The sequence below is a fragment of the Carcharhinus amblyrhynchos genome, chromosome 9 (genome assembly GCF_965287045.1).
Source record: "Carcharhinus amblyrhynchos chromosome 9, sCarAmb.v2.hapA, whole genome shotgun sequence".
NCBI lineage: Eukaryota > Metazoa > Chordata > Chondrichthyes > Carcharhiniformes > Carcharhinidae > Carcharhinus > Carcharhinus amblyrhynchos.
Genome location: NC_137332.1, coordinates 11,903,671 through 11,969,071, shown reverse-complemented (window position 1 = coordinate 11,969,071; position 65,401 = coordinate 11,903,671). Strand labels below are relative to the sequence as shown.

The 65,401-nt window shown below is 44.4% G+C and overlaps 1 protein-coding gene across 1 annotated transcript; it reads left to right on the top strand.

Moving 5' to 3' along the window:
* Positions 1 to 14,169: 14,169 nt before the first annotated feature.
* On the top strand, positions 14,170 to 55,894 carry LOC145347585 (calcium-activated chloride channel regulator 3A-1-like). The gene is made up of 14 exons (XM_080195170.1): positions 14,170 to 14,399; positions 14,593 to 14,736; positions 20,746 to 20,896; positions 23,518 to 23,623; positions 26,661 to 26,826; positions 29,360 to 29,581; positions 31,945 to 32,169; positions 32,261 to 32,438; positions 33,064 to 33,170; positions 33,258 to 33,479; positions 39,243 to 39,504; positions 43,153 to 43,320; positions 53,158 to 53,385; positions 55,156 to 55,894. The coding sequence occupies exons 1-14, from the start codon at positions 14,238 to 14,240 to the stop codon at positions 55,545 to 55,547; spliced, it is 2,733 nt and encodes a 910-aa protein (XP_080051296.1). The 5' UTR covers positions 14,170 to 14,237; the 3' UTR covers positions 55,548 to 55,894.
* Positions 55,895 to 65,401: the final 9,507 nt, after the last annotated feature.

Genomic DNA, 65,401 nt, shown 5'->3' with positions numbered 1-65,401 from the left:
GGGCTGGGGGAGGAAGATCCTGAGGTGTCTGAACTTTTGGAGCATTCAGGCCTTCAGAATTCAGCTCATTGATGGTCACCATTGGCAGAATTCCTCTTTTCTTGGTGTGTGTGTGTGTGTGTGTGTGTGTGTGTGTGTGTGTGTGTGTGTGTGTGTGTGTGTGTGTGTGTGTGTGTGTGTGTGTGTGTGTGTGTATTTATGTGTGTTTGTGTATATTTATGTGTGTTTGTGTCTGTAAGTGTGCTTGTGTGTGTTTGTGTATGTTGTATGTGTATTTGTGTGTGTTTATTCATGTGTTCATATGTGTTTATGTGTATGTTTATATGTTTGTGTGTATTTGTATGTGTGTGTTTATGTGTGTTTGTGTATGTTTGTGTGTATGTGTGTCTGTGTGTGTTCATGCGTGTTTATGGGTGTTTGTGTATGTTTGTATGTATTTATGTCTCTGTGTGTGTTTATGTGTGTTTGTGAGTTTATGTATGATTATGTGTGTTTGTGTGTCTTAAGCCAAGTCTCTGCCTGTTTGCTTGTGTGAATGTTCCTGGCACTGTTTTGACGGAGGGTCGGAAAGTTAACCCTGGCATCACGGTCACTGTTTATCCCTTAATCAACATCATAAAAAGTACAGGTTAAGTGGCCATTATCACATTGTTGTTGATGGGAGTGTGCACAGATGTGCCATGTGCCTCCCGCTACCAGTGTGATTCCACTTCCAAAAGTAATTAGTTAGCTGTAAAACACTTTGAGATGTCTTGTGATTGTGAGAAGCATCATATAAATGCACTGCCAAAAATCTGCATCCTTGTTTGTGGCTGCGATTCTCCAGTGTTGCTGAATGTAAATAGAGTTTTAGTTGCAATATCAAATTCCCCATTCTTACTTTCAGTAGAGCGGCCACGGAGAATCCCACCCCACATCTTTCTTTCAAATGTGGAATGCAGTCTGAGAAGAGAGAAGAATAATTTTTAGCTGACACTGTTCTGGTTCTCACTGTCTATTGTGTATAAATCTTAGTGAGCAGGGCATTAACTCTGATGGGGAAAGAAAGAAACAATTGACTCAATTGTCTTGAAAAGACCTCTCCTTGTCTCTTGGATGGATTTGTTCCAGGAACATTTGCTTACAAAACTGGTCATTAGAGTTCAAATGGATTTTCATGTTGAAACTGGCAAACATTGAGCAATAGTTCCAATTTCATGCTCTTTCGGAGTCCAACAGTACATTTGTGGGATGTGGTTAGCGCTGGAAATTGTATTATTTAAATGCAGGATGGATTTTTGAGCAAAGTTCCATGTGGTGTGTCAAATGGCTACTGCCCAAACACCTGTAGTTACCCAACAAGGCATCAGAGGTCACATGAATATGGCAAGCCACAGGGTACAAAAATTTTTATCCAAACACCCTTCTTATCATGTAAAAAAAATACAGGCACTATTGTTTATTCCACATACATAGTGTAGAAGACTACATAGACATACATAATGTAGTGTATTCCACACACATAGTGTACAAGATAATGAAGGGGCTAGATAGGATAGAGGTAGAGAGATTCTTCCCGCTTAGAAAGGAAAACAGAACTAGAGGGCACAGCCTCAAAATAAGTAGGGGGGGTGCAGTTTAGAAAAGAGTTGAGGAGGAACTTCTTCACTCAAAAGGTGGTGAATCTCTGGAATTTTCTGCTTATTGAATTGGTGGAAGCTACCTCGTTGAATATATTCAAGTCACAGATAGATAGATTTCTGATAGACAAGGGAGTTAAGGGTTATGGGGAGAAAGCAGGAAAGTGGAACTGATCCACTTCAGATCAGCCATGATCTTATTGACTGGCGGGGCAGGCTTGAAGGGCTAGATGGCCTACTCCTGCTCCTATTTCTTATGTCCTTATGTTCTTAGAAGTGCTGAGTTCCCAAACACTAACACAAGGGCTCAATTTTACCTCAAAGAAAGAGACCCTTCAGCCCATCAGGTTTGTACCAGCCATCAAAAACCTTTCCATCCTAATTTTCCAGCACTTGGTCCATAACTTTGTACACTGAGTGATTCAAGTGGTCATCTAAATTCTCCTCAAATATATTCAATGATTTGGCCTCCACAGCCTTCCGAGGTAGATAATTTCAAAGGTTCACCATTCTCTGAGTGAAGAAATGACTTCCCATCTCAGTCCTAAATGGCCTACCCTGAAACTGTGTCCCTGGTTTTAGACCCCCCCAACATGACGAAATAACATCCCAAAATCCAGCCTGTTCAGTCCTTTATACTTTTATATATTTCAATGAAATTTCCTCTCAGTCTTCTAAACTGCTGTGAATACAGGCCCAGTTGATCTAATCTCTCCTCACATAACAATTTTGCTAACCCAGAAATCAGTCTGGTGAACTTTTACTGCACTCCTATGGCAAGGATATCCTTTTTTAGACAAGAAGAACAGCACGCAATGGGGTGGCATGGTGTCACAGTGGTTAGCACTGCTGCTTCACAGCACCAGGGACCTGGGTTTGATTCCCAGTCTGGGTCACTGTCCGTGTGGAATCTGCACATTCTCCCCGTGTCTGTGTGAGTTTCCTCCGGGCGCTTCCACAGTCCGAAAGACTTGCTGGTGCAAGGTGCATAGGCCATGCTAAATTCTCCCTCAGTGTACCCGAACAGGCGCCGGAGTGTGGCGACTAGGGGATTTTCACAGTAACTCCACTGCAGTGTTAATGTCAGTCTACTTGTGACAATAATAATAAATAAAATAAACTCTACTCTAGATGTTGCCTCACCAAGGTGCTGAATGACTGCAGTAAGACATCCTTGATCCTGTACTCATGTCTTCCTCACGATCTGCCTGGTCTTTGGTGGGCAGGAAGGCCCTGGAGATGGCATCAGCTGAATACAGCTCCTTGCCACATGACGTTGAGATTGTAGTGTTGCAGCTTTGGCACAGTGTGGAGAGGTTTCTTTAAGATGGTTAAGAGTGGCTGATCTGTTTCAACAGTTGCAGGACGACTATATATGAAGTCATTAAAGGTAGCAGAGTATAAAACTATAAGGCATAGGTTTAAGGTGAGAGGGGAGAGATACAAAAGTGTCCAGAGAGGCAATTTTTTTACACAGAGGGTGGTGAGTGTCTGGAACAAGCTGCCAGAGGTAGTAGTAGAGGCAGGTACAATTTTGTCTTTTAAAAAGATTTAGACAGTTACATGGGTAAGATGAGTATAGAGTGATATGGACCAAATTCACAGTAACTTCATTGCAGTGTTAATGTAAGCCTTACTTGTGACTAATAAATAAACTTTTAAACTTTAACCTGAATGTGTTAAGTTTCGAGGATTCAGGCGATCTGCCAGAACCCACATTTCACATACAGGATGCTGAAAATCTTTTGTGCATGTCTGCACTCATCTGTTCCACTCTCTTCATCGGGTGATAAGGCCTGAGCAGTACCTTGTTCAAGTGCACTGGGTCAATGCATATCTCTCTTTACTGTAGCCTCCATCACTGAAACTCACTCTGTGGCCTTGTCTACAGGAGTCATGATACCTGATGTTGTCATCATCATATGGCCCATTACAGGTTTAAAAAAAAGGGTGCATGGACAAGTTGGGCTGAAGGGCCTGTTTCCATGCTGTAAATCCCTATGACTCTATGACTCTTCTGATAAGCAAAGACTAAAGCAAAAAGTTCTTATCGAATTTGTGCCCAATGAATTTCAGTGTCCATTAGGGACCTTGAAGGAAAGGCTATTGGTATGCTCTTCTAGATGCAGACTGCACAAAGTCCGTGCTGGGAGGCGTCTGCTGATACGTGTACAGCTGCTTGAACATCGAAGTATTGTAGCACCAGAGGGGCTGTTCTCGCTTGTTTGGGTCTGCTGAAGATTGCTGTGTGCTGCTCCTGCCAGTACTATTCAACATCCTGGGATCCACTACAACACGGAAAGAACTTAGAAAAATAATTTGTCATACCAAGGAAGCACTGTAAAACATGCTTGTCCGTGGGAATGGTTACCTGTTATATAGCCGTTCTCTTGTATGGGTCAGGCTTTACACCATCAACTGTGAGTAAAGGACCCACATAAGGTCCCTGGTTGACCCTGAGTCTATATTAAGCAGGGCTGATCTTCAGCTGAATGGACCTGATTCTCTCAAGGACGAGATGAAGATGTGTATCATTGCATTGTACAATCCCAGACCAGGGTCTTATTGACAATGGTCTCGTGAGGTGGGCCTGTGAAGAATTGCTCCGTGCACTGTGAGAAGATCTTGCTGCCACTGGAGATCCCATAGAGCATACGAAGAAAACAATATTTGTCTACTGGAGGCATGGGGAAGGGGGCAGCACAGCAGCACAGTGATTAGCACTGCTCCTTCACTGCACCAGGGACCAGGTTCGATTCCTGTTTAAGAAGGGTGGCAGGCAAAAGGCAGGGAATTATAGGCCGGTTAGTTTAACGTCTGTTGTAGGTAAAATGTTGGAATCCGTCATCAAGGAGGAAATAGTGAGGCATCTTGAGGAGAATTGGTTGATAGAGCAGACGCAGCACGGTTTCATTAAGGGGAAGTGGTGTCTGACAAATTTATTGGAGTTCTATGAGGATGTGTCTAGGGCAGTGGATAGAGGAGAGCCGGTGGATGTGGTCTTTCTTGATTTTCAGAAGGCGCTTGACAAGGTACCTCACAAGAGGTTATTGCAGAAGGTAAGGGGGCATGGAGTTGGGGGTAGGGTGTTAGCATGGATAGAGGACTGGCTGTCAAATAGGAGGCAGAGAGTGGGGGTCAATGGGTGCTATTCGGATTGGCGGTTGGTGACGAGTGGAGTGCCCCAGGGGTCGGTGCTGGGGCCTCAGCTATTTACCATTTATATAGATGATCTGGAGGAGAGAACCGAATGTATAGTGTCGAAATTTGCTGATGACACCAGGATTGGTGGAACGGCAAATTGCGTGGAGGGTGTGGAGAGTCTGCAGAAGGATCTAGATAGGCTGGGCGAATGGGCCAGGAAATGGCAAATGGAATTTAATGTTGGCAAGTGCGAGGTGGTCCACTTTGGTAGGAATAATGGTAGGAAGGACTATTACTTACGTGGTGAAAAACTGCAGCAGGCGACGGTGCAGAAGGACCTCGGGGTCCTTGTGGATGAGTCGCAAAAACCCAGCCTGCAGGTGCAGCAGGTGGTCAGGAAGGCGAATGGGATGCTGGCCTTCATAGCGAGGGGGATTGAATATAAAAGTAGGGAGGTCTTGCTGCAGCTGTATAGGGCATTGGTGAGGCCGCAGCTGGAGTACTGTGTGCAGTTTTGGTCGCCGCACTTACGCACGGATATTTTGGCCTTGGAGGGAGTGCAGAGGAGGTTTACTAGGCTGATGCCGGAGTTGAGGGGGTTGAGCTATGAGGAGAGGCTGAATAAACTAGGCTTGTACTCGTTAGAGTTTAGAAGAATGAGGGGTGATCTCATTGAGACATATAAGATGATGAATGGGATGGATAGGATAGAGGTGGAGAGACTCTTCCCGCTCAGAAAGGACAGTAGGACTAGGGGGCACAGCCTCAAGATAAAGGGGGGGGGCGGTTTAGAAGGGAGTTGAGGAGGAACTTCTTCACTCAAAGGGTGGTGAATCTCTGGAATTCTCTGCCTGTTGAAGTGGTGGAGGCTGCCTCGCTAAATATTTTTAAGACGCAGGTTGATGGGTTTTTGATAAGCGAGGGGATTAAGGGTTATGGGGAGAGGGCGGGAAAGTGGAACTGAGCCACGACAGATCAGCCATGATCTTATTGAATGGCAGGGCAGGCTCGAAGGACTAGATGGCCTACTCCTGCTCCTATTTCTTATGTTCTTATGTGACTGTCAATGTGGAGTTTGCACGTTCTCCCTGTGTCTGCGTGGGTTTCCTTTGGGTGCTCCGCTTTCCTCCCACATTCTGAAAGACATGCTGGTTAGGTGCATTGACCTGAACAGGCACCGTACTGTGGCGACTAGGGAAATTTCACAGTAACTTCATTGCAGTGTTAATATAAGCCTTACTTGTGACTAATAAATAAACTTTTAAACTTTAACTTGAATGTGGTAAGTTTCAAGGATTCAGGCAATCTGCCAGAACCCATATTTCACATTCAGGATGCTGAAAATCTTGCGTTTGTGCATGTCTGCACTCATCTGTTCCACTTTCTTCATCGGGTGATAAGGCCTGAGCAGTACCTTGTTCAAGTGCACTGGGCCAGTGCATATCATGACTGTGCTATCTCTCTTTACTGCAGCCGCCATTGCTGAAACCCATTCTATGGCCTTGTCTACAGGAGTCATGATACCTGATGTTGTCGTCAGGTACAGTTCATTAGTGACTTCCTGCTTCACAGCAGCTTTTCGTTGCTCAGCAGTGCCACTCTGGAGGTGCTGAGTGCCTTTTAATGCAGAACATTGCCTGGAAGCCCACAGGCATCCCTGACTAGTTTTGCTTTTAGTAGTCACTCCAATTGGGAGAGTGATGGGAAGGCTACCAATGAGCCTTTTGGTTTACCTCCCCCTTTTGGTTCTGATCTGTTTCATCTGTCCCACCATCCATAGGTCATACGCATGACAAAGTTGCTCCTGCTGTAACCGTGCAGTGTCCTTCCTTTCTCTGTCTATCAGGTGGCTAATTGTGTGAGAATGGTCCTCCAGCACTGTTATTGCATCTAATTGGATATCCATACCCGCCTCCCCCATCGTTGCTGTGTCTCTTGTGTTTCCTCTGATTGTTTTAGGAGATTCCTCATGACCAATTTAAGTTGTTCCACCTTCTCATTTAATCTCTGTATGTCCAAGGTTCCTGTGTTTTCCCCTGTGAGCACATCACTAACTGTTCCTCTTTTTCTCCTCTGCTCCTGAACTCTAGAGGCCCACATGTCTCATTACAATTTTACTTAACTAAACATACATGCTTTTAGATTATGAACAATATTCTGGCATTTGAATTACGGAAATATTGATCAGAACCAGTACAATCTCATGTTTCACATTATCATACAAAATTTCTCCTTCCTTTAAAAATACAATCCCTTTCTCCGGTCCTTAAAAACCGTGGGACATGGAATATTGCTGGAAAGGGAGTTGGAGTGGGCGGTGGAATAGAAGGAATGGAAAAACAAACACACAGAGACAGTGCTGCTGCATCCGCCTCCTCATAATATCTGCATACTCCGAGACCCTTCTTGGACAGTTGGGATGGAGCAGGCCATCAAACAATCAAAACAAGGTATGGCCTGTAATCAAATTGAAAGGTTTGATTTTTGTTTCAAAGATGTTATTAGCTTATAGAATTTGGGAAAAAAAGATTGTACAAAGGCTGGGTAAAACAAATATTGAAGACTTTTTAGCTATTGTAGGAAGTTTGTGGAAGATTATACCCAATTGGTCAAACCCTTACAGGAATTGGTAAAGGGAGGAAGGGCTAGTCAGGAAAAGATAGAGGGTGGTGATGCAGAAGTACAGGCTTTTTCAGATTTGAAGCCAGCTTTGTGACAGCACCAGCTTTGGGATTGCCTGAGGAAAATGATGGAATGCAGGCAGCTGTACTTGCAGGCAGGTACATGTATAATTCCAACCTTTTTCTCACTTTCTTGTAGTCCACATGACTGGTGGTCTCATTGGCAGTACATTTGACACACAGGCGGTTCTTGCCTGGATAAACTTATAACCAAGCATTAAAGTATGTCCTATCTTTAGTCCAATCTTTTCCTGCCGGAATGCACACTCCGTCAGTGAAGTTGCACAACGTTCCATAGCCCAAGGGATTCTGGCCCACCAAGATCTGTTGCATTTGAAGAATTGGATCAACATCATTCTGGGGGGGGGGTTGTGTCTGAAGAGACTCCCAGAACGATAAGCCTGCAAAGCTGAAGTACCCATTTGGATTACGTGCCTATGGGTTTAAAACAAAAGGAGCCTGGGACACCATGTATTAGAAATCGGTACTATTAATTTAACTCTTTCCATGCGAGCTGATGTCCTAAGGGTAAAAAAGAGTGAAGCTGATTTAGATTAGGGAAGTCCTAACATTTCTATCTTCAGGTGGCTCCGGCAAGCAATGCCTTTATCGAGTCCATGATATTGCCTGTTTAAAAATAATGTACACCCCATATGAAAGAAAAATAAATGTGAACACCCAATTGCAATGTGTTGCAGAGTGCTAACCCATGCCTGGTAATGTTCAGTATACCAGGTGGTTTCCCATGTTGGGACCATGGTGAGTTCAGCCTTTATCCTTTGGATTATAACTCTTCAAGTTAAGGAGGAAGGAGGGTGGGGACCGGAGGAAGGAGGGTGGGGACCAAATGCCTCAGCCTCTCAGTCTGCATAACAGGTTTGAGGTTCTTGCTTCCAGTGTGGATGAGAACGAGGGCTGTGAGCTTGGTGAGCAAACTGCACACGGTACAGTGATGCAGACACAGGACATAGACAAAGAGAAAGTGAAAAGGAACATAGTAGTAATTGGGGATAGTGTGGTTAAGGGTATTGACACTGTCCTTTGTCACAGTGACAAAGTGCACAGAAGGGTGTGTTGTCTGCCTGGTGCTCGGGTCCAGGATGTCGCAACTGGGCTGCAGAGGAACCTGGAATGGGAGGGTGAGAATCCGGTCATTGTAGTACATGTGGGTGCCAACAACGTAGGCAAAATGCGAACTGAGGATCTGGGGAGGGAGTATGAAAAGCTGGGAATGGAATTAAAAAGTAGAACCGACAAAGTGGTTATCTCTGGACTACTGCCTGAACCGAGTGCAGACGGGCGGAGGGTTGATAAGATTAAGGAAGTGAATGGGTGGCTCAAGGATTGGTGTGGGAGGAATGGGTTTGATTTTATGGGGCGTTGGCATCAGTATTGGGGTAGGTGGGACCTGTTCAGGTGGGATGGGGTTGGTCTGAACCGTGCTGGGACCAGAGTCCTGGCTAATCGTGTAAATAGGACTGTAGATAGGGTTTTAAACTAATTGGGGGGGAAGGGTGCGAGGGTAGGTGACATTACGGGGTCTAAAGTTGAGGAGAGGGTGCAGGTAAGGGAAGAGGCCAAGGATGTCCCAATAATAAAGGGAGTAGGGGGCGTGAGTGTGGTTGGTGGCGTTCTGGCAAATAGGGTACAGGTGAAGGCTGGGATGAAGGCGCTTTATCTGAATGCACGAAGCATTCGGAATAAAGTGGATGAGCTGGTGGCGCAGATCAGCACAAATGGATATGATCTGGTGGCCATTACAGAGACGTGGCTGCAAGGTGACAGGGACTGGGAGCTGAACGTCCAGGTGTTTAGGAAGGATAGGCAGGAGGAAAAAGGGGGGGGCGCGTAGCTCTGCTGATTAAGGATAGCATCAGGGTGGTAGTAAGGGATGATATAGGAACCAAAGAGCAGAAAGTGGAATCGTTGTGGGTGGAGATTAGGAACAGCAAAGGGAGGAAGACGCTGGTAGGTGTCGTTTATAGGCCCCTAAATAATGATCTGGAGGTGGGGCGGGCTGTTAACGCGCAAATAAATGAGGCGTGCAGGAATGGAACGACGATAATTATGGGGGATTTCAATCTACATACTGATTGGTCGACCCATGTTGGACGCGGTGGGCTTGAGGAGGAGTTCTTGGAATGCTGCCGGGATAGTTTCCTTGAACAGTGTGCGTTGGAGCCGACGAGGGAGCGAGCTATCTTGGATCTGGTGCTATGTAATGAGGCGGGTAGAATTAGGGACCTTGCGGTGAAGGATCCTCTTGGGAAGAGTGATCATTGTATGGTGGAGTTTCTGATGCAGATGGAGGAGGAGAAAGTGGGATCCCGGACATGTGTCCTTTGTTTGAACAGAGGGGAGTACGGTAGGATGAGAGAGGAATTGGCGAATGTTGTTTGGGGGAGCGCGTTGGAAGGTAGGTCTGCTGAGGAACAGTGGAGGATCTTTAAGGAGATCTTTCTTGGTGCTCAGCAGAAATTTATTCTGATGGTTAAAAAGGATTGTAGGAGGAGAGATAATCAGCTGTGGATAACGAAGGAGGTAAAGGAAAGTGTTAAATTAAAAGCGGATGCGTTTAGTGTAGCTACGAGTAGTGGGCGAGAAGAGGATTGGGAGAGGTTTAAATATCAACAAAGAACGACAAAGAAGTTGATAAAGAAGGGTAGGATAAACTATGAAGCTGGGCTAGTGCTTAATATAAAAAAGATAGCAAGAGTTTTTATAAATATATAAAAAGGAAGAGGCTGGCTAGGGTGAACGTTGGACCCTTAGAGGATGAGAGGGGGGACTTAGTGGTAGGGGATGGGGAAATGGCTGAGGCCTTGAATAACTTTTTTGTTTCGGTCTTCACGGAGGAAGACGTGAATAGTTTGCCGGGTGTTAGCGATGGAAAGATAGTAGGAGTGGAGGGTCTGAATTGTTACTAGAGGGGCGGTGCTTGACAGACTGGAGGGACTGATTGTGGACAAGTCCCCAGGATCGGATGGAATGCACCCAAGGGTTCTGAAAGAAATGGCGGAGGTGATAGTGGATGCCTTGGTGATTATTTTCCAAACGTTGCTGGATTCCGGGGAAGTGCCGGAAGATTGGAAAAAGGCTAATGTAACGCCGTTGTTTAAGAAGGGTGCCAGGCAAAAGGCAGGGAATTATAGGCCGGTTAGTTTAACGTCTGTTGTAGGTAAAATGTTAGAATCCGTGATCAAGGAGAAAATAGCGAGGCATCTTGAGGAGAATTGTTTGATAGAGCAGATGCAGCAAGGTTTCATTAAGGGGAAGTCATGTCTGACGAATTTATTGGAGTTCTATGAGGATGTGTCTAGGGCGGTGGATAGAGGAGAGCCGGTGGGTGTGGTCTTTCTTGATTTTCAGAAGGTGCTTGACAAGGTGCCTCACAAGAGATTATTACAGAAGGTAAGGGAGCATGGAGTTGGGGGTAGGGTGTTAGCGTGGATAGAGGACTGGTTGTCAAATAGGAGGCAGAGAGTGGGGGTCAGTGGGTGCTATTCGGATTGGCGGTTGGTGATGAGTGGAGTGCCCCAGGGGTCGGTGCTGGGGCCTCAGCTATTTACCATTTATATAGATGATCTGGAGGAGGGAACCGAGTGTATAGTGTCGAAATTTGCTGATGACACCAAGATTGGTGGAACGGAAAATTGCGTGGAGGGTGTGGAGAGTCTGCAGAAGGATCTAGATAGGCTGGGCGAATGGGCCAGGAACTGGCAAATGGAATTTAATGTTGGCAAATGTGAGGTTGCCACTTTGGTAGGAATAATGGTCGGAAGGACTACTACTTACTTGGCAAAAAACTGCAGCGGGCGACGGTGCAGAGGGACCTTGGGGTCCTTGTGCATGAGTCACAAAAACCCAGCCTGCAGGTGCAGCAGGTGGTCAGGAAGGCTAATGGGATGCTGGTCTTCATAGCGAGGGGGATTGAATATAAAAGTAGGGAGGTCTTGCTGCAACTGTACAGGGTACTGGTGAGGCTGCAGCTGGAGTACTGTGTGCAGTTTTGGTCGCCGCACTTACGCACGGATATTTTGGCCTTGGAGGGAGTGCAGAGGAGGTTTACTAGGGTGATACCGGAGTTGAGGGGGTTGAACTATGAGGAGAGGCTGAATAAACTAGGCTTGTACTCGTTAGAGTTTAGAAGAATGAGGGGAGATCTCATTGAGACATATAAGATGATGAATGGGATGGATAGGATAGAGGTGGAGAGGCTCTTCCCACTCAGAAAGGACAGTAGGACTAGAGGACCTCAAGATAAAGGGGGGGCGGTTTAGAAGGGAGTTGAGGAGGAACTTCTTCACTCAAAGGGTGGTGAATCTCTGGAATTCTCTGCCCGTTGAAGTGGTGGAGGCTGCCTCGCTAAATATTTTTAAGATGCGGGTTGATAGGTTTTTGATAGGCAAGGGGATTAAGGGTTATGGGGAGAGGGCGGGAATGTGGAACTGAGACACGACAGATCAGCCATGATCTTATTGAATGGCGGGGCAGGCTCGAGGGGCTAGATGGCCTACTCCTGCTTCTATTTCTTATGTTCTTATGTTTATTTTCTTCAGCTTTTATATCAATATAAGCACAAGTGTCACTGGTCATAATAATATCATAGGGTTTGGTTCCATTTCCCAAATTCTATAAGCTAGTAACATCTTTGAAACAGCAACCAAATCTTTCAATTTGATCCCAGGCCATAACTTGTTTTGATTGTTTGTTCTTGTCTTAAATAACATTGTTTTATTAAGATAACTTGCTCACAGCACATTTTCTTATGTCAGAATTGTCCCAAACTGTGTAAATACTGCTGTGGGCTTTCAATGCCCATTAGTGTCCACTTACCTCTTCTTTCTTTGAAGGAAACTTTGTCCCTTCATCTATAGCTATCACTTAAACTGCATTCTAGTTCCTGGAATCCCTTTAAATGTCTCCTTTGTATCCAATAAATCCGACTTTTGATCCTGTTGTCCTCTGTTTGCTACCAGCTCCTCTATAACATATCTTTTATTACCCTGTTCATTTTCTTTTCTCATTTATTCCACTGAATTATTTCCCTCATCTATAATTATATTAACCTGTCAATTTGGTGTTATAGGTGAGCTCTGCCTTTTAGCCTGTCTGGCATCTAATATAGTTTTCAACCTTCCCAAATTCAAAATTTACAATAGGGTGTGCTTTGTGTTCAGAAATACTACTCCAGTTTTGTGGTTGTTTCACTACTTTGCATATCCATATCACACATTTTAATTAAATGCATTATGGCAGTATAATAATTCCCATCATTGAACACGCACTCCCATTCTACCTTATGTAACTCCCCACTAAACATTCACTCCCCTTTCTGTTACATTTTTGTCTTAAAATTACTGCAAGTCTTACAACACAAAGAACCATCCTGCCTGGGACAGAATGGGTTAATTCTCTGCTTGTTTCAGCAGAAGCAGAATAAATTCACTCAGATTGACATCATCACTTCAAACACTCTGGAATAATTCTTTCCATTTATCTTTTCACCGTCAGTTCCATCAAGAATACATTTCCGAATTTAACAAAAAGCCTGATCCAGATTAATCCAAAATAGGACTTATTTTTATCCCTTTTAAATATCCCTACTAAATTAAGACTTTTATACTTTCTTACAATCTCTCCAGTTTAAGCTCAAAATTTACATGATTAATTATTCCTACACAGGCAGATACACAACCAACACAGGCAGATACAAAATCAGGTCAACTGTGTTCCTAAATGGTTAATTCTCCTTACAACTTTTCAGATGTAATGTAATGCCATCTTGAAATTGATTTTCTTTTCCCAAGATGGCAGAGCTCAAATCTAATTCCTATTCTTGAAAATGACCATGGCCACCAAGATTAAGGAATCCTAACTCTGCCCCAAGTGTCTCTTTTTGAGGAATGATGTGGTGGCATTGGAGGCAGTTCAGAGAAGGTTCACCAGATGATTCCAGGGATGAAAGGGCTGATGTATGAGGAGAGATTAAACAGTTTGGGCTTCTACCCGCTGGAGTTTAGAAGGATGTGAGGGGATCTGTTCGAGGTATATAAAACATAGACCAAATGTTTCCTCTTATGGGGCAATCTAGAACAAGAAGTCGCAGCTATAGGTCAAGAGGAGATATATTTAAAACTATGATGAGGAGGAACTACTTCTTGCAGATGGTGGTGTATTTATGGAAATCTCTGCCTCATAGTGCAGTGACATCTGAATCGGTGAATGGTTTCTAATTTTAAAAAGGGATAAGGGGATATGGGGAACAGGTGGGGAGGTGGATTTGAGACGAGGGAGAGATCAGCCATGATCTGATTGACAGGCTCGAAGGGCTGAATTTGCCTACTTCTGCTCCTAATTCCTATGTTCCTATCAGTAGAGAGTTCATTCTGAGTCTTCAAGGCCTTCAGATTTTACAAAAGTATAAATTTTCTGCTCCCCAGTGAGGTCTAGAGTGCAACCTCTCACACTCCATCATTGATAATAGAGTTGCTACTCTTTATTTGTTTGATATTCTTGTTAATCTCATAATTCTGCTATTGGGCCTGGGGGGATTTCCAATTCCCTCTTGAATTCCCATGGGAGCAGCTATTGGATGTGCCTGGCAGTGGATGTTACATGTTCGATGATTTGATGATTTGTGTTCTTTTCCTCCACACCCACTGGCTCTCTTTTAACTATCCATTTAGTTCCAGCTCATTCAGTATCCCTGAGTTACTGCCAAATCATGAGATCAGTCAGTATGTTAATCACAGTGTAAGAAGATATTGGCGCAGATCGTCAGGGTACAACAATGAGGTTCCAAGAACTCCTTGTTTTTGTGCTCAGCTGCATTGTGTGTGATTTTGTTATAAATTCTTCTGGAGCAAGACTGGAAAATAATGGATATAGAGACATAGTAATTGCTATTAACCCTAGAGTCCAACATGATGACAACCTTATTGAAAATGTTAAGGTGAGGCATTGATGTGTTGTCTCAAGAGAACTAATAGCTCTTGCTTTGTGACTGTTTGACGTTGTATGTTATTTTTAGAATTCAGGATTTGGTGAGGAGAGGGAGAGTTAGAGGAACGTGTTATATTCTCTTCCCTGTCTTTACTCGATTAATGAAATATGGTATTGATTTGAAATTTGTCTTTGCTTTACAGGAAATAGTGACTGCTGCTTCTTCCTACCTCCACAACGCGACCAAGCAACAAGTTTATTTTTCAGATGTGAAAATCCTGCTGCCTAAAACATGGTCAGTTAATTCCAGCTCGGTTCACAGATCCAGGACTGAATCCTACGAGAAGGTAAGAAGTGAGTGGCGAAATGTGAGAAATGCCTTTCAGCTACTCCCTCTGCAACCCCGAGAATTTCTCAAACCCCCTTCAGCACTGGGCAGGGGGTGGGGGCGGATTTGCGCCCAATTTCTGACAAAGTTTCAGTGGCGGAGAAGGAAAGGGGTGCAGCTCTGAGGGAATTTTCAGCGAAGTCTGGCTGCAGACTTTCAATAAACTGTGTACTTCGCCTGAAGATTAGCAATTACTTAACGGCTTCTCTCCCACAACAAGTCAGGGGGTAATTCAATAGCAAGGAAAAGCAAATGATATGTATGAAATTATGTATTTTCTACGTTACAGATTCTAAAAATAAAGTATATATTGTATGTACAAAGCTAATTTATACAGATTGCACTAAAACTTCTAAATTTTGAATTGTATATTACATTTTATGTGAATTTTCTTGCAAAGAAAATACTTTGCAATGAACAATCAGTGGTGTCAGGAAGTGTTATCACATGTTATTGGAGAATTTCTGATGGTGCTTTTGAGGATTGAGTTCCACAACTCTACCCATTTTATCATGAAAATAATGTGTTAGTTATTGGGAATATTGTACCTGAGTGTTGGGTTTTTCTGTCTTGCCCATTTGAAAGCTTTGGATTACAGACGGGTTGAGCTGGAAGGGGCAGTATGTGTGGAGGGAAATAAACTTTGCTCTGATTAGCTTCACCCAAATTAGAATTATAGAATTCCTACAGTGAAGAAGGAGGCCATTTGGCCCATCAAGTCTGCATAGACCACAATCCCACCTATGCTTTTTGCCCAGACCCCACATATTCACCGTGTTAATCCCCCTGACACTAGGGTCAATCTAGCATTTCCAAGCAACCTAACCCACATATCTTTGGACTGTAGGAGGAAACCGGAGCACCCAGAGGAAACCAATGCAGACACGGGGAGAATTTGCAAACTCCACACAGACAATGAATGACCTGAGGTCGGAATTGAACCTGAGTCCCTAGTGCTATGAGGCTGCAGTGCTAGCTATTGTGACACCTTGCCTCTGTGCATAAGGATGACATGCAAATTTGTGAAATACTCCTTTTTTTGGGATGGCACTGTGGTTAGCACTGCTGCCTCACAATGCCAAGGATTGGGATTCAATTCCCAGCTTGGGTCAATTTGCAGAGTTTGCACGTTCTCCCCAGTCTGCTTGGGTTTCCTCCAGGTGCTCTGGTTTCCTTCTACAATCCAAAGACGTGCTGGTTAGGTGCATTGACCATGCTAAATTCTCCCTCAGTGTACCTAAGCAGGCACTGGAGTGTGGTGATTAGGGGATTTTCACAGTAACTTCATTGCAGTGTTAATGTAAGCTTTGTGACACTAATAAATAAACTTTAAACTGCTGGCGTGTAGTTATTTGGAGTGTTGTCTTTTTGTTTAAACATGTGTAATAGTGGGAAAAGAGGAAAGCGGAAGTGTTTAATTTTGAAAGTTGTATAATATGGAATGTAGAGATGTTGGTGTGTCAATCCCCAGGCTGTGGGCTGAGTGAAAATTCTGAAACTGAGATTTGTCTGTTTCTGTTTGGGTATTACAGATTATAAAATCCAAGCATGTAGGCAGAGTTAATGTACAGTTTAGCTACAATCCTTACAGAGCGAATGGATTTCTCCTATTCCAAAATGCATGGTGCCACTTGTTTGAGATCCAAAAGTAGAATTAAACAGACACACAGAGAGTCAGGTTATCCACTTTCTGAGAAGGCAAACAATTATTCTATTTTTAACAGCACAACGTCAGGGTGAAGTATTCGATCTGAGATCGTGGCCTGGGTCCTCCGATCTCCAATCTCGTTCACCCCGCCATCGCTACCAGCAAGAATGGAGAATTTGGCACTTGGCAAACTCTCCATTCACAGCAGTGGGACCAGAGAATCCCAGCTGCCGACCAGGTTGGAGAATGGTTAATGGTTGGTGAATAGGCTCTGCCAGGGATACAAGAGGAGGAGGAGGAAGAAGACCCAGTGGATCCTGGAGACAAGTAAATCTGGGGTCTTGACAGAAGAGGTGGGCTGGTTAGAGATTGCATTGTGGGTTTAAAGCTGCCAGTGGGTAGGAAGAAAGGAGAGGTCTCACCCTACCTCCCCCCCCACCCCATCCATATGGACAGCCCCTGAAGATAGAATTCCTCCCTCCCACTCTTTCCTTCCTATCTTCTTATCCTTTGAAGAGTTGATATTAAAAATTGGGCTGCTCACTCACACTCAGCCACCCACACCAAACATTTTATGTCATGGGCAGTGTATTATAAGGATCAAGTGGTTTGGTAAAAAGTCTAATTGTCCCTTGATTATCTATTGAAATATGGCAAGCGGGTTCCCAATTTTAATGCCATCCCTCTTTTCCTCTCCCCCATCCCCCCCACAAGTCCCCCACCCCACTATTATGGGGTTAAACTTTGCCAAAAACACACCCAGCAGGAGCATATACTAAGCATCCCAAGGTGGTATTTGAGGCCAATACCATAAATCTATGGAAGAGGAAGCTAGATAATGACTTGTGGATAAAAAGGTGTCGAAGCGAACACTTTTATGTTTAGACAAAGTAGTTTCATGCAGAGCATAAACACCAGCACAGACAAGTGGCACTGAATGGCCAGTTTTGTGCTGTGCACTGTATGCAACTGAATCCTAAAAATATTAACGATCTGTGTACATATCATGGGAAAATCTTCAGAAATTAGTAAATTCCATAGGGCAGACCAATCATAGTCAATGTTGGGTAAAATCCTGCCCGAGGTCAACGGCCATTTCCATTGTCCACCGCTCACCTGTTCCAATTTCCGTGGTGAGCAGGACGATCAAATTCTGGCTGATATTGCCAATCGTGAGAATGGTTTGATCCTTAGTTGTTTATGAATTGTGGTTGCAGCTTCAGAATACTAATTATCAGAATACTACTACAGGCTAAACTTTCCGATTTATAACATAGAATAATCTTCACACCAATCCATTAAGTAATTTTGTGCCCTGATGAATCCATTACCGTCCCCCCTCCCCTGCCAATACTTTACGAAGGAGATCACTTCATGAAGTTGTGCTGCCAGGACAAAGCCTGGGAGGCACTTATTGTGAATTCAGCACTCAGTCCCTATAGATAACATGTTTGATGGACAGAAAACCATCAGAAGCATTAAATAAATGGTTTCCTTCCCCATGCTGCATGGAAAATGTGGGCAGCACAGTGGTTAGCATTGATGTCTCACAGCACCAGGGATCTGGGTTCAGTTCCGGCCTTAGGTCACTATCTGTGTGGAGTTTGCACATTCTTCCTGTGTCTGCATGGGTTTCTTCTGGGTCCTCTGGTTTCTTCCCACAGTTCAAAGATGTGTAGATTAGGTGGATTGCCCATGCTAAATTTCCCCTTTATGTAGGTTAAGGCGGATTAGCAGGGTAAATACTTGGGGTTACGGGGATAGGGTCTGGTAAGATGCTCTGTTGGAGATTCGATGATGCAAATGGCCTCCTTCTGCACTGTAACCATTCTATAATTTGATGAAAATGGCAATCACATTTCCAGTCCTCGTCCTTATTTTCAAATCTCTACTTGACCTGTCCCCATCCCAACTCTGTAATCTACTCCAGCCCCATGACCCAACTCAATCTCTGCACTCATCTAATTCCAGCCCCTTGACATGAGTCTCTTTGATTTTAATTGGTAGTCATGGCCTCATGGCCCTGAAGCTCTGGGATTTCCTCCTGAGACCTCTCCATCTCTCAAGCTCTCTCTCTCCTTCAAGACACTCATTAAAACCTACTTCCTTGATCCAGTTCTTGGTCTCCTGGCCCACTTTCGCCATATGTGATTCTGTGTTTTGACAAGGGATGTTTTAGTACATTAAAGGCAGGATATAAATTAGGAGTACTAGACAGACAATTTGTAACATGGATTAACTAATTGTGTAGACTGTCTGGAATCCTGCTTGCGCTCCCTGAGGACAAGGTTCTATGCTGGGAATTGTTTCTGAAACTACCCTTCAAATTCCTGTCACCCTCCACACCACTCCCTAATTCAATGACAAAGGAAGCAATCAATGGAGTTGTTGGACTGTAGAGAAAATAATTCCATTGGTTTTTGGGCCCAGCCTCTGCTCTGTACTCAGCCAGGATGAATGTAGGATGCTGCGATGAGCCTTGGGTCTCAGTGATTTGAGCAGAGATGTGAGAGATGCCAGGGGCTTGCACAGGGCGTTATCAGCCTGTATTCACATTCTCCAGCGCCACTACAGTAATCCCTGCTTAAAGCCCTTTTGTGTATGTAAGTGCAGCGTGGGCTTCAACAAAATGAAAGAAAGCAACTTTAGTTTCTAGCTTTGACTGTTCCAGTTCCAAATAAGTAGTATTCACACATGGTTCAAAAACATTTTCAAATAAATACAGTTAGCAGATCAGGCATACTTGCTATAAATTGCGTTATCAGTCTTGAAGCTTTCAGAGACAGATTTTGTGGAGAGTGCATGATTCTCAGGGACAGTCTGCACATGCTTCTAACTTCAGCTGTCCTATCAATGCAACTTAATTTTTTTCACTGTCACAGAAAGTAGCTCTTCCCATCACCACAGCAATATCTGATGGATAACTCATGATCCTTTCAATCAACCTCATCAAAAGCTTTGGGGGAAATATCCATTTATAAACAAAAATCCATAAGCTCCATCCAAAGTAAGCAACATATGACTGAAATTAATAATTATCCTGCTTTCTCAGCATCTGAGCTGCATTCCTACCAGACATACTGACTGCCTGTAGAAAAATGCTGAATTTTTAAACATAAATACACACACAGAGCAGCCTAATGCAGAACCAAGTTACTTATTACAGAAAAGATTTTCCTTGCTTCTTTAGCTGTGATGATGGTGGAGGAGGGGGGGGAGGCTAGATCGTTCTCTGGTGGGGGTGGGGGGTGCAGGCAGGATCTGCTGCCACACTGTGGGTGATTGGTGGGGAAGAGAGGGGGCAGAGAGTCATGATTGGTCTGTGTAGTGGAGTGGGGGTAGGTGGATAAGGAGGACAGCTATGTTGTGGGGGGTGGGCCTATGTCAGTGGGGACCATTGCTCTCAGGTCACTTTATCCTTTTTTTTTGTGGCCTGGGAGTGATATGATGGGCACGTTTTTCAAATTTTTTTCTCACTGCATATGCGCAATTCAGTGATTTGGGCGCAACAAGCCCCGCACACAGTGCGATTCAGACTCGCGATTTTTTTTTCAGCCTAAGTGCGTATGGGGGCGTCTGAGAACAGATTTCCAAGTTGGATCTGAATTGCACCCAGATTCAGCACTTAGAGCACAATTTTGCCATTTTTATTCTAAATCGGGTGATTCTTGATTCTTGATCGGGTCTTCCTTCCCCCCCCGCCACCAAAGATACATCTGACCCACCTCCTCCTCCCTTCCCCTCCACCAGAGAATGATCTGGCCTGCCTCACTCCTTCCCCCCCAACCACCGATCTGAGTGAAACTCTGAACTTACCTCTTCAGAAGCTGGAGCACCCAAAACAGACCTTTGTCAAGCATGTCTGTTTTGCGTCAAATCTGGATGTGCGAGCGCGATGATAAAGGGGGAAATGCTGGTAAAGTTGGGTGGACAGTTAATTAATTCAATTTAAATGCATGGAAATGCATTTAAATCAACATTGCGCCCGTTTTGGGCATGATTCGGATCGTGGCCATTTGTGTGTGTGTGTGTGTGTGTTTGTCATAGAAATCATAGAAACCCTACAGTACAGAAAGAGACCATTCGGCCCATCGAGTCCACACAGACCATCATCCCCCCCCCCCCCATCCCTACATATTTACCCACTAATCCCTCTAACATATGCATCTCAGGACACAAAGGGCAATTTTTAGCATAGCCAATCACCTTAACCTGCACATCTTTGGACCAGTTTCTTTATTTGTGTGTGTGTGCTGGAGTTTGTGTGTGTGAGCTTGTGCAGTGATTCTCTCTCAAAAACATCTATTTGTCTTTCCCTAGGCTGATGTGGTCATTGCTGAACCATACCTTAAATATGGAGATGACCCGTACACTCTCCAGTTTGGCGGATGTGGTGAAAAGGGCCGATACATTCACTTCACCCCAAACTTTATACTGAACAACAGTCTGACTGCAGCTTATGGTCCAAAAGGTAAATAACTTTGTTGTTGTAGTTTGAATATTAAATTTTGCTCAATTAGTGAGAGAGATAGAGAGAGGGATGGGGAGATTGTGGTGGGGTACTGGCAATGTGGCTTGCTAGTGACCCAGAGGCCTAGGTTAATGCCCTGGGGACATAGGTTCAAATCCTACCACAGCAGCTCATGGAATTTGAATTAATGATTTTCAGGCAGAAATGTTGAGTGGATGATCCATCTCAGACTCCTCCAGAGGTCCCCAGCATCATAGAACATAGAACATAGAACACTACAGCTCAAGCAGGCCCTTCGGCCCACTAGTTGCGCCGATCACTTCTATACCTACTAAGCCATAGACCTATCTATAACCCCCAATCCCATTAGATCCCATAGACTCATCCAGAAGTCTTTTAAAAGACCCTAGCGAGTTTGCCTCCACCACCACCGACAGCAGATACCAGTCTTCGGCTAATTTGATTCACTCCACATGATATGAAGAAATGGCTGACAGAACTGCAAAAGCCATTGGCCCTGACAACATTCCAGCAATACAACTGAAGCCTTGTACTCCAGGACTACCCATGCTCTAGCCAAGCTGTTCCAATACAACAGGACTCTACATGGTAAAACACCACTCCCTTGTGCTCCCAATCAGCACAATGCTGGCATCTACCTGGTAATGTGGAAACTTGCCCAGCTATGTACAATCCATAAAGTACAGGACAAATAGAATATGGGAGAGTGACTGCCTTGACATCAACATTTTACTGTATATGGCATCAAGGAGCCCTAATAAAACTGGAGTCAGTGGGAATATGTGGGAAAACTCTCCACTTATCGGGCCATACTTGGCACAAAGGAAGATAATTGTGATTATTGGAGATGAATCATCTTAGTCCACGCAGGTACTCTTCAAGGTAGTGTTTGAGGCCCAATCACCTCCAGCTGTTTTATCAATGACCTTCCTTCCATCATTAGCTCAGAAATGGACATGTTTACTGATGATTACACAACATTCCTCAAATAGTTTGTGTCCATATACAGCAGAACCTGGGCAAAGTTCAGTCTTGTAAATGCCAGGTAATTTCCATTTCCAACAGTAGAATCATAGAATCCCTACAGTGCAGAAGGAGGCCATTTGGCCCATCGAGTCTGCATCAACAACAATCCCACTCAGGTCTTATCCCCGTAACCCCACGTATTTACCCTATGAATCCCACTGATGTTAAGGGACAATTTAGCATAGCCAATGCACCTAAATTGCACATCTTTAGACTGTGGGAGGAAACTGAAGCATCCGGAGGAAATCCACGCAGACACAGGGACAAACAGCAAACTCCACACAGACAGTGACCCAAGCCAGGAATCGAATCTGGGTCCCTGGCACTGTGAGGCAGCAGTGCTAATCACTATGATATTGTGCCGCCATGAATAGGGTCTAGTTATCTCCCCATGACATTCAATGGCATTCTGATTGCTGAAATCCACACCATCAACCTCCTCAGGAGTTACCATTGTTCAGGCACTGAACGGAATTAGCCATATAAACACTTTGGCAACTTGAGTAGGTCAGAGGCTAACAATTCTGCAGTGAGCAACTCATCTCCTGATTCCCCAAAGCCTGTCTACTATCCACAAGGCACAAGTCAGGAGTGTGATGGAATTCTTGACTCTTGCCTGGATGAGTGCTCCAACAACACTCAGGGGTTTGACACCAGCCAGGACAAAGCAGCCCAATTGATTGGCACCCCATTCACAAACATTCACTTCCTCACCACCAATGCACAGTGGCAACAATGTGTACCATTTACAAGATGCGCTGCAGCAACTCACCAAGTCTCCTTCGACAGTGTCTTCCAAACCCGTGACCACTGCCACCTAGAAGGACAAGGGAAGTAAACACATGGAAACATCACTTTCTGCAAATTCCCCTCCAAGCCACTCACCATCCTGACTTGGAATTCCTTCACTGTCACTACCTTGTTGCTTCATACGTGCCCTTTTAAACAAGGTCAAAAATGGGAACTCCCTCCCTAACAGCACTGTGCCTACACCACATGGCCTGCAGCGGTTCAAGAAGGCAGTTCACCCACTACCTTCTCAATGGTAATTAGGGATGGCCAATAAATGTTGGCCTAGCCAGCAGCACCCTCACCCTGTGAATGAATAGATAAGAAAAAAGAACGTTCCAGTTGCTAATCCTGAAGGTGATGAAGATGAATGCAGTGGTTTCTATGACAACAAGTAGGGAGGTACATTTAAGACAAAATTGGCCTCAGTGAAAGAACTAAAAGCAATATTACAAACAGAGCAATATATTTTTTATCAGCCCTTTTCCCATCAGTTCAATTGAGCACCACATCCACGAAACCCTTTAACAGAGTAATTCTATCCCATACTCAGAAACATTGTGATAGAAATCAGTTCCAGCACTAACATGGAGGAACAGAAGAATGAGTTTTTTTGTGAAGCCACAAAGTAACTTGAAGCCACTGAGTGCATTTTACATACAAGAGAGTTAAACACCAATATTTAAACATTCCGATGATCAATTCCATTTATATCTTAGTGAAAGTGCCACTGCCACCTTGTTTAAAAGGCCTCATTTTAAACAAAAGTGCTTCTGTTTCTACAGAGAGAGTTTTTGTTCATGAATGGGCTCATCTTCAGTGGGGAGTTTTTGATGAATATAACAATCAGAACCCTTTCTATTTATCTAACGGCACGTATGAAGCAACAAGGTAGGACAATTGTAACTGTATGATTTTGATCACTGATAAATGTCCTTTGGGATTTCTGTGGGGTCACGAGGGGGATCACTGCAGCGTTGTGGGGTAGTCTGGGGATATACAGTGCTGGAGCTCCAACGTCCTGATGGGAAGGGCAATCCAACAATGAAGGGACCTTCAGACTGGGACACCCCCACTTCCCAGCTAAGATGGGGAAAAGGTACAAAGCCACTTTCCCACACCACCTGCCCCCACTTTCACCAGTCTAAAAATTAAGTGGATGGAAAAGGCCGTTAAATGGCCAGTTAAGGGCCTTATAGATAAATGGGCAGATTTCCCACTGGAGGGGCCAGCTGTCCAGGTGTGAAGTTGCGTCTGGGTTTGGGTGGACAAGATCACAGGGGGAATCCCATCCATTTAATTTTGCATTCCCCTTGTCTCAGAACCCACTGGGGACTGGTGAGGGATGGGATTGGGTGGGGGGGGGGGGGGTGGTGAGGGTTGTGCAATATTCTGCCCAACAAGTGTAATTTTGCTGGTGGGCAAATTATTGAAAAATGATTGTGGGGCTGCAAATATTGTCATTTAAAAAGGCACAAATTAATTAAGAACTGTCAACATGGATTTGTGAATGGAACATTGTGTCCATCCATCCTCACACCTCCACTACTTGCCTCCAAACAACCACGCAACCTCAAACAGACCATTGTACACAGCAAGCGATCCAGCCTTCAGGAGGACAGTGCCCACAACAGCATACAACCTGCCACAGCAACTCTGCAAGATGTGCTAGATCATCGATCTACTTGATACGCTGCAGGAAAAGACGTCCCGAGGCGAAACCATGCAGATGCTACAACAATGGGTGATTGGACACCGCTCAACAATCACCAGGCAGGAGTCAGTCGGGGAACACTTCAGCAGTCAGCCTCTGGTCTTTGGGTAAACATTCTCCAAGGCGGCCTTCACGATATGCGACAACGCAGAATCACTGAACAGAAACTGATAACCAAGTTCCGCTTGAGGACGGCCTCAACCAGGATCTCGGGTTCATGTCATACTATCTGTAACCTCCATGACTTGTCTGGGCTTGCAAAATCTCACTAACCCTTCTGGCTGGAGACAATTCACATCTCTTTAACCTGTACTTAACTCTCTCTCCACTCACACTATCGGCACTTGTAAAGACTTGATTACCTGTTAAGACTTGCATTCCAACCAGTATCTTATAATTGAGTTTATGTCTATATATGCCCTGTTGTGAACCCAACTGTTCATTCACCTGATGAAGGGGCAATGCTCTGAAAGCTCGTGCTACCAAATAAACCTGTTGAACTTCAACCTGGTGTTGTGAGAAGATTTACTGTGCCTACCTCAATCCAACACTAGCAACTCCATATCCGTCTACCTTGATTGAATTTTTGGGGTAGAAGGTGGAAGGTCAATGGGGGTAACACAATTGATATAGTTTACATAGATTTTAGCAAGGCTTTTAATCTTTCTCCACACCCTAGCTATGACTGTAACACTACATTCTGCACCCTCTCCTTTCCTTTTCCTCTATGTACTTTATGATATGCTTTATCTGTATAGCATGCAACAAACAATACTTTTCACTGTCTACTAATACATGTTACAATAATAAATCAAATCAAAGATTTATTTATTAGCATCACAAGTAGGCTTACATTAACACTGCAATGAAGTTACTGTGAAAATCCCCTAGTCGCCACACTCTGGCACTTATTTAGTTACACTGAGGGAGAATTTAGCATGGCCAATGCACCCAACCAGCATGTCTTTTGGACTGTGGGAGGAAACTGGAGCTTCTGGAGGAAACCCACACAGACACAGTTAGAACATACAGATTCCACACAGATAGTCACCTAAGCCAGGAATTGAACCCAGGTCCCTAGCGCTGTGAGGCAGCAGGGCTTACCACTGTGCCACTGCGTCACATTCAGTGATAGTAATACCATTGATTATCAAAGGTGATGGTTAGATCCACTCTTGCTGGAGATGGTCATTGCCTGACAATGGTGTGGTATGACGTTACTCGCCACATGTCAGCCCAGGTCTTGCTATATTTTGACATGTATTTCTGCAGTCAGAGAGGAATTATAAATAATGCTGAACATTGTGCAGTCATCAGCGAACATCCCAATCACTGCAGAATTCCTAGCCTAACCTCGGTAATCGTGACCATCAATCGTAAAATACCATCTGGTTCTCTAATGTCCCTTATTACAGGAAATTTACTAACAGGCCCAGACATGAGTTCAGACCCACAGCAAGGTGGTTGACTCTTAATTGTCCTCTAAAACGGCTGAGCGAGCCACTTAATTCAGCCCAAGTGGAGATAGATAACAAATGCTGGCCATTTGCACCTACATGCCATGAATGAATAAAAATAAAATGCAGGTCAGAGGCTAGGATGCATAATGGCAGCAGTGTGTACAAAAGGCACCTATGGAACATTCCAGGACTCCCTAGGCAGCACCTTTCAAACTCACAACTGCTGCAATCTAAAAGGATGAGGATAGCAAATCCATGGAAATTCCCCTTCAAGTTACTCGGCATTCTGATTTGGAATTATATTGGTTGTTCCTTCACTGTCGCTGAGTCAAGGTCCTGCAATTCACTTCCTAACAGCGCTATGTGTGTACCCATACAAAGGCAATTCACCACCACCTTCTCATGGACAATTAGGCAATAAATGCTGGTTTAGCCAACGACACCTGCATCCCATGAAATAATAAATAAAAAGAAAGAGGGACCCAAACGAGGATTAACTCTTTCTTTACCCAGCAAGAGCATGATGGACCAAATGGCCTCCTACTTTCTTTGGCTAGGATTTTCTGATTCCCACAGGAACCATTGCAGACAGGGTGGAAAATTAGATGGATCAGCAAAAGATCTGTTGACAATGGGTGTGAATTCCTGGTCTCGGTGTAAAATCCCGGCTTCTCTTTCTATTTTGTTAAATGATTTCTCATTCTAGAAATGTTACTCAAAATCATAGAATTTCCTTTGATTATTTTGGTTTCAGATGTTCAAAGGAGATAAAAGGCAGGATTGCTGAGTGTGGCGAGAAATCCTGTCGATCATGTGACATTGACTCCAACTCAAGGTTACCGAAGGGCAATTGTAAATTCTACCCAAACAAAACACAGACTTCGTCCTCCTCAATAATGTACACAACTGGACTGTCAAATGTAAGTAAGAGATACTTTCTCAAATAACACTTTGTTCCAGCAACCTTATCCTTGCCCTTGCAATTCCAGTTGATGTGATAACTGGATGGGAATATCCCAAAATAGCTTGAAAGATTGTGAGGGTGATCTTACTGAACAAATTGTGAGTGCCAAATGAGCATAAAATGGGAGAGTTTCAGGCCCATTGTTTCAGTGAGGGGAAAAAAATCAAATCTTATGACACTTAGAAAAACAAATGAGCAAAATGTGATTCTCACCAGTGGGAGGGGTGGACAGAGTCTATTCATGCTGGGAAGTCGGCTGCAGACTGCTGGAGGGCACTATTGCACAAGCACCCTGATCTCTCACTGCACTATGTACAAGAGTGTATAATGGACTGGGAGGTTATCATTCCCCCCTCTCCTCCCCTTCATTGGGCATTGTCTATCCCACTCCCCTAATCGCCGCTCCTCCCACATTTGCGCCTCCCGTGAATTGCAGCCCTGCGGTTGATGACTGTTTCGCTAATCCCCAGCTGCACAGTATTCAGCTCTCATGTGCTACCTCCCTTCAGGCTCCACCTCCTTAGGCCACATTCCTCCCCTTAGCTCCAGCCCTTTGACATAGACAGGGTGCCAGGCTGGCAGTGTCAGGGTGCCCAGTGGGCTTTGCTAGGTTGTAAGACTGGCACCTTGGGTAAGGTAAGAATCGAACCTGGGTCACTGTCCAGAAACCTAAGTGGTCCAGTCACGTAAGTGCTGCAGCTGGAAGAGGTTGGGTAGTCTCAGAACTGATGAAGGTCATTGACCTGAAACCTTAATACAATTTCTCACTGCACAGCTCCAGCATTTTCTATTTTACCTCAGATTTCCAGCAGCTACTGCAGTGTTTTGCTTTTGCTGGGTAGTCTAACCTTTCGATTCCCCAAAGCCCCTCCATCTCCTACAAAAGTCAGAAGTATCATGGAACAATTTCCATTTGTCTGGCTGTGTTCAACTGTGGGGTGGATCTAATGAGGGGTTGCAGGATTGTGGGGCTGGAGGGAGGGGGTTGGTGAGCAGACAAATTACCAACCCCCTCAACTAAAAAATCCATTCTCATTGCACCAACCAAAATCTCTGCAGATTGTGAGTGACTGGAATCCATTGGAGGAACATTGGAAAATCTCTGCCTCAAAGGGGCATTAAGAATTAGAACATGAACATAGAACAGTACAACACAGGAACAGGCCCCTTGGCCCACGATGTTGTGCCGAACATGATGCCAAATTAAACTAATCACTCCTGCCTGCCCTTGGTCCGTATCCCTCTATTCATTGTATATTCCAGTGCTTATCTAAATGCCACTTAAACAACTCTATCGTATCTGCCTGCACCAATATCCTTGGCAGCGCATTCTAGACACCTACCACTCACTGTAGAACAAACTGGCTCTCACATCTCTTTTGAACTTTCCCTCTCTCACCTTAAGTGTGTATTAGATATTTCCACATTGGGAAGAAGATTCCCATATCAATGCCTCTCATATTTTTATAGATTTCTATCAGGTCTCGCCTCAGCCTCCGCCGGTCCAGAGAAAACAACCCTAGTTTGTCCAGCCTCTCCTTATAGCCCATACCCTCTAATCCAGGCAGCATCCTGGAAAACGTCTTTTACATCTTCTCCAAAGCCTCCACATTGTTCCTGTAATGTGGCGACCAGAATTGACCACAATACTCTAACTTCAGCCTCACCAAAATTTTATAAAACTGCAACATGACATCTTGACTCTTGTACGCAATGCTCTGACCAGTAAAGACAAGCATGCCATATTCCTTCTCTCCCATCCTGTCTACTTGTGTGGCCACTTTCAGGGAGCTATGGACCTGAACCCCACGATCCCTCCATACAACAATGCTGTTCAGGATCCTGTCATTAACTCTATACTTACCCTTATCATTTGATTTAGAAACGTAGAAGATAGGAGCAGGAGGAGACCATTTGGCCCTTTGAACTTGCTCTACCGTTCATTACTATCGTGGCTGATCATCCGACTCAATAACCTGCTTTGTCTCCATAACCTTTGATGCCATTTGCCCCAAATGCTATATCCAGCCATCTCTTGAATACATTCAATGTTTTGGCATCAACTATTTCCCAAAGTGTAGCACTTCACACTTTCCCACATTAAACTCTGCTGTGGGTCTGGAGCCACATGTAGGCCAGACCTGCTAAGGGTGGATTGTTCCCAGGTGCACAGCTGGATTTTAGATTCCTTCCTGATAGAGAATCCACCCGATATCCATTGGAATCAATGCGATGCCAATCGATAGGGTTTACAATGGGCAGGTGATGGTTATGACAGTTTACTCTCCAGGTGGTGAGGTTAAAAATGGCCCATCTCCTCTGTGTCCGCCTGCTTCAATGGCAGCACCCATCATCCTGAGTCAAAAGATCATAAATTCAAATGTATCAGAGATTTTTACAGTTTGTAGAATTTGTTGAATGTTTTTAGTCAGAGCTTTTTCTCCTATAGTCTCTTTTAACGCAGGGCATCTTTTTATTTAAATATCCAGGTGGTTGAATTCTGTGACAATGAAACTCACAATCCTGATGCACCAAACATGCAGAACAAAATGTGTGATTACAGGAGCACTTGGGATGTGATCAGCAAGTCAGAGGATTTCAGAAACAATCGCCCACCCCACTCTGGTTCAGTGATACCAACATTTACAATCCTACAGGCCAAAGACCGTGTGCTCTGCTTAGTCCTCGATACTTCTGGAAGTATGGCATCGGTAAGACTTGTCCCAAAGTTTATTTCACAGAAATTGTTGATTTGGGCACAAGTCCAAGCTGATGTGTGGCTTCAATAAGCTAAATGAGGTCAGAATCTGAGTATTGTGCTGACTGACTCAGCTCCTAAATCCTCTCCCAGACATAAATCAGGAGTGTGATGAAGTGCTCCCCACTTGCCTGAGTGCAGCCAGTACAATAATGACCATTCGGTCCCAGTCTGCTTGCAGAAATAAGAATCAATTATCAACGGCTGCATTCTTCAGTGGAAATTGGAACTAAATTTAACTCTTCTGTGTAGCTGTAAGGATGAAGGATAAATGTGGCAAGTATCAGGAACCCTGGATAATGAGGGATTTAATGAACCTTGTCAAAAAGAAAATGGAAGCATTCGCAAAGTCTAAAAGGCTTAGGACAGATGAAGCCCTTGAAGAATATAAACAGGAAAGAACTTAAGGAAGGAGTTAGGAGGGCTAAAAGGGGTCACAAAAAGTCCTTGGCTAACAGGATTAAGAAAAATCCTAAAACATTTTATACATAAGTAAAGAGCAAGAGGGTAGCCAGGAAAAGGTTGGTTCACTCAAGGGTAGTGGAGGGAATCTATGCATGGAACCAGGAGAAATGGGTGAGATACTAAATGCATACTTTGCCTCAGTATTCACCAAAGAGAGGGACTCGATGGATGAGGAGCCTAGGGTAGGGTGTGTAGATATTCTAGGTCATATCAATATCAAAAAGGAGGAGGTATTGGGTGTCTTAAAAAGCATTAAAGTAGATAATTCTCCAGGGCCTGATGGGATCTACTCCAGAATACTGAGGGAGGCAAGGGAGGAAATTGCTGAGCCTTTGACAGAAATCTTTGTATCCTCATCGGCGACAGATGAAGTTTCAAAGATTGGGTGATAGCCAATGTTGTTCCATTGTTTAAGAAGGGCAGCAGGGATAATCCAGGAAATTTTCGGCCAGTGAGCCTTATGTCAGTGGAAGGGAAATTATTGGAAAAGATATTTTTGGGACAGGATTTACTCACATTTGGAAACAATTGGACTTATTAGTGATAGACAGCATGGTTTTGTGAAGGGGAAGTCGTGCCTCACTAACTTGATTGATTTTTTCGAGGAAGTGATAAAAACGATAGATGAGGGAAAGACAGTGATGTTGTTTACATGGACTTCAGTAAAACCTTTGAAAAGATACCGAAGATAGACTGGTATGAAAGGTGAAGTCGGACAGGATCAGAGGAGAGCTGGCAAGATGGATACAGAACTGGCTTGGCCATAGAAAACAGAGGGTTGCAATAGAGGGGTGCTTTTCTGAATGGAAGGCTGTGACTAGCGGTGTTCCACAGGGATCAGTTCTGGGATCCTTGTTGTTCATAGTATATATAAATGATTTGGAGGAAATTGTAGCTGGTCTGATTAGTAAGTTCACAGATGACACAAAAATTGATGGAATTGCGGAGCTGAAGAGGATCATCAGAGGATACAACAAGATATAGATTAGTTAGAGACTTGGGCGGAGAAATAGCAAATGGAGTTTAATCCAGACAACAGTGAAATAATGCATTTTGGAAGGTCCAAAGCATTTTGGAATTTATACAAGAAATGGTAGGACCGTCAGGATTATTGACAGGCAGAGAGGTCTGGGAGTACTTGTCCACTGATTACTGAAAGTGGCAACACAAGTGGATAAGTTAGTCAAGAAGGCATATGGCATGCTTGCCTTCAGTGGTTGGGGCATTGAGTATAAAAAGTGGCAGGTCATGCTGCAGCTGTACAGAATCTTAGTTACATCTCATTTAGAATATTGTGTACAATTCTAGTTGCCACACTACCAGAAGGATGTGAATGCTTTGGAGAGGATACAGAAGAGGTTTACCTGGATGTTGCCTGGTCTGAGGGTATTAACTATGCAGAGAGGTTGGATAAACTCGATTTGTTCTCACTGGAACGATGGAGGTTGAGGGGTGACCTGAGAGAGGTTTACAAGCTCTGTGACATGGATAGAGTGGATAGTCAGATACTCTTTTCTAGGGTAGAAAAGTCAAGTACTAGGCGATATAGGTTTAAGGTGTGTGGGGAGGCAAGTTTCTCACACAGAGGTTGATGAAAGTCTGGAATGCAGGGGGAGCAGGTACGATTGCGGCATTTAAGGGGCAACTAGATGAATACATGAATAGGATGGGAATGGAAGAATATGGACTCTGTAAATGCATTGGGCTTTAGTTTAGGCATCATGATCGGTGCAGGCTTGGAGGGCCGAAGGGCCTGTTCCTGTGCTGTACTGTTCTTTGTTTTTTTTTAAATGCAATGTATAAGTAAGTCAAATGAATTACTGAGCGCATTGTCTTCTTTTTATTAAATAGGAGAATCGTATTATCAGACTCCGCCAAGCAGCTGAGATATTCTTACTGCAGATCATTGAAGTACAGTCACAAGTTGGAATTGTCACTTTTAGCAGTGCTGCAAATGTTCAAACACGTTTGAAAGTGATTAATAATGATGATGTGAGGAATGAACTCGTCCAACTGTTACCTAGAGAAGCTACTGGTGGAACAAATATCTGTGCTGGTGTTCAGTCTGGGTTTGAGGTAACATCTGAAAAGCACAATGAATTTAAATAACCCCTTATTTACAGTTATTACATTATTCCCGTGTTGACAACAATCAACCGTTTTGCAGGTGCTTCGTGGCGATGACGGTGCCACACATGGTGATGAAATTGTTCTGCTGACTGATGGGGAGGACAGTGGAATAAAGAATTGCTTTCAGGAGGTTGAACAGAGTGGCGCAGTTATCCACACAATAGCATTAGGACCAAGTGCGGCTGCAGAATTAGAACAGCTATCAAATTTAACAGGTGATAAATGCTGAAAGGCCCAATTATTGTGCATCAGGAGAACAACATGAGAGTGTCTTTGTTTTAAATTCTTCTCCATTAATTATGGTGGAGGCATGAAGAGGTTTAAAATAATTTGGCTCATGTCTCAATTCAAATAGTGGATAAGGGAATTCCAGGTGTTTGCGTTTCAATTATTTCCGATGGGAAACTGGTGGGGTTGTTTTCCTGTTTCTGGTCCTGGTGCTGCCTTATTTTAGCCACAAACACAGCTAACAGAAAGGAAATTATACCCAGCGCATTTTTAATTCATAAGCAACATCACAAAATTGAAAAATATTGCGATAAAACCAGTATATGTTTCCATATTTCTGACCTGTCACATTGGACTCTCCAAGCTTCCTGTATGTATGAAAGGCGGTGTGCACACTGGATAACCAGGCCATTTTAACCTCACCCCTACACCTATCATTCACGCTGAACAGCCTGCATTAAGATTGAGGCTAAACTTCTCAATACTTTTATTGACAACTTTTTTCATTGGACAGTTTCTGTCACGTTGCAGAAATCCCTTTTTTAACTTAAATCTGAATTGGAATGTGTTTTATCAATGTTTATGATGTATTTTTCTCTTACCATTCTTTAGGAGGTTTACAATTTTCAGCCTCTGATAACGTGAATACAAGTGGGTTAATCGATGCCTTCAATGCATTAGTGTCAGGAAATGGTGATATTAGTCAACAGTCAATTCAGGTTGGATTACTCTCGGAAAGTGACTTTCCAATTATTCCTGTGCTGACTTGACAGTAAAATATAATAATTCTATTTGCTTTATTTCAGCTTGAAAACTCTGGGGAATTCATTGATAAAGGTGGTCGTTTGACTGGTAACGTTTCTATCGATAAAACTGTTGGAAATGACACATTTTTTGTCATGACATGGGAGAAGGAGATGCCAGGCGTATTTGTAGAAGATCCCAGTGGACACATTTACAATAAAGACTTCTTTGTGTCAGATCGAACTCTACGTACAGCCCGACTTAAGATTAACGGCACTGCCCAGGTATGGATCAAAACGTATCTTTTATGCTTCAGAATCTGCATTGTCGTTCATCACAAACAAATCCTTTTTTGTCTGGTAGTTTTGTCTAAGTTCTGCTTGCTTGCTGCCATCCATCTGTAATTCAGGCGAGTTCCCATTCCATATAACAATCTTTCACACGCTCTCTATCATTGGCCAGCTGAGTACACCATGCAAATGAAAAGAAGCCAATGGGTTCTTTTCCTAGCTGTTTCCATGGCGTGAAATGTATGATTTCTGTATGGTGCCGTTTGCATGAATTGGTGAGAAAGCTGGGCATTGGGAAACATTCATTCAATCTGAATGACAGCCTTGGAACTTAACCCACGGAGACACCACAGTTAAGTTCAATCCTGAGTTCACCTGACTCCTGCATTCACACATTTCTAGCAATGACGTCTAGATAGCAGATGAGAAAGATAAAGACAGTTAGCCCCTTAAACCTGTTGTGCCATTTAATTAGACTATGGCTGATTTGCATCTTAACTCCACTTCCTCATCTTGGTTCCATATCCCTTAAATTCCTTGCCCTCAAAAACTAATCGATCTTAGTTTTGAAAGTTTCCTTTCTCTCCTGGCTCCAGATGACTCCAGATTCCAGTGATCGCTTGTGTGTATAAGGGGTTTCACCCCTTTATGGCTGATCTCTAATTTTAAGGCCATGCCCCTTTGTTCTAGAATTCCCAATGGAGGAAATAGTCTCTCCACGTTATCAAATCCTTTAAGCTTAAACCTTCCAATTAGATCACCTTTACTCTTCTATACTCAAGTGAATACTGCCTTAATCTATACAACCCTTCCTCATATATTAATCATTTTAGCTACAGAGAATCTGTGCTGTACCATCACCAAGACCACTATATCTTCCTGTTGTGTGATGCCCAGAACCAAACAACTCCAGATGTAGTCAACCCAGAGTTTTATATAACTTTAGCCTAGCATTCATTTGAAATGAAGGCTAACAGTCCTTTAAATTATTATTTAGCTTCCATTCATTTTTTAATGCAAGGATGACTTCAGCAGCAAGTTCCCATGAAGTCACACACAATGCTGGCATGACAATATATCATCATTCCTGGGCTTGGTCAAAATCTTCATGGTCTCCACCTAGCAGCACTGTGGGTGTACCTTCACTACAGGAACTGCAGCAGTTCAAGAAGGCAACTCACCGCCACCTCCTAAAGGACATCTAAAGATGGACAATGAATTGTAGATGGATTCACAGTTCCCTATTTCTTGCAAATACTCTGGTCTTTCTTTCTTGGGTATGGGCGGCATGATGACACAGCGGTTAGCACTGCTGCTCACAGCACCAGGGACCCGGGTTTGATATTGTCTGTGTGGAGTTTGCACATTCTCCTTATGTCTGCATGGGCTTCCTTTGGGTGCTCCGGTTTCCTCCCACCGTCCGAAAGATGTGCTGGATAAGAGCACACAGTGCTACATGCTAAATTCTCCTTCAGTGTACCCGAACAGGCACTGGAGTGTGGCGACTGGGGGATTACCACTTCATTACAGTGTGAATGTAAACCTACTTGTGACTAATAAATAATAAACCAAGTGTGGAGGACTGCACATTCCCCCATGTTGAACTCCATCTGTCACACTCAATTAATCTATCAATGACTCTGCTACATTCCACTCACATCTGCACTATTTATCGTGCTTTCTGCCTTAGTGTTGATCATGAGCAGGTGCCCCGACCACTTTTTGCTTCTTCAATAAGTGACACTGAGGCCAGATGTATTGTCTCTCCACTGCCATAGCTCATATCACCTCAGTAGGTACAAAGAAAGAACAAAGAACAAAAACAGCCCGGGAAACAGGCCCTACGGACCAACGAGCCCGCGCCGCCATCCCAACACCACCAGTCCCCCCCTCCACCCATGACCCTTGTCTAATGTTTTATGGCCATCCACATTGAGTGAAACTAATTTAGGGACAATTTATTACTGCCAATCAGCCCAACAGCACATCTCTGGGGTGTGGGAGGAAACTGGAGCACCTGGAGAAAACCCACGCAAGCACAGGGAGAATGCGCAAACTCCCACAGACACTGGCCCAAATCCATGTGTCTGCACAGCAATCAGTGATAGTCACTAAGCTGTCGTCTTGCCCAGTATCTGGTCCAGTTTAGGCACACACTAATGACATGAAGCACTAGGCCAATCTCGAACAACCGAGTGCAGCCCAAGTACGACCCATCGCGTGTATGCCCCTCGTTGGACATAAAACGGACCGACTTAAAACCTGTGAATGAAAAGAGAAAAAAAACATTGTTATTGTACCATATCCATTTACCTTACCAGGGACGCCCCAATGCTAATGACCCTTATTTAAAACAATCTCCTATATCCACCCATCTCCAACCCACTCATGTGCCTGTCTAAGTTTCTCTTAAATGACTCTAGCATGTTTGCCTCCACCACCTTACTTGGCAGAGCATTCCATACCCCCAATACCCTCTGTGTGAAAAACCTCCCTCTAATATCTGTGTTATACCTCTCCCCCCTCACCTTAAGTCCATGGCCCCTCGTCCTATGTGTCTCTATCAGAAATTGAATTCAGGAGTTTCTGGGCCCAGGTTGAACAACTTCAGGAAGCACTTACAGCGACTCAACCTGACCACAGGGCATCTCTTCCTAAGCCCAAGAGCTCTGCTGCTTGGAATGAATGAGGCTGCAAGGATGCCTTCAGAACAAGTTCCTTCCCAAGTTTTTTTTTATTCATTTGTGGGACATGGACGTCACTGGTTTGCCAACATTTATTGCCAATCCCTAGTTGCCCAAGGGCAGGTGAGAGTCAACCATATTGTTGTGGCTTAAAGTCACATGTAGGCCAGACCAGGTAGGACAGCAGATTTCCTTCCCTAAAGAACATTAGTGAACGAGATGGGTTTTTCTGACAATCAACAATGGTTTCATGATCATCAGTAGATTCTTAATTCTAGATTTTTTGTTGAGTTCAAATTCCACCATCTGCTGTGGCAGGACTCAAACCCGGGTCCCCACAACATTAGCTGAGCTTCTGGATTAATAGTCTAACAATAATACATAGAACATTACAGCGCAGAACAGGCCCCTCGGCCCACGGTGTTGCGCCGACCAATTAAGAAAAAAGCAATGACCCTCTAACCTAAACCAATCCCTTTCCATCCATAAACCTATCCACGGACCTCTTAAATGCCTCCAAACTAGGTGCATCTACAACTGCAGCAGGCAGGGCATTCCATTCCCTCACCACCCTCTGGGTAAAGAACTTACCTCTGACATCCATCCTATAACTACCATCCCTTAATTTAAAGCTATGTCCCCTCGTGCTAGCTTTCTCCATCCAAGGAAAAAGGCTATCACTGTCCACCCTATCTAAACCTCTAATCATCTTGTATGTTTCAATAAGGTCTCCTCTTAGCCGCCTTCTTTCTAACGAAAACAACCTCAAATCCCTCAGTCTCTCCTCATAGGACCTTCCCTCCATACCAGGCAACATCCTGGTAAACCTCCTCTGCACCCTCTCCAATGCCTCCACATCCTTCCTATAATGTGGGGACCAGAACTGTACACAATACTCCAAGTGCAGCCGCACCAGAGTTTTGTACAGTTGCAACATGACGTTGCGGCTCCTAAATTCAATCCCCCTACCAATAAACGCCAAGACACCGTATGCTTTCCTAACAACCTTATCAACTTGATTTTCAACTTTCAGGGATCTATGCACATATACACCTAGATCCCTCTGTTTGTCAACACTATTCAGAGTCCTACCGTTAGCCCTATACTCTACACATCTGTTATTCCTGCCAAAGTGAATTGCCTCACACTTTTCCGCATTAAACTCCATCTGCCACCTCTCGGCCCAGCTCTGCAACTTGTCCAAGTCTCTCTGTAAACTATGACACCCCTCTTCACTATCTACCACTCCTCCGACTTTGGTGTCATCAGCAAATTTACTAATCCATCCTACTATACCCTCATCCAGATCATTTATAAAAATTACAAACAGCAGTGGCCCCAAAACAGATCCCTGAGGCACACCACTTGTAACCGAACTCCATGACGAATACTTTCCATCAACCACCACCCTCTGTCTTCTATGAGCGAGCCAATTCCTGATCCAATTAACTAAATCACCCTCAATCCCATACATCTGCATTTTCTGCAGAAGCCTTCCATGGTGAACCTTATCAAATGCCTTACTAAGGTCTATATATACCACGTCAACTGTCTTACCCCCATCCACCTCTTTGGTCACTTTTTCAAAAAACTCAATAAGGTTAGTAAGGCACGACCCACCCTTCACAAAACCGTGCTGACTATCTCCAATCAATTCATTACTCTCTAAATAACTATAAATCCCATCCCTAATAATTTTTTCTAACACTTTGCCCACAACAGAAGTAAGACTCACTGGTCTATAATTCCCAGGGAAGTCTCTATTCCCCTTCTTAAACAATGGGACAACATTCGCTATCCTCCAGTCTTCTGGCACTATACCTGTGACCAACGACGACCTGAAGATCAGAGCCAGAGGCTCTGCAATCGCCTCTCTTGCCTCCCAGAGAATCCTAGGGTAAATCCCGTCCGGCCCAGGGGACTTACCTATTTTCAAACCCTCAAGAATATCTAGCACATCCTCCTTATCTACTGCAATACTATCCAGTTTACAACCCTGTAACCCAGTGTTCTCCACAACTACATTTACGTCTCCCTGCGTGAATACCGAAGAGAAATATTTGTTCAGTGCCTCTCCAATCTCTTCCGGTTCCACACATAACTTCCCACTGCTGTCTCTGACTGGCCCTAATCTTGCCCTAACCAATCTTCTATTCTTAACATATCTAAAGAAAGCCTTAGGATTCTCCTTAATCCTGTCAGCCAAAGTCTTCTCGTGTCCTCTTTTAGCTCTTCTTAACTCACTCTTTAACTCCCTCCTGGCTAATCTATAGCTTTCCAGTGCACTACCTGAGCCCTCAAGCCTCATCCTGACATAAGCCTCCTTTTTCCTCTTAACCAGTGAATCAACTTTTTTAGTGCCCCACGGTTCTCTTGCTCGACCATTTCCTCCTTGCCTGACAGGGACATACTTATCAAGGACTCGCAGTAGCTGCTCCTTGAATAAACTCCACATTTCGGATGTTCCCAGCCCCTGTAGTTTCCTAGTCCAACCTATGCTCCCTAATTCTCTCCTAATAGCCTCATAATTACCCTTCCCCCAGCTGTAACTACTGCCCCGAGGTTCATGCCTATCCCTTTCCATCACTAAGGTGAACGTAACTGAATTGTGGTCACTATCACCAAAATGCACACCAACTTCCAAGTCTAACACCTGATCTGGCTCATTTCCCAGCACCAAATCCAATATAGCCTCACCTCTAGTTGGCCCATCTACATACTGAGTCAAAAAACCTTCCTGCACGCTTTGTGTAAAAACTGACCCCTCTAACGAGCTATGACCCCTCTAATGAGCTAATACCACTCAGGCCATCGCCTCACGCAATGCTGGCATGACAATATATCGTCACTAGGTCAAAATCCTCTCGTTCTCCACCTAGCAGCACTGTGGGTGTACCTTCACTACAGGAACTGCAGCAGTTCAAGAAGGCAGCTGACTACCACCTCCATAAGGACATCTAGGGATGGACAATAAATTTTAGCTGATAATCCAGATATAAATTTAAGACAAACATTGAGATATTGAGGGAACTGGTATCTGTCCTACAATTAAAAATTAACATTTGTTTCCCAGACAGGACGTTGGAAGTACAGCATCTATAATCCTGGAACCAAACAGGTTATAACTGTCACAGTAACATCCCGAGCAGCAGATGAGAACATTCCTCCAGTAACAGTCAATGTGGAAATCAGCGAAAAGGATTCATTCGGTGGAAGAACAATCTATGCAGAAGTCAGTCAGGGATATTTACCAGTCGTATTTGCAAATGTGACAGCCATTATTGAATATCCCACTGGTACCCCAGTTGAGCAGAACCTTTTTGATGATGGCTTAGGTAAGATCCATAATATGAGCCTGTGAAATTGAATGTGTATTTAAATTGTAGATATTTGAAATGTGGATATATTCAATTTTAGCTTCCATTACATAAACCATTTTGCCAAACAAGCGATTTGGACTTTATACTAAACGCCAGAGTAAGATAATTCTTGTTAGGGAATAACCTTATTCAATCACTAATACTGAATGCAAACTAACAAGGTTCATTGTATCAATTTAATACTCAACATTGCAGTATTTAAAGCATGGCTGTGAATCGTCAGACATTCTGGGGCTTCTTAGTTCCTTGACCCTGGTCTTTTGAATCCCAAAGTTCTTCCAGTTTTTAATTTAGAATCAGATTGACTAATTGCGGTAATTGAGCCAAAGTCCAGTTTCCCATCACCAAACACCTTTTATTGTTCACCAAAGAGAATGGTCACACCTGCGGCTTACAGGTAGATAGTCTACACCTCGGAACTTACAACAACAGTCTGGGTTAAGCAGGGTTGAAAACCCCCACTGACCACTTTTCCATCTGAGCCTCCACCTGCTCAACAAGGAAGCTTGTTGAGATCTATTGATCTAATGTATATGCAAAATCCCTTTGCAGCATTAAAGATTCAGCCCTAATTTCCCAGTCTACCTTAACTGCTGTAACTGTATAAAGTCATACAATCATAGAGATATACAGCACAGAAACGGGCTATTCTGTGATTTCTAGCTACTCGCAAAGTGTTTTTCTCTTTTTCTCTAGTTGAAAGCAGCTTCCTGACAAAAACTGTTCTTAAGCCAATTACTTTAATCCTAAAACTGGTTTCTTATGAACAAATTGATCCTTACAGGAAACCACAAACATGGGCCAATTATGTCACTTCTGAATTCTTACAACAATCCCCAAACTCTGATAATTACACATTGACTGGCAATGTCTTATACAAATGCTAAATCCCCAGTGCAAGCTAGGTACTAACTCATAATCTCTCCAGGCAAATTCCCTTTAATAAATAGAACATAGAAACATAGAAATATAGAACATTACAGCACAGTACAGCACAGTCCCTTTGGCCCTCAATGTTGTACCAAGCTATGTCCAATCCCAAGATCAAGCTATTCCCTCACTATAATTCTGGAGTGCTCCATGTGCCTATCCAATAACCGCTTGAAAGTTCCTAAATGTCCGACTCCACTATCACAGCAGGCAGTCTATTCCACACTCCAACCACTCTGAGTAAAGCATCTACCTCAGGCATCCCTCCTATATCTCTCACCATGAACCTTATAGTTAAGCCTCCTAGTAACAGCTACATCCACCTGAGGAAATAGTCTCTGCACGTCCACTCTATCAATCCCTCTCATCATCTTATTAACCTCTATTAAGTCGCCTCTCATCCTCCTCCACTCCAAAGAGAAAAGCCCCAGCTCCCTCAACCTTTCCTCATAAGACCTACCCTCCAAACCAGGCAGCATCCTGGTAAATCTCCTCTGCACTCTCTCCAATGCCTCTACATCCTTCTTATAATGAGGTGACCAGAACTGAACGCAATATTCCAAATGTGGTCTCACCAATGTCCGGTACAGTTGCAGCATAACCCCACAGCTCTTAAACTCAAACCCCCTGTTAATAAATGCTAACACACTATAAGCCTTCTTCACGGCTCTATCCACTTGAGTGGCAACCTTCAGAGATCTGTGGATATGAATCCCAAGATCTCTCTGTTCCTCCACATTCCTTAGAACCCTGCCATTGACCCTGTAATCCGCATTCAAGTTTGTCCTACCAAAATGAATCACCTCACACTTATCAGGGTTGAACTCCATCTGTCACTTTTCGGCCCAGCTCTGCGCCCTATCAATGTCTGTTTGCAGCCTGCAAGAGCCCTTCACCTCATCCACTACTCCACCAATCCTGGTGTTGTCAGCAAATTTACTAACCCACCCTTCAGCTCCTTCTTCCAAGTCATTGATAAAAATCACAAAAAGCAGAGGACCCAGCACTGACCCCTGTGGTACACCGCTGGTAACTGGCCTCGAGTCTGAAAATTTTCCCTCCACCACCACCCTCTGTCTTCTATGATACAGCCAGCTACTTATCCAATTGGCCAAATTTCCTTCTATCCCACACCTCCTTATCTTCTTCATGAGCCTACCATGGGGAACCTTATCAAATGCCTTACTAAAATCCATGTATATGACATCAACAGCACTACCTTCGTCCACACACTTAGTTACCTCCTCAATCAAATTTGTGAGGCAGGACTTACCCCTCATGAAACCGTGCTGACTATCCCGGATTAAACTGAATCTTTCCAAATGGTCATAAATCCTATCTCTCAGGGCCCTTTCCATTAACTTACCAACCATCAGAGTAAGACTAACTGACCTATAGTTACCAGGGTCACTCCTACTTCCTTTCTTGAAAAGAGAAACAACATTTGCCACCGTCCAGTCCTCTAGCACTATCCTTGTGGACAGTGAGGACCCAAAGATCAAAGCTAAAGGCTCCACAATCTCATCCCTTGCCTCCCAAAGTATCCTAGGATGTATCCCATCTGGCGCAGGGGACTTATCCACACTCAGGTTTTTCAATATTGCTAATACATCTTCCCTCAGAACATCTACCTCCTCCATCCTATCAGCCTGTATCATGCACTCCTCCTGAAAAACATGGTCCCTCTCCTTAGTGAACACTGAAGAAAAATATTCATTCAACCGCCCCACCTATCTCTTCTGACTCCATGCACAAGTTTCCACTACTACCCTTGATTGGCCCTAACCTCACCCTGGTCATTCTTTTATTTCTCACATAAGAAGAAAAAGCCTTGGGGTTTTCTTTTATCCGACCCATCAAGGACTTCTCATGACCCCTCCTAGCTCTCTTAAGCCCTTTCTTTAACTCATTCCTAGCTATCTTGTAACACTGAAGCGACCCAACTGAACCTTGTTTTTTCATCCTTACATACGCTTCCTTTTTCCTCTTGACAAGACATTCAACCTCCTTAGTGAACCATGGTTCCCTCACTCGGCCATTTCCTTGCTGCCTGCCAGGGACATACCTATCAAGGATACGCAGTATTTGTTCCTTGAAAAAGCTCCACTTTTCGTTTGTGCCCATACCTGACAGTTTCTGCTCCCATCTTACCTTAAACACAAAGACCCTTGATAAGTGACCTACTTTTATACCCAGAGGGACAGACTTCCTTTGAGAAGATAGCTGTGTCACTGCCTGGCGTCCTGCTGAACCTAGAGGCAGCCCGCAGTATATTAGGCACTCGGCCTTATAGTCTGTCTGTAATGAGGTGGCAGTGTGAGATTCATGTGTTACCTACTGGCATCATGGCATGAGAAGGTCACAAATTGTGATCACTCTGCCCAAACAACGACACAGCTCAATTTTTACACTCAAGATTCTTATTTTTTTAATCAATATATGATGCGACAACGTGTACAGGATCAATGAATTACATTAATGGCAATTCATCGATGAAATACATTTTAAGATTTGAAATTAGTTCCCCCCAATCATTTTATCTTGCACTTAATTATATAGTGAGAGTCAGTGCCTTTACGTTGAAGGATTTAAGAAGTGCTAACCCAAGTAGAGTATCATTACTTTTCTGTGCCCTTCTCAGTGACGAACTGTTGACCCTTCCTTGCCATTCAGGTGCTGATATTGTCAAGAATGATGGTATCTACACCAAATACTTCCATAATTTTTCTGGAAGTGGAAGATACAACTTTAAAGTACGTGTCGAGGGAAAGGAAGGGGCTACAAAGATGGCAATCCGAACAGGAACACATGCCTTTTACATACCAGGATACACGGAAAATGGTAAGAAATACATTAAAAAAAACAACAGGATAACTCGGGAGAGGGAAGGACCACTCAAGGATAAAGGAGGAAACTTGTGCTTGGAGGCAGAGGAGGTGGGTGAGATCATCAATGAGTAATTTGTGTCAACATTCACCAAGGAGAAGGACGTGGAGGACAGTAAGATTAGTGTGGAGCACACTAATACACCAGGGCATTTGGAGATCAAGAAAGAAGTGGTGTTGAGTTTCTTGAAGAGCATAAGATAAGTTCCCAGGGTCTGATGGGATCTATCCCAGGTAGAGGGACAAGAGAGATGATTGCTGGGACCCTGACAAAGATCTTTGTAACCTTGCTATCCACTGGAGAACTCCCAGAGGAGCGGCGAGTAGCTAATGTTGTTCTTCTGTTCAAGAAAGGAGTGGTGTTGAGGAGAAAGGGATAATCCAGGAAATTATAGACCGATGAGTCTCACATCGGTGGTTGGGCAGTTATTGGAGAGGATTCTTAGGGGTAGGATTTACTTGCATTTGGAAAAGCGTGGCCTATTTAGGGAAAGTCAGCATGACTTTATGCCAGGGTCATGTCTTACTAACTTGATTGATTTTTTTCGAGGCTGTGACGAAGGTGGTCAATGAAGGTAGAGCAGTGGATGTTGTCTACACAGCTTTAGTAAGGCATTCGACAAGGTTCCTCGTGGTAGGCTCATCCAGAAGATTAAAATGCATGGGATCCATGGTGACTTGGCTGCTTGCATTCAGAACTGGCTTGCCCATAGAAGCCAGAGAGTAGTGGTGGAAGAGTGTTTTTCTGGCTGGAGGTCCGTGATTAGTGATTGGATACTAGAGGAGGGTTTTTCACGCAGAGGGTCGTGGGGGTATGGAACGTGCTACCAAGTAAGGTGGTGGAGGCAGGCACGTTGGACTTGTTTAAAGTTTACTTAGATAGACACATGAGCGAAACAGGGATGGAGGGTTATAGTAGACGGTATTAAAAAGGGTAAGAGCCTCGGGACGACACTGGAAATGTAGAATTACATGTTAATGTTTTGTCTCCTTTAATCCACAGGTGTCGGTCCACCTTGTTGTCAAACGAGGGGCATGCACACGGTGGGTCATTCGTGGGCTGCTCTTGGAGGTTTTGAGAGTGGCCTAGTATTTCGTGTTGTTGTGTATGCTTAATCCTGGACCAGCAGACAGGCACCAAAACAGCTCAGTGACTATCACTGCTAGCTGTGCAGATACATGGATTTGGGCCTGTGTCTGTGGGAGTTTGCGCATTCTCCCTGTGGTTGCTTGGGTTTCCTCCGGGTGCTCCGGTTTCCTCCCACGCCCCAAAGATGTGCTCTTAGGCTGATTGGTGTACCAAATTGACCCTACACTATTCTCCCCTGAATCTGGCTACATTAGGGGTACCATTCACACACACACAGGGCAGGGTAGGTGTAGGAAAATGCTTTTTTGAAATGGCGGCGCAGGCTCGTTAGGCCAAAGGGCCTGTTTCCCGTGCTGGGTTGTTCTTTGTTTTTTGTAGTGTTGTTCCACAGAGATCTGTGCTGGGACCTCTGCTGTTTGTGATATATATAAATGACTTGGATAAAACGTAGGTGGGTGGGTTAGTAAGTTTGCAGACAGCACAAAGATAGGTGGAGTTGTGGATAGTTGTCAAAGGATACAGGGGGATGTAGACCAGTAGCAGATACGGGCAGAAAAATAGCAGATGGATTTAATCTAGGGTAGCATGGTGACACAATGGTAGCACTGCTGCCTCACAATGCAGGAGACCTGGGCTCGATACCAGCCTTGGGTCACTGTCTGTGTGGAGTCTGCATGTTCTCCCCGTGTCTGTGTGGGTTTCCTTTGCGTGCTCCAGTTTCCTCCCAAAGTCCAAAAGACATGATGGTTAGGTTTATTGGCCATGCTAAATTCTCCCTCAGTATACCGGAACAGGCGCTGGAGTGTGGTGACTAGGGGAATTTCAAAGTAACTTCATTGTAGTGTTAATGTAAGCCTACTCGTGACATGAATAAATAAATGTTAACTTTAAAGTCCATAACTCCCTGAAGAGTTGCCACACAAGGAGATAGAGTGATAAAGAAGGCACATGGAATTCTTGCCTTTATTTCTTGGTCAGGGCATTGAGTACAAGCACCAGGATTTCATGTTCAGCTTTATAAAGCTTTGGTTGAGCCGCACTTAGAGTACTGCATTCAATTCTGGTTGCCATATTACAGGAAGGATGTCGAGGCTTTGGAGAGGGTGTAAAGGGGTTTACCAGGATGCTGCCTGGATTTGAGGGTATGAGTTATAAGGAGAGGCTGGACAAACTGGGTTGTTTTCTCTGGAGCAGAGAAGGCTGAGGGGAGACCTGATAGAAATCTATAGAATTACGAGAGGCACAGATAGATTCTGACTGTCAATCCTATTTCCTAGAATCAAAATGTCAAATACTAAGGGGCAGGCATTTAAGGTGAGGGGGGAAAGTTCAAAGGAGATGTGAGGGGCAAGTTTTTAACACAGAGAGTGGTAGGCGTCTGGAATGTGCTGCCAGGGGTGGTGGTGGAGGGAGATACGATAGGGGTGTTTAATGGGCTTTTAGATAAGCACATGAATATGCAATAAATAGAGGGATGTGGACCAAGGGCAAGCAGAAGGGATTAGTTTAATTTGGCATCATGTTCAGCACAACAAAGAGGAAACTGGAGCACCCAGAGGAAACCGACACAGACACAGGGAGAACATGCAAACCCCACATAGACAGTGATCCGAGGCTGGAGTCGAACCTTGGTTCCTGATGTTGGGCGGCAACAGTGCTAACCACTGTGCCACCGTGCGCCCCGGCCCGGTGTTTCTTTTGTCACTATCTGATATCTCGAAAGCCAGTCAGCATTGTCCACTTCCTGAGCATATACAAATATGCACATGTTAAGATTTTTTCCCTGTTTCAAAGGCACATAGTACATCATCAAGGGATCAAGCATCGGGAAATAGAGTGTCCGGTTACAACCACAACCTGTCCTTGCTACTAACCCCCATCACCCCCTTCCTGAGACCCACAGCCTGCCACTCCCTTCCAAACATCCCAAATTCCTCTCCAACCGGATTTTCAGATTGTGGGCCGGATCTTAAATAATGACGAGGCGGAGCACAGGAATGAGATTGAGAATCTGGTGAACTGGTCCAACGACAATAATCTCTCTCTCATTGTCAACAAAATGAAGGAGATTGTCATCGACTTCAGGAAGCATAAAGGAGAATACGCCTCTGTCTACATCGATGGGGACGAAGTAGAAAGGCTCTAGAGCTTTAAGTTTCTCGGTGTCCAGGTCACCAACAACCTGTCCTGGTCCCTCCATGCTGACACCCACCAACACCTCTACTTTCTCAAGAGGTTAAGGAAATTTGGCGTGTCAGCCACAACTCTCACCCACTTTTACAGATGCACCATAGAAAGCATTCTTTCTAGATGTATCACAATTTGGTATGGTTCCTGCTTTGTTCAAGACCGCAAAAAACTAAAGTGTCGTGATCGAAGCCCACTCCATCACTCAAACCAGCCCCCCATCTATTGATACTGTCTACGTTTCCTGCTGCCTCAGAAAAACAGCCAGCATAATCAAAGACCCCACACACCCTAGACATTCCCTCTTCCACCTTCTTCCGTCAGGGAAATTATACAACGGTCTGAGGACATGTACCAACGGACTCAAGAACAGCATATTCCCTGTTGCTATCAGATTTTTGAATGGACCTACCTCATATTAAGTTGATCTTCATCTGCACCCTAGCTATGACCATAACACTATATTCCACAAACTTTCCTTTCCTTCTCTATGTATGGTATGCTTTACAATCTCTACAGTGCAATAGAAGGCCATACAAACCATCGAGCTAGCACCGACAACAATCCCACCTAGGCCCTATCCCTGTAACTCTACATATTTACCCTGCTAGTCCTCCTGACATTAAGAGGCAATTTTATCATGGCCTGTAAAAAGTAAGGGCAAGAAAGGCAATTTGCAAGAACCGTGGATGACCAGAGAAATTGTGAGTCCAGTCAAAAAGAAAAAGGATGCATACATAAGGTCCAGGCAACTAAAAACAGATGAAGCACTTGAAGAATACAAGGAAAGTAGAAAATAATTCAAAAAGGGAGGTTAAAAAGGGGACACATAATGTCTGAGGCAGGCAGGATTAAGGAGAATCCCAAGGCATTTTACACATGTATTGTGTGAGGTCCCAGAGAATTGGAGGATAGCCAGTGTTGTCCTGTTATTTAAGAAAGTAGCAAGGATAATCTGGCTAATTATAGGCCAGTGAGCTTGATGTTAGTGACAGTGAAATTGTTGGAGAAGATTCTTAGGGATAGGATCTATACACATTTGGAACTGAATGGTCTTATTAGCGTCAAACAGCATGGTTTTGTATGAGGGAGGTCATGTCTCACTAATTTGATTGAGATTTTTGAGGAAGTGACAAAAATTATTTATTTGATTTTTGATTTGATTTATTGTCACATGTGTTAACATACCGTGAAAAGTATTATTTCTTATGCGCTATACAGACAAAGCATACCGTTCTTAGAGAAGGAAACGAGACAGTTACAGTCAGAGATAGGGTGTAGAGAAAGATCAACTTAATGCGGGGTAGGTCCATTTAGAAGTCTGACAGCAGCAGAGAAGAAGCTGTTCTTGAGTCAGTTGGTACGTGACCTCACACTTTTGTATCTTTTTCCCGATGGGAGAAGGTGGGAGAGAGAATGTCCGGGGTGCATGGGGCCCTTAATTATGCTGGCTGCTTTGCCAATGCAGCGGGAAGTATAGATGGAGCCAACGGATGGGAGGTTGGTTTGCATGATGGATTGGGCTACGTTTACAAACTTTTGTAGTTCCTTGTGGTCTTGGGCAGAGCAGGAGCTATACCAAACTGTGAAACAACCAGGAAAAATGCTTTCTATGGTGCATCTGCAAAAGTTGGTGAGAGCCGCAGCTGACACACCAAACTTCCTAGTCTTCTGAGAAAGTAGAGGCATTGCTGGCTTTCTTAACTATAGTGTTGGCATGGGGGTACCAGGAGAGGTTGTTGGTGATCTGGACACCTAAAAACTTGAAGCTCTTGACTCTTTCCGCTTCATCTCCATTGATGTAGACAAGGACATGTTCTCCTTTACACTTCCTGAAGTCGATGACAATCTTTTTTTTGTTGACATTGAGGGAGAGATTATTGTTACTGCACCAGTTCACTTTGGGCTGTGGATGTTGTCTACATGGACTTTAGTAAGGCATTTGACAAGATCCCTCATTGCAGGCTGGTGCGAAAGGTTAAATTACACGGGATCAGGGGTGAACTAGTTAGATGGATTCAGAACTGACTTGACCATAGAAAACAGAGAGTAGCAGTGGAATGGAGGTCTGTAACCAGTAGTATTCCTCAAGGATCTGTGCTGGGAGCTCTGTTGTTTGTAACATATATAAATGACTTGGATGAAAACGTAGTTGGTCTGATTAGCAAGTTTGTGGATGATACTAAGATTGATGGAGTTGCAGATAGTGATGAAGATTGTCAGAGAATATAGCAGGATATAGATATGCTGGAAAATTGGGTGGAGAAATGGCAGATGGAATTTAATCCAGACAAATGCGAGGTGATGCATTTTAGTGGATCCAATTCAGGTGGGAGCTACAAAATAAATGGCAGAAACATCAGGAGCATAGACACACAGAGAGATCTGGGAATACAGGACCACAGATCCTGAAAAGTGGCAGCACAGGTGGAAAAGGTGGTGAAGAAAGCATATGGCATGCTTGACTTCATCAGATGGGACATTGAGTATAAAAGTTGGCAAATTATGTTACAGTTATATAAAATGTTGGTTAAGACACATTTGGAATACTGTGTCCAATTCTGGTCACCATACTACCAGAAGGATGTGAAGGCTTTGGAGGGAGTGCAGAAAAGGTTGACCATAGAAACCATAAACCATAGAAAATTACAGCTCAGAAACAGGCCTTTTGGCCCTTCTTGTCTGTGCCGAACCATTTTTTGCCTAGTCCCACTGACCTGCACTTGAACCATATCCCTCCACACCCCTCTCATCCATGAACCCGTCCAAGTTTTTCTTAAATGTTGAAAGTGACCCCACATTTACCACTTTATTTACCAGGACTTTGATTTGATTTATTATTGTCACATAGAAATCATAGAAACCATACAATGCAGAAAGAGGCCACCTGGTCCATTGAGTCTGCACCGAACACAATCCCATCTAGGCCCTACCCCCATATCCCTACACATTTTAACAGCTAATCCCTCCTACGTATCTCAGGACACTAAGGGCAATTTTAGCATGGCCCATCAACCTAACCTGCACATCTTTGGACATTGGAAGGAAACCGGAGCACCCAGACGAAACCCATGCAGACAAAAAGTGAATGTGCAAACAATGACCCAAGCCAGGAATCAAACCCAGATCCCTGGAGCTGTGAAGCGGCAGTGCTAACCACTGTGCTACTGTGTCAAATGTATTAACATGTCATATGTATTAACATGCAGTGAAAAGTATTGTTTCTTGTGTGCTACACAGAGAAAACGTACCATTTGTAGAGAAGGAAATGAGATAGTGCAGAATGCAGTGTTAAAATTACAACTAGAGTGTAGAGAAAGATCAACTTAATGCAAGGTAAGTCCATTCAAAGGTTGTATCTTTTTCCCAAAGGAAGAAGGTGGAAGAGAAAATGTCCAGGGTGCATGGGGTCCTTAATTATGCTGGCTGCTTTGCCGAAGCATCGGGAAGTGTTGACAGAGTCAATAAATGGGAGGTTGGTTTGTGTGATGGATTCGGCTACATTCACGACCTTTTGTAGTTTCTTGCGGTCTTGGCAGAGCAGGAGCCATACTGAGCTGTGATACAACCAGAAAGAATGCTTCCTGTGGTGCATCTGTAAAAGTAGGTTAGAATTGTAGCTGACATGCCAAATTTCCTCTGTCTTCTGAGAAAGCAGAGGCATTGGTGGTTGCCTGGTATGAAGGGTATTAGCTATGAGGAGGGATTGAATAAACTCGGATTGTTCTCATTGTAAAGATGGAGGCTGAGGGGTGACCTGATAGAAGTTTATAAAATTGTGGGGGACATAGAGAAGCTGAACAGCTGGCAGCTTTTTCCCAGGACAGAAATGACAATTGCAAGGGGGCACAAGTTCAAGGTAAGGGGGGAAAGGTTCAGTAGGGATGTGTTGGGAAAGTTTTTTACACAGAGTGTGGTGGGAGCCTGGAATGCACTGCCAAGTGTGGTGGTTGAGGCAAACATGTTAGCAACATTTAAAACTTATCTGAATAGACACATGAACAGACTGGGTATAGAGGAATACAGGCAGTTGGTCGAGGTAGGACAGCACGATCAGTGCAGGCTTGGTGGGCCGAAGGGCCTGTTCTGTGCGGTACTGTTCTTTGTTCTTTGCCAGTCAACCTTACCTGCACATTTTTGGACTGTGAGAGGAAACCTGAGCACCCGGAGGAAACACACGCGGACACAAGGAGAACGTGCAAACTCCACACAGTCACCCGGAATCGAACCCGGGTCCCTGGCACTGTGAGGCAGCAGTGTATAGCGTGCAAGAAACAATACATTTCACTATATCCTAATACATGTGACAATAATAAATCATATCAAATCCCTATGTCTGTGTCCCTCCTTGATCTATGCCTTGGCTGATCATCTTATAGACAGCAGCCACTGCCTCCCAGTGGCACTGCTGAGCTTAGAAGAGCAGCCGGCCTCTGACTGGCCAGCAGCTATCAGGAGTGGGTTCTGTGACGTCAGAGCCTTTGATCTGGGGAGTGGGAGATGTCCGCTGTTGCTGACCATTTATATGCCTGGTTGGCACAAGATTTGTTGGGCCTTCTCAGAAAAAGAAGATGCAAGGACCTCAGCAGTTCTCCAGCAAGGAGCTAAGACCCCTATCATCTCTATGGCTCTGCCCAACAACTGTAATCCAATATTAATTAATTCTATATAATGCCATCTAGCTTATTCTAATTTATAATGAGATGTTCCAACAAATTCTGAACTGTGCAGAAGGTACGGAAAAGATTTACCAGATTGTTGCCTGGTATGGAGGGCATTAGCTATGAGGAGAGGTTGGAGAAACTTGGTTTGTTCTCACTGGAACAACAGAAGTTGAGGGGTGATCTGATAGAAGTCTTCAAGGTTATGAGGGTCATGGACAGAGTGGATAGTCAGAAGCTTTCTCCCAGGGTGGAAGGTTCAATTACTAGGGAGCATAGGTTTAAGTTACGAGGGACAAGGTTTAAAGGCGATGTACGAGGCAACTTTTTTAAACAGAGGATGGTGGGTACCTGGAACTCGATGCTAGGGGAGGTAGTGGAAGCAGATACAATGGTGAGTTTTAAGGGGCATCTGGACAAGTACTTGAATAGGATGGGAATAGAGGGATATGGTCACCGGGAGGGTAAGGGGTTTTAGTTCAGTTGGGCAGCATGATCGGTACAGGCTTGGAGGGCCGAAGGGCCCGTTCCTGTGTTGTAATTTTCTTTGTTCTTTTGTAATGAATAGCAGTGACTCAGGAGTCATATTTGGTGTCATGTTCCTAAATGTTAGTAATGGACACAATCCACTCTAAACATTTACTGTACAATAAATATAATTTGTCTCATAAGAGCATTCTGCATCCTCAAAATGTGGTGCAAGCAAGGTTTTCGATATTCTTAAGACAGAGATAGATTGATTCTCAATAAGCAAGGGGGTGAAAGTTTATTGGGGGTGAAAGGCGATCGGGGATAGGCGGAAATGTGGAGTTGAGCTTGCAAACAAATCAACCACAGTGGAACTGTCTGAGAGGCTCATATGTTCTGTTCCTTTTATAAAGAATTACAGAGTCATAGCAGCAAAATATTTTTGCTTGAAATATTTTTGCTGCTATGACTCTGGATAATAAATTCCAGAGAGAGAAGAGACTTTGAACGGAATGGTTAGACAAAACTTTTTAGGTGTAAAACTATTTGTGAAAACATGCTCCTTGCTAGGTTAGCTGCTGGCTGAGATATCGAAAAGTACAGGTCATCAATTCAGGATAAGGTACTGGCCAATTTGGACTAAAGTTAGGAGAAATTTCCTTATTCACAGGGTTATGTATCTTTGGAAATTCTAATCCTGGGAATGGGCAGGGTGTCCCGTCAGGAGAGTCTGGACAGACTAGGCTTGTTCAGCTGGAGTTTAGAAGAATAAGAAATGATTTGATTGAAACATTTAAGATCCTGAGGGGCTTTGACAGGATTGGTATGGAGAGGATGGTTTTACTTATGAGAGAATCTAGAAGTAGAGGACATTGTTTAAGAATAAGTGACTCCCCATTTAGGACAGAGAAGAAGAGAAATATTTACCTGAGAGTTGTGGGTCTCTGGAACTCTCTTCCTCAAAATGTGGTGCAAGCAAGGTTTTCGATATTCTTAAAACAGAGATAGATTGATTCTCAATAAGCAAGAGGGTGAAAGGTTATCGGGGCTGAAAGGTTATTGAGGGTAGGCGGGAATGTGGAATTGAGCTTGTAAACAAATCAGCCACATGATCTTATTGAATGGTGGCACAGACTTGACTGACCTACTCATGCTCCTAATTTATATATTCATTTGACTCGCTCCCATTCTTAATGCCTGACCCTCAAACTGTTTAGCTTCATTAAAATTTACCTTTCTTAGCTTCAGATTGTTTAGCCAAAGCCAAAGGTTGTCCTGGGGGAAATTGCAGGCAAGTCTGGTAGATCAAGTCTTTTTGTTGAAGGGTATTGCCAGTTGAGTCAGTGTAATCTGGGTCTAAGAGAGACACGTCTTCCTTTTCATGTAGGCAATATTCAAACAAATCCACCATGGCCTCCAGTCAACATGGAAGATCTTGAGACTGATTGTGGAGATTTCAGCAGGGTGAAGTCAGGAAGAACAATTTCAGTTCCTGTAGGAACACCTCCTGTTGACTTACCACCGTGTAAAATCACAGACCTTCAAGCAACAATAGTCAAAAATGAAATTGAGCTGGAGTGGACGGCACCAGGAGAAGATTATGATCAGGGAGCAGGTAATTGTTGCTGAATTTAAGTTGCTAATAAAGTTAAGTTGCATAGCGCTGAGCGGACCACTGCGTACACGCCAATCTGTCAGTGCTGAGATTGGCACATATGCAGTGGCCCTAATCATCCGGCCTCTGCATCGTTGGCCCTTCCACCCCTTTCCCTCCCTGACACAGGCCGATCGCTGGCCCCCCAAGCATGCTTGGGCTCAGCTTTGCACTCCCCCTCCATCTATCACTCCCCCACTCTGCACAGCAGCGTTCTCCTGCACCCCCCCCCCCCAAAATTTCCCCCTGACCAGCAGTTCCGATGTCCCTCCACCCCCATAGTGCCAACCCCACCCCATCAAGCTGCCCACCCCACCCTGACGGCCAGGCCAATCGCTGGGCTCCTTCCTCCCCCACTAATCCTGACTGCAGAAGGACAGTGGGACTCACACCCTCACTGATCAGCCCTCCCCCCACCCCCCCCGAGCCCACCTCTACCAGGTTCCTGCCCCTATTAGGCCCCGTTCCCTTGGCACTGCTCCATGTCCGATGGGCAGTGCCAAGGTGGCAATTTGTACTTTGCCCCTTGAGTAGTACCAGGCATCCAGGCTTGCACTGCTAAGATGCCAATGCCCAAGGGGCATTGCCCACCGCCCAACTCTCGGGTGGAGGGGGGCCTGATTTCTCCTCCCTTCTTTCCAGCAGGGTCAGGCCTCTAGCAAGTGGGGAGCTACTGTAAACCCCTCTGGAGTGAAATAATCCTGGCAGGGCCAGAGAGGCTCGCAGGCCTGGAGATCTTAGTCCTGGGTCCACTCATGAAATTTAAAATACATGGAAATGAAGCCCTGTATATGTAATGCAACTCCGCGCCTATTCCAGTGCTGGGAGATGCGCTCAGGGCCAGACCCCTGCATGGATTGTGCTAATCTGGACCCACTTAAATCTCCCAGCCACTGTGCTCAAAAATCAGTGCAGCCAGATGGGAGAAATGCCCGCATCATGTTATCAAATAGACCAATGGCTTCATGTTCTGTTTTGAGGAATACAATATAATGTATGAATTCTGATGTATGTGGCATTGCCTGATAAAGAGCAGTGAATTCGAGCACCAGTCTTGGTGGTGAGGAGGGATAAATGCAGGTCAGGACATCAATGGAGCATCAATGCTCTTCATCACATAGCACCAATGCACATTGCTATCCACTGAGGAGGCAGGACCACAATACATTGTCTAATCTTCAAATCACTTCCAACAAAGGACAGTCTGAGTAACGGATCAAAGTGTCACTTCAAGACCTGGGGTCATTGAATCCAGGGGAAATCCCTCACTGAGTTGAACAAGATGTAGCTCTCCAGCAAGCGGCCAAGACCCCCGTCACCCCCAGAGGATTCTGCCCTACATCTCTCGTCTGAAATGAGGAGGAATTTCTTCACTCAAAGAGTGGTGCACCCTTGGAATTCTCAACCCAAGAGGGCAGTGAAAGCTCAATCATTGAGCATGTTAAAGACAGAAATCAATTGATTTCTGGATACTAAATATATCAAAGGGTATGGGGATAGTGTAGGAAAAAGGCGAAGAGATAGATGATTAGCCACGATTTGTTTGAATGGTAGAACAGGCTCCATGGACCAAACAGCCTTTGTTCCTGTCATATTTTCAACTTTATTCAAGCAGCATTTAGGTGGAGTAAGTACTATCCGATCTATAAAGTTGAAGATCCCCTATGTTTTTATGATCCTTTGTAAATGAGTTAATTTCCTTCTAATTTGTTTTGTTTCTTTGTTCCTTAGCGTCTCGCTATGAGATGAGAATGAGTGACAACCTTCTACGGCTACGGGACAACTTCTCAACAGCCACACTGGTTAACTTGACCAATATGAACCCACAACCATTTGGTTTGAGGGAAAATGTTACGTTTGTTCCTGAAAATACAGAACTACAGAATGGGACAACTATCTACTTTGCTCTTTGTGCATATGATAAGATCAATCAGTCCTCTGCAATGTCTAACATAGCCAGAATTTCTGTCTATGTACCATTGAACGCGCCCCCAAAAGGCAATAATAGTATGTGGAAGGTTGTTTGCAGTGTAGTAGTTGTCACAATCCTTGTGTGCTTGATCATTGGGATTATTAATTATGTGATGCAGAGAAAAAAATCCCAAACTTATGTACCAGAGTAATGTCCTTTGTTAAGAGTTTAAGATTTTAAATGTGAGGACATCCCAAAACCCAGAAGGGTAACTTGGAACATTGGCTTCTTTAGAGTGTATTTTTTCAATTTGATGTAATGTGAAGAAATACATGCAAGCCAGACAGGAAGGGTCCAGTCTTGTTGTGCCCATTCAAGTAAAAGAATATAAACTAACGTGTAAAAACACACAATAAGAAAGTTCACAATACACGACTGAGATCTACTTAACTATAATATTGGCCAAACATACACGATATACTCTGGAATTAACCCAATTCCCATCTATCTACATTTCAGAAATGACTCGCGTCCCAAAACAACATTCCATACAGTATAACTGGATAAGAACATAAGAAATAGGAGCAGGAGTAGGCCATCCAGCCCTTCGAGCCTGCCCCGCCATTCAATAAGATCATGGCTGATCTGTCGTGGTTCAGTTCCACATTCCCGCCCTCTCCCCATAACCCTTAATCCCCTCTGAGCTAAATCCAACAAATAGTTACCAACCTCGAGTTACCTTTAAGTTTAGGAAGCCTCTCTTTGATTTAGCAATGTTTTTCTTTGAGGTTTTCAGATCAGCATCTTGTAGCCTTGAATTCTGTTTTCTGGGAGAGTTCCTCTTTCCAGCTCAGCATGGCTATGATCATGAGTGTTTTCCAGCTGCTTCTCTTTCTCCTCTTCACCTCTCCTGTCAGTGCAGAGCTAAGCACTACTGATATACCATATTTTCCTTTTGATATCCTTCTACCTCAATGACTTGCCTTTGTGTCAAAGAAGAAATTTTCCTGCTTCTCGACTGTGATAGATAGACCCAACAAAATTCGTTCCGACCAAATAACTAGTCTTTATTTACCAAAGACTGCATGCAGTATTGGCAGTAACTTGAGTTTGGAGAGTTGTCGGTACGACTTGCTAATTCCTTCTCAAGACCGTGCTTACATAAGGAATCAGTTCAGTATTTATACATGATCATTATCAGTTTGCATGACCAGACCTTATTCAGAAATTTGATTAGTAGTAGCGTCATAAACAATGTCATAAATCATGGTACAACCTGCTGATCTCCTAGAACTCTTTATCTCATCATTCATACCTTTATCTTGTCCTTTGATAGCACAGAAGGTCGGTGACTAATTCATCCCTGACCTTGTCTTGTCGTACTCATACAGCCCTAGGTTATGCACAGTCAGCCTTATCAGGTCTTGACCTTCTCTGGTCTTATGTTATGCAGAGTCTCTTTTTCTTATTTTGTACCAAATAGTTGACCAATTTTCCCATCATGCCATTATGTCATTCGTACAACTTCACATTCCCTCCTTTTGTCATATCATGACAACTAATTAAATAAATATATCCATGACTCAATTAAAGATGCATTTATACAAACAACCAAGCAATCTTATCCCCGATAGTAGAAGTTAGGCAAGGCGCTCATCAGGAAGGGAGAGCGGGGGGTATAAATCAGGTACTCACCCATGGATCCACCTCATTGTTCTCCAGAGCAGTATACCTAGTGGCTGTGGTGAGTGTTTGATTTTCCTTTGGAAGCTTTTGACTGTATTTCCAGTTTGTGGGGTTTTTTTGAATACTTTTTCTTTCCGTAGCGGAAGTTAGGCGAGGGGCTAGTCGGGAAGGGAGAGCGGGGGGGGGGGTATAAAAAGAAGGCAATAATAGACAGCGGGCAGCGTCGGGAGCGGGCAGTGGAGTGAGTTGGGAGCAGAGTGAGAGCTATAAGGGCTTTGGCTCCCTGGGCTTAGGCGAGAGCAGGCATAGGCAAGGTACTAGTTCCATCTTTCCTGTGTTCCATTTCGGTATATATAATTCCAAGGGTGGTCAGGTACATGGCAGGGTCTATGGGGAGACACTTTAGCTGTGTTAGGTATCACATGTGGGAGTTCCTGGAGGCATCACGTCTCCCAAAGGCCCACATCTGTGTCAAGTGTTTAGAGCTGCAGCGTTTGAGGACCCGGGTCAGGCAATTAGAGCTGCATTTACAGGATGCATTTCTGGTCAGGGAGAACGAGGAGATAATGGCTATGAACCATGGACAAGTGGAGGTCCCAGGGCCTGGGGGATGGGACAGGTGGGTAACTGTTAGGAAGGGGAAGAAGAAGAAGAAGAATAGTCCTGGTCCAAAGACTACCCCAGTGGCCCCCCAAAAGGCATCAACAAGGGTACAAAAGGTATGTCAGGAGGACTAGAATGCCTCAGAGGGAAGGAAGGGGGCTGGCAATGAGATAGTGGTGGGGGATGGGAGGGTCAAAGGAATTGATAGGCGGTTCTGTGGGCAAAAGCGTGACTCCAGGATGGTAGTCTGCCTCCCTGGAGCAGGGGTACAGGACATGTCAGAGAGGATAGAGGGAATTTTGAAGGGTGAAGGGACCCAGGCTGAAGTAATTATACACATAGGAGAGAAGGACGAAGGAAGGCAGAGCAGGGGGGATGTACGTAGGCAATTCAGGGAGTTGGAGGCCAAGCTGAAGAGCAGGGCCTCCAGGGTGGCATTCTCTGGGCTGCTGCCTAGTAACAGCAGGGCTAGGAATAATGAGATGATGCAGCTGAATGCGTGGCTGAGGGATTGGTGCAAGGTAGAGGGCTTTACTTTTGTTGATCACTGGGAAGTATTTGTGAGAGAAGGGCACCTGTACAGGAGGGATGGGGAACATTTGAATGGGAGGGGGACAAATATCTTAGCAGGGAGGTTAGCTGGAGTGTTTCGGCAGGGTTTAAACTAATATGGAGCGGGGTTGGGGATGAGACTGATAGCTTATTAGGCACTGGGATTGGGAACAAGTTGGGTGACAGGGTAGGTTTGGTTGAAAGGAAAATTATCAGGGGAAAGGAGGATCCGAGTGGGCCTGGAGGGTTGGATTGCGTCTGTTTTAATGCGAGGAGTGTAACGGGTAAAACGGATGAGCTTAGGGCCTTGATGTTCGTGAGGAATTTAGATGTGGTGGCAGTGACGGAGACGTGGTTAAAGGAAGGGCAGGACTGGCAGCTGAATGTTCCTGGGTATAAGTGTTTTAGGTGTGACAGAGGAGGGTTGAAGAGAGGTGGTGGGGTGGCGTTGTAAGTAAAGGAGCACATCACAGCAGTGCAGAGGGAGGACAATATGGAGGAGTTAGGGATTGAGTCGCTGTGGGTGGAGTTGAGGAATAGGAAGGGAGTGATTACTATGCTGGGGTGTACTATAGGTCACCCAACAGCCCAAGGGCAGTGGAAGGAGGCATTGTAAAGACATTTTAGATAGATGCAGAAAGAATAGGGTGGTTCTAGTGGGTGACTTTAATCTTCCTGGAGTGGATTGGAAGGTGCCTAGAGCTGGGGGTTCGGATGGGGAGGAATTTGTAAAATGTGTGTTGGAAGGGTCCCTGGAGTAGTACGTAACTAGCCCGACTAGGGAGGGGGCTATACTGGATTTAGTTTCGGGTAATGAGGCGGGTCAGGTGGTTGAGGTTGAGGTAGGCGAACATGTGGCTAACAGTGATCACAAGTCTGTCTACTTTAGGATAAAAATGGAAAAGGATGAGTGCTGTCTGAAGGGGAGGGTGCTGAACTGGGGGAAGGTGAGCTATAGCCGGATTAGGAGGGAGCTGAAGGACACTGATTTGGAGAGGTTGTTAGCGGGTAAGTCCATGGTTGGCAAGTGGGAGGCTTTCAAGGGCAAACTGAAAATGTTGCAGGAAAGGCATGTGCCGGTAAAGAGGAAGGATGGGAAAGGCGGGATTAGAGGGCCGTGGATTACAGGGGATATTGAGGACTTGATCAGGAAGAAGAGAGAGGCATATGTTAGGTCTAAGCAACTGAGAATGGAGAGAGCACTGGAGGAATATAGAGAGAGCAGGAGGGAGCTCAAAAGGGGAGTTAGAAGGGCGAAAAGGGGGCATAAAATTGGTCTGGCTGATAGGATTAAGGAAAATCCAAAGGCATTTTACTCTTATATTAGGAACAAGAGGATGGTTAGAGGGAAAATAGGTCCTCTTAGGGAAAATGGAGGGGAACTGTGCATTGAGTCTGAGGGAATGGGGGAGATCCTGAATGAATACTTTGTGCCGGTAATCACAAAGGACAGGGGCTTGGTGTCTTGTAATGTCTTGGAGGGAGCTGTAGACCAGTTGAAGGAAATATCCATTACGAGGGAGGAAGTGTTAGGGTTTTTAGGTAGCATAAAAACTGATAAAGCTCCGGGGCCTGATGGCATTTATCCGAGGATGCTTAGGGAGGTGAGAGATGAAATTGCTGGGCCTTTGACGCAAATCTTTGTCTCTTCTTTGGACACAGGTGAGGTCCCAGAGGACTGGAGATAGCTAATGTGGTACCGCTGTTTAAAAAGGGCAGTAGGGATAACCCTGGTAATTATAGGCCAGTGAGTTTGACATCGGTGGTAGGAAAGTTGTTGGAAAAAATTCTTAGGGATAGGATGTATAAGCATTTGGAGCATTGCGATCTGATTAGGGATACGCAGCATGGCTTTGTTCAGGGGAGGTCTTGCCTTACGAATCTGGTAGAATTTTTTGAGGAGGTGACAAAAACGGTTGACGATGGATGAGCCGTTGATGTCATCTATATGGATTTCAGTAGGCTGGTAGAAAAAGTTAAGGCACATGGGATACAGGGACAGGTGTCTAGATGGATTGAAAACTGGCTAGGCAACAGGAGACAGAGAGTAGTCGTGGAAGGGTCCTTTTCTAGCTGGAGGTCTGTCACTAGTGGTGTGCCGCAGAGCTCAGTACTGGGACCTCTTCTCTTCGTAATATATATAAATGACTTGGAAGAAGGTGTATGTTGTGTGATCAGCAAGTTTGCAGATGACACCAAGATGGCAGGATTGGCAGATAGTGAGGAGGATTGTCAGGTGACACAGCAGGATATAGATAGGCTGGTACATTGGGCAGATAGATGGCAGAATGAATTTAATCCTGATAAATGCGAGGTGATGCATTTTGGAAGGAATAATGCAGGGAGGAGTTACATGATAAAGGGTAGACCAATTAAGAATATAGAAATGCAGAGGGACCTGGGAGTGCAAGTGCACAAGTCTCTGAAGGTGGCAACCCAGGTGGAGAAGGTTGTGAAGAAAGCTTACGGAATGCTAGCCTTTATAGGAAGGGGTATAGAGTATAAGTGCTGGTGTCTAATGCTACAGTTGTACAGAACGTTGGTTAGACCGCGTTTGGAGTACTGCGTCCAGTTCTGGTCACCTTACTACCGAAAGGACGTGGAGACCCTGGAGAGAGTGCAGAGGAGGTTTACCAGGATGCTGCCTGGTATGGAAGGACTGGGTTACGAGGAAAGATTGGGTAAACTGGGGCCCTTTTCCTTAGAAAGATGGAGATTAAGGGGGGATCTGATAGAGGTGTATAAAATAATGAAGGGTATAGATAGAGTAAACAGTGGCAGGCTTTTTCCTAGATTGGAGACAAATATCACGAGGGGTCACGAGCTAAGGGTGAAGGGGGAGAAGTATAATTTGGATACTAGAGGGAGGTTTTTCACAGAGTCGCGGGGGTATGGAATGCACTACCAAGTAAGGTGGTGGAGGCAGGCATGCTGGACTTGTTTAAGGTTTACTTAGATAGGCACATGAGTGAAACAGGGATGGAGGGTTATAGGAGACGGTTTTAAAAAGGGTCAGAGCCTCAGGACGTTACTGGAAATCTAATGCTACATGTTGATGTTTTGTCTCTTTTACTCCGCAGGTGTGTTGGTCCACCTTGTTGTCTAATGAGGGGCATGCACACGGTGGGTCGTGCGTGGGCTGCTCTTGGATGTTTCGAGAGTGGCCTAGTACTTCGCATTGTTGTGTGTGCTTAAAACTGGACCAGCAGATGGGCACCACAACAGCTCAGTGACTATCACTGCTAGCTGTGCAGATACATGGATTTGGGCCAGTGTCTGTGGGAGTTTGCGCATTCTCCCTGTGGTTGCGTGGGTTTCCTCCGGGTGCTCCAGTTTCCTCCCACACCCCAAAGATGTGCTCTTAGGCTGATTGGTGCAACAAATTGTCCCTAAACTATTCTCCCCTGAATCTGATTTTCCAATGGGGGTACCATACGCATACACACAGGTCAAGGTAGGTGTAGGAAAATGCTTTGTTAAGGTGGCGGCGCGGGCTTGTTGGGCCGAAGGGCCTGTTTCCCATGCTGGGTTGTTCTTTGTTCTTTGTAGTAGCAGTAGCATGAAGGCCTTAAAGATCCAATCAAGTAATCCATGACCCAACCATCCCAACAACCCAATGGATCATAATCACGAAATTCATGACCAATCTTTTGAAGTTGATCAGCCTGTCTCTTAATATGGTTGGCCAGGTTGGTGATATTTTCAGGGGCATCTGGGATATAAGTACAGCATTCCTTACCTACAATGGCGCACGTTCCTCCCTGCGAGGCCAGCAGATAATCCAAAACCAGTCGATTTTGGAATGCCATGGTCCAGACAGCCACCAGCTCAGCCAAGACCTCGGCCAGTGCCTGTCCAGTTGCCCTGGTTTCTGCCATTTGCCAGTTGTTCCATTATAGGCCATAAAATCATCAGCCAATGTCATCCAGGGTGTTGGGGAAGTATGTGCTGAAAAATTGAATGTAAGCAAGTGTTGGGTTTGTACCCAGATCCCCGTCCAGTCGAGGGAAGGAAAATCTCTCCAACCCCTCCCATTCCATATAGCAGAAACAGTTAAATGGATTCTATGTCAAAACCGAACAGGGACCGGGGGAGACATGATAAAATGGAAGTCGGCTGGCTATGAAATGACTAAGTTTTCAGCTTGGTACCAGCCTGCTTATAATCATGCCTTGCTTCCACCCTCCCTTATCGTCCCCTCGAGTGATGTGCGAGGTTCCCTATGTTTTAGGTTATATTCCATACCCTGGACCAATCAAGAGCAAACATACCCTTGGTAGATAGGTTTGCTACTGGTCCTTGCCACTCAGCTGTAAGGTTGCATCTACTTTGCCCCAACAACTTTCCTTTCCCTGATTTACTAAAACATAGGGAACCTCGCACATCACTCGAGGGGACGATAAGGGAGGGTGGAAGCAAGGCATGATTATAAGCAGGCTGGTACCAAGCTGAAAACCTAGTCATTTCACAGCCAGCTGACTTCCATTTTATCATGTCTGCCCCGATCCCTGTTCGGTTTTGACATAGAATCCATTCAACTGTTTCTGCTATGTGGAATGGCAGGGGTTGGAGAGGTTTTCCTTCCCTCAACTGGATGGGGATCTGGGTACAAACCCAACACTTGCTTACATTCAATTTTTCAGCATAAATATATGACATATATAAATAGGTATTGGCATGCTGTCCCTGGGTAGTTTGCTTTCTCACTACCAAGTGGCCATTAAGGCCAAATAGTCCAGAAAGCCCAAAAAATATAATGAAGATCTTCATCCTGTGTCCGTGTCTGGGTTGGAGACAATCTTCTCGCAGTCAGATACATGTATTCAATTTGAACGTCCTTCAAGCTTGATGGAAGTCGGTGTGGTCAGTAGTACTTGAAAAGGTCCGCTCCAGCGTTGTCCTAGTTCTTTTCCATCCCAGTTCTTCACCAATATATAATCACGGGGTTCGGTCACTGGATATCAAGAGGTGGCTGTCCCTGCTGTCTCTGGGGGATGTACCTGTTTCACCTGTGAGGGGAAAAACTTCAGAGAAAATGTTAATTGCTTCAAATAATTCTGCATCTGTCCCCCACCACATGGAGGGCTACTCCCTCCAGCGGTTTTTCATGGGCATCCCAGGGAGTCCTCATTGGCCGATGGTAGACTATCTCTGCAGCTGACAGTCCGGTCTGTGAATGTGGAATCACCTGCATGTGAAACAGTGCCAAGGGCAATACCTTTAGCCAATTTAATCCAGTTTCTTCAGTCAGTTTAGATAATAAAGGTCCCATTGGCTCTTTCCACAATTCCTGCTGCCTGCGGGTGATATGCACAGTGCAGTTGTTGTTTAATTACGAGTGCTTTGCAAATTCCGTATTGATCTGAGCCACAAAATGTGCTCCATTATCTGAGCTCACCATTTTGGGAACCCCAAAACGGGGAATAACTTCTGTCAACAATAATTTCACCACCGTATGTGCAATACAATTCCTGGTGGGAAAGGCTTCAATCCAACTACTAAACACATCAATTATTAATAAACAATATTTATAGCAATGTACTTTTGGTAATTCAATAAAATCAAGCTGTATACAGGCAAAAGAGCCATCTGGCAAGGGAGTGGCCCCGGGAGAGCATTTAATGCCTTTACCCTTATTATTTCTCATGCAAATGAGGCATCAATCCAGCCGCGTTTGTGCTGCTGCCTTGGCAGCTGGATCAGCACGGGCATTCGCTAATTTCACAGGGGTGTCCCCCTCCATATGCGCAACACATTTAATAACAGCCAATTGACGAGGAAGCTGAACAGTATCAAGGAGATTTTTAACCCAAAGAACATTTTGAATGGGAGGGTCTAGGGGTCAACTCCTCCTCTTCCTCCACATCGCCTGAATAGGGAAACAGCGGCATGCCAGGGCAACTGGGAGGATCCTCCTGTTGTTTAATCTGATGGGCTAGCCCAACCTGCCTATCACCTGATGCTTTCTTAACCTTACTCTGGCATTTCGTCTCATGATGCTTCCTATCCCAAAGCTCATACTCCAATTTCAAAGTTTCCCAATCCTTTGATTTCCTGTCCACACAATCATCACTCCCTCTTCTACATGCGTTATCCCTCCAACTCATTAATAGCGATTGTTCGTGGTGCCTGGTTGACTCTTTTTTCTATTTTGAAATTAAAGTTTTCCACTTGGAACTTGCATTTTCGTCTAAATAGCGTTTTCTGCAGCAGTGCAATTTTCCAAGTTCCATGTGCCTCCCAGTGGCCAAATATCTTTACCCAATTTACTATTCAAAGCAGCAAATAATAATCAAAGTAAATTACATTCCTGATCAGGATACTCAGAACACATAAAAAGCAAAAGAGAATTGCCCCCTGTTTTACCTAAAATCTATCCCATAACGTCAGTATACTGTGCCCTTGGCAAGAATGTTAATAAAAAGAATTCCTGGTACCAAAATCAAATCACAGGGTCCCTGATCCAAGCTAATACAAAAATCAAATCACAGGATCCCTGATCTTAGGCTAGTCACAATAGGGTCCCTGACCCTAAACACTCTACTCACAGTCCAATTTAGATTCGAATACTGTCACCTGTCAGTGTCCTCCATCAGGGACCAGGGGTCGTAGCACTGATCTGAGAGAAATAGAGAGACCAAGGTGAATCTTGTGCGGCGTCCGTCTCTTCCCTTCGGGTCGTGGCTCGATCACTTCTTCAGTCCACCACAGAATTCACCCAGGGTATTGGTTTCTGCTCGCAGTGCCAAATGTTGAAGGAGAAATTTTCCTGCTTCTCGACTGTGATAGATAGACCCAACAAAATTCGTTCCGACCAAATAACTAGTCTTTATTTACGAAAGACTGTATGCAGTATTGGCAGTAACTTGAGTTTGGAGAGTTGTCGGTACGACTTGCTAATTCCTTCTCAAGCCTGCGCTTACATAAAAAATCAGTTCAGTATTTATACATAATCATTATCAGTTTGCATGACCAGAGCTTATTCAGAAATTTGATTAGTAGTCGCATCATAAGCAATGTCATAAATCATGGTACAGCCTGCTGACCTCCTAGAACTCTTTGCCTCGTCATTCATACCTTTATCTTGCCCTTCGATAGAACAGAAGGTTGGTGACTCCTTCATCCCTGACCTTATCTTGTCATACTCGTACAGCCCTAAGTTATGCGGAGTCAGCCTTATCAGGTCTTGACCTTCTCTGGTCTTACTTATGTCGTAGGTTATGG

Coding starts and splice junctions, on each gene's coding strand:
- LOC145347585 (XM_080195170.1), top strand. CDS start 14,238: ATGAGGTTCCAAGAACTCCTTGTTTTTGTGCTCAGCTGCATTGTGTGT. Junction 29,582..31,944: donor CTTCTGGAAGTATGGCATCG/GTAAGACTTGTC, acceptor TTTATTAAATAG/GAGAATCGTATTATCAGACT. Junction 32,439..33,063: donor ACAGCTATCAAATTTAACAG/GTGATAAATGCT, acceptor ACCATTCTTTAG/GAGGTTTACAATTTTCAGCC.